We start from the raw sequence: 72,089 nt of genomic DNA, 5'->3' as shown, positions 1-72,089 counted from the left end.
AGTGATGACCCACAGGTATAGGGGATCAATTGTAGCTCTTTTCAATAAGTAAGAGTGTCAAACCCAACGAGGAGCAGAAGGAAATGACAAGTGGTTTTCAGTAAAGTAATGTCTGCAAGTGCTGAAATTGTGAGTAGCGGAGTAGTTTGATAGCAAGATAATTTATAATGAGCAAGTAACGATAGTAGTAACAAATATGCAGCAAGGTAGCCCAATCCTTTTGAGGCAAAGTACAGGCCAAAACAGTCTCTTATGATAAGCAAAGCGTTCTTGAGGGTGCACGGGAATTTCATCTAGTCACTTTCATCATGTTGGTTTGATTCGTGTTCGCTACTTTGATAATTTGATATGTGGGTGGACCGGTGCTTAGGTGTTGTTCTTACTTGAACAAACCTCCTACTTATGATTAACCCTCCCGCAAGCATCCTCAACTACGAGAAAAGTATTAAGAATAAATTTTAACCATAGCATTAAACTTTTGGATCCAATCGGTCCCTTACGAAATAGGGCATAAACTGGGGTTTAAGCTTCTGTCACTCCCGCAACCCATCATCTAATTGCTACTCCACAATGCATTCCCTTAGGCCAAAATATGGTGAAGTGTCATGTAGTCGACGTTCACATGACACCACTAAGGGAATCACAACATACATACTATTAAAATATCGAACACATATCAAATTCACATGATTACTTGCAAAATGATTTCTCCCGTGACCTCAAGAAAAAAAGTAACTACTCACAAATAATAATCATGCTCATGATCATAGGAGTATTAAATAGCATAATGGATCTAAACATATAAACTTCCACCAAATAAACCATATAGTAATCAACTACAAGATGTAATCAACACTACTAGTTGCCCACAAGCACCAATCTATAGGTCCGGTAACAAGATTGAACACAAGAGATGAACTAGGGTTTGAGATGAGATGGTGCTGTTGAAGATGTTGATGGAGATTGCCCTCCCAAGATGGGAGAGTTGTTGGTGATGATGACGACGATGATTTCCCCCTCCGGGAGGGAAGTTCCCCTGGCGGAATCGCTCCGCTGGAGGGCAAAAGTGCTCCTGCCCAAGTTCCGCCTCAAGACGGCGGCGCTCCGTCCCGAAAGCCTTCTCCTTATTTTTTCTAGGTAAAAATGACTTATATACAAGAAGATGGGCACCGGAGGTGGGCCGAGGAGGGCACAACCCACCAGGGTGCGCTTGGGCTCCCTAGCGCGCCCTGGTGGGTTGTGCCCACCTGATGGGGCTCCTTTGGTAGTTATTTCCTCCAATAATTCTTAAATATTCCATAAAAAATCTCCGTGAAGTTTCAGCTTGTTTGGAGTTGTGCAGAATAGGTAGCCTGGCGTACCTTTTTGAGGTCCAGTTTTCCAGCTGCCGGAATTCTCCCTCTTGGTGTGTACCTTGCAAATTATGAGAGAAAAGGCATTAGAATTACTCCAAAAAGCATTATTATGGATAAAAACATTATAAATAACAGTAAGAAAACATAATGCAAAATGGACGTATCAACTCCCCCAAGCTTAGACCTCGCTTGTCCTCAAGCAAAAACCAAAATCGAAAAACATGTACACATGCTTTGAGAGAGAGGTGTCGATAAAAACAAAATACGGACATAGAAGCATCATGTTGATTATTATAACAGCAACAAAATTAAACATAAGACTTTTATCACAGAACTTTTATCATACACTTCCTATGGGTAAGTAACAGTTCATCACACAATCAAAGTATAAAGAAAAAACTCTATTAGAAACCAACAAACTATGTTCTCAGTCAACCTTGCAACTACAATTCATCATCTTTTTAGGAAGAGTCACATGTCGGAGCCTTTAGGCAAGTCCACATACTCAATCATCATATAGTCTTCTATGATTGCTAACACTCACCGCGTATCCATGATCAAAACGTTTCAACCGGACACACAGAAAGATAGGGGCTTATAATTTCGCCTCCCAACATACTCACCTCAAGGGTGATGTCAACAATAATAACTCATGCCATCTATATTCAACTGGACATATGTGCCTAGATCTTTCCTCACCACATGATGCTTGCCAAAGGAGAAAAATAAAAAGGAATAGAAGGAAAACTTTGACTCTTTGCATAAAAGTAAATACATGAAAGTAAAAGATAGGCCCTTCACAGAGGGAAGGAGAGGTTGTCATGCGCTTATTTGTTTGCATGCTCAATCCCTAGTGCAAGAGAACGACACGTTGTATTGCCCCTTAAGATGACAACCTTTATTTTGCAGTCTGTCGCTTTTATTCTTTGCCATCCAAGTTCGTACAACGCTCAATTTTCTCTTACACTAAATGATATCACACATTTAGAAGCAATTTTTATTGCCTTTTTGCATCGATGACAACTTACTTGAGGGGTCTTGCTCAATCCCTAGGTAGGTATGGTGGACACTTGAAAAAGATTTGGGTTTAAGGGTTTTTGGATGCACAAGCAGTATCTCTACTTAGTGCGGAATTTTTGGCTAGCAAAGATAGGGGCAAGAACCACATGTTAAAGGATCTATGACAATATGACTTCTATGTGAATATAAACAAACATAAACCATTAAGTTGTCTTCCTTGTCTGACGTCAACAATTTTGGCATATAATATTTTGATGAGGGCTCACAATCACAAAAGATTTCTAGGATAGTATATTTATATGTGAATCTTCTCTTCCCTTATTAATTCTTTCATGAGTTGCATTATTTACTAATGCTATGTTTGTCAATCTCTAATAAAATTTCCTACTTAATCTCGGGTTAATTCAAAACCGTTTCAAATTTAAATCCTAAATAAGTCAAACGACAAAAGTTTTCAAATATTATAATAAAAATGTTCGGGCCATGTCAATTATTGCATCGGTAATTATGGTGAAGTAATCACATTTTTATAAAATGCCTAAATGCTTTTAAATGAACTAAACAGAAAAGAAAATAAATAAATAAAGAGAAAACAGAACAAAAAGAAAAAGAAAACAAACAAGAAAAGGAACCCCCCCTTCCCCCACTGGACCCTGGCCCAACTGGGCCGACCCCAGGCCCAGCCGGCCTGGCCCACCTCGCTCGACCGTGCCCTCCCCTTCCCTGTTCCCCCGACCGGGGGCGGAACAGGGGCAGGTCCCCGCCGCACCCCCTCGCCGGCGACGAGGGAGGATAAGGCCGCCCCGACGCCTCGGCCTCCGCCCATCCCTCCAACTTGCCCCTCTCGCTCGCCTCTGCGCCTCCCCTCCCCCAGATCCACCTCTCCCCTCACCCTCTCCTTCGTTCTGGAGAGGAGACCGACGCGGTCGCCGCCGTTCTCCGTCGTTCACGCGACCACCGTGCTTTCCTCGCGACCTCGACATGTCCACGAGCTCCGCCGCGTCGAGCCCGTCCTCCCCGACCACCTGCTCGAGCCGGAACCCCCTACATCACCCCCAACGCCGTCGCCTTCTTCCTCGGGTCGCCGCCGTCTTCTTCGACTCCGGCGACTGCTGCTGCTACTAAGCCTCCCACGGGCATTTCTTGCGCCGCGCGGTGAGCCCCTCATCCTCTCCCCTCGCTCTCCTGGCCTCTTGAGCTCTCGTAGCCGCCGCTCTGCTTGCGTCTGAACGCGTCGCCGCGGAGCTCGCCGCCGGCAAGGCTCCGTTGACCTTTTGGTCACGGGCTCAAGCCCGTTGCATTCCCCACAGCGCGTAGATACACCCCAGCCCCTCCGTTTGCTCGATAGCACGCCGTAGCTCCGTTTTCGTCGAGCACCCGTGCACGCCGCCACCTCCGCCGCTCGCCGGCGCCGATTCCGGCCAAGTCCGGCGAAGTTACGGCCACCACTGGATGCGGCGCTGCGAGCTCGTTCGAATGAGACTAGCCCCGCTCCTCCCCAAGCCCTGTAGGCGAAATCCGGCGAGATCCGAGCCGCGCCGCGGCGTTTGGCGTCGCCGGCGTTGAGCCGCCGGCCGCGCTGAGCTGGCACACCTGGGGCCACCCCCTGGGTCGCTGCTAGTGGGTCCTGGTGGCCCAGTTGACTGGGTTGACCCTAGTCAACTGCTGACTGGGCAGGCCCCAGGCACTGACATGCGGGCCCCGCCGCATAATTAACAAAAAAATTGTTTTTATAAATAAAACTAAATAATTAATCTAAATAGGCACTGACAGGTGGGGCCTACCTGCTAATAACCTTGTTTAAGTTAATTATAAAACTCTATTAGTGCCCTGTCAATGACATGTGGGTCCCACCTGTCTGGTTTGACTGGTCAGCCGACCTGTTGACCTGCTGACGTCAGCATTACCTCATGCTGACGTCATAATTCATTTTTGCTTAATTCAAATAATTCCAGAAATTCAAATAATCTTTGAAAATTCATATCTTTTAAACCGTAACTCGGATGAAAATGTTTTCTACATGAAAGTTGCTCAGAACGACGAGACGAATCCAAATACGCAGTCCGTTCGTCCACCACACCTCCCTAACCTATCGAACTAGCAACTTTCCCCCTCCGGTCCGTCTGTCCGAAAACGCGAAACATCGGGAATACTTCCCGGATGTTCCCCCCCTTCGCCGGTACCACCTACTGTCGCGTTAGGACACACCTAGCACTGCTCAGTGTCATGTCACGCATCGTCATGTTTATGTTTGCATTATATTTACTGTTTCTTCCCCCTCTTCTCTCCGGTAGACTACGAGACCGACACTGCTGCTGCCCAGTTCGACTACGGAGTTGACGGCCCCTCCTACTTGCCAGAGCAACCAGGCAGGCCCCCCCTTGATCACCAGATATCGCCTATTCTTCCCTATACTGCTTGCATTAGAGTAGTGTAGCATGTTACTACTTTCCGATATCCTATCCTGATGCATAGCCTATCCTTGCTACTACTGTTGTTACCTTTACCTGCAATCCTACATGCTTAGTATAGGATGCTAGTTTTCCATCAGTGGCCCTACATTCTTGTCCGTCTGCTGTGCTATACTATCGGGCCGTGATCACCTGGGCGGTGATCACGGGTATATACTTATATACTATATACATGACACATGTGATGACTAAAGTCGGGTCGGCTCGTAGGAGTACCCGCGAGTGGATCTTTGTGGCGGAGCGACAGGGCAGGTTGAGACCGCGTAGGTGAGAGGTGGGCCTGGCCCTGGTCGGCGTTCGTGGTTACTTAACACGCTTAACGAGATCTTGGTATTTGATCTGAGTCTGGCCATTTGGTCTATACGCACTAACCATCTACGTGGGAGTAGTTATGGGTATCCCGACGTCGTGGTATCAGCCGAAGCTCTTTTGACGTCAGCAACTGAGTGGCGCGCGCCGCATTGGACCGTAAGCTCGCGCTTGTATTAAGGGGGCTAGGTCTGCTTCCGGCCGCGTACGCAACGTGCAGGTGTGCATAGGGCGATGGGCCCAGACCCCTGCGCGCATAGGTTTAGACCGGCGTGCTGACCTCTCTGTTGAGCCTAGGTGGGGCTGCGACGTGTTGATCTTACGAGGCCGGGCATGACCCAGAAAAGTGTGTCCGGCCAAATGGGATCGAGCGTGTTGGGTTATGTGGTGCACCCCTGCAGGGAAGTTTATCTATTCGAATAGCCGTGTCCCTCGGTAAAAGGACGACCCGGAGTTGTACCTTGACCTTATGACAACTAGAACTGGATACTGAATAAAATACACCCTTCCAAGTGCCAGATACAACCCGGTGATCGCTCTCTAACAGGGCGACGAGGAGGGGATCGCCGGGTAGGATTATGCTATGCGATGCTACTTGGAGGACTTCAATCTACTTTCTTCTACATGCTGCAAGATGGAGATGACCAGAAGCGTAGTCCTCGACAGGACTAGCTATCCCCCTTTTAATTCTGGCATTCTGCAGTTCAGTCCACTGATATGCCCCTTTACACATATACCCATGCATATGTAGTGTAGCTCCTTGCTTGCGAGTACTTTGGATGAGTACTCACGATTGCTTCTCTCCCTCTTTTCCCCCTTTCCTTTCTATCTGGTTGTCACAACCAGATGTTGGAGTCCACGAGCCAGACGCCATCGTTGACGACGACACCTACGACACTGGAGGTGCCTACTACTACGTGCAGGCCGCTGACGACGACCAGGAGTAGTTAGGAGGATCCCAGGCAGGAGGCCTGCGCCTCGTTCGATCTGTATCCCAGTTTGTGCTAGCCTTCTTAAGGCAAACTTGTTTAACTTATGTCTGTACTCAGATATTGTTGCTTCCGCTGACTCGTCTGTGATCGAGCACTTGTATTCGAGCCCTCGAGGCCCCTGGCTTGTATTATGATGCTTGTATGACTTATTTATGTTTTAGAGTTGTGTTGTGATATCTTCCCGTGAGTCCCTGATCTTGATCGTACACATTTGCGTGCATGATTAGTGTACGGTCAAATCGGGGGCGTCACAAGTTGGTATCAGAGCCGACTGCGTGTAGGAATCCCCCTTTCCACACTCCTTGGCCGAAGTCGAGTCTAGACATTACAAGAACTTTTACTAACATGGCTGTGTGTCTTACGGGCCCACGTCGCCATTGGGTGGTACTAGGATCTTTTACTCCTCGACCTTTACTCTGGGACTCTGAACTCTATTCTACTCGGGTTAAACAAATTTACTAACTCTAACACTAGGATCCCGTGACCGCATTCACCCCAAAGTTGGATAAGCCATAGTTGTTTCTTAGAATAGTATTTTGAACAATTCACACACTGTCATTTGACTCCTTTGAAATGTCTTTGCTTTTAGATGGAACCCACGAGGCAGGTCGTGCGCCACACGACGGCCATTGGTGCCTCGGGATCACCTGCGGTGCTAGCTGAGATGATGGCCTATCTGGGTTATCGCTGGCACCCTGAGTACACCGTCTACGAGGAGTACCAGGACTTTAACCAGGAGCAGTACCGTGCCATCGTCCACCTCTACTCTCGGGGGTACGACTCCACTACTGTGCTGCACACCGCACATGGTGTTGGTGTGACCATCGATATGGCTGTCCACGATGCTGCCTATGCTGCTCTGACACGTCTTCGTGGAGAGTATCGGGAGTTGGACACCTCCCCTTTCAGGCACATTGCTATCGCATCTGATGTTGGTGCGGAGGGATACTATACTGCTGCCTACTCCACTGTCACCCGAGAGCCCTTCTACCATCAGAACCTAGTTCTGCATGCTGATGGGCTAGATCGAGCTAACCGAGCTCTTCGCTACGAGATGTACACCACCCGTCAGCACCTTTACCGTGCTCTGACGCTGTTGCACCCCTTTGTCCGATCTGGACAGGTACCGCGTACTGCGATCTACCCAGCCAGGACCGTGATGCCCCACGGTGTCGGTTGGCCAGAGGTGGGAGGCTACTCCCCTGCACTTGGTCCTCTTCTACCACCTGAGCGTCGGGCTCTACACCTGAGTATCCGCGGCCCCCAGTCTGCTGACGTGGAGGGCTATCCGTTGCCTCACTACCGGCTGTCGGGCTACGATTACCTCCACAGTACCTCTTGGGACTGATGTAGTCTTGCTTAGTTAGTATTAGTTGCAGTCGCCGCGAGCCTGTGTGCCGCCTATGTTGTTTTAGTCTATGTACTGAACTCTATGCATGACCCCTTTTGTAAGTTATGCCGACTACTATGTAGTAGCTATCGTGCTCCTTTCATTATGCATGTTTCATCATGAATGATTCTTGTCTTTGCAAATTTCTCAATGCTGAACTACCCCTGTTATATATTAGCAGGATGGTTAGACCAGGTGGTCGTGGTCGTGATGGCGATGCCCCACCACCACCTGAGTACATGGCTGGTATGATCCAACAGTTTGAACTGAACCGCCAGTTCATGGAAAATATGATGGCTCAGTTTCCTCGCCCCAATATGAACCAGCAGCCAGCCCAAGTGACTCTTCAAGATTTCATACGCCTCAACCCAACCATCTACCGCAGCTCAACTCAGCCTCTGGATGCTGATGACTGGCTCCGTGACATCACCTATGAGATGGAGTCTGCTGATGTAGCCCCTGCCAGCTATGTCACCTTTGCTTCCTTCTTCTTGAAGGGACCCGCAGCTCAATGGTGGGACAGCCACAGGCGTACTCTGCCAGCTGGAACAATCATCACATGGCCAGACTTCCAAGCAGCTTTCCGTGCCCGCTTCATTCCTCAGGGAGTCATGGACCGGAAGAAGCGTGAGTTCCGCAACCTCACCCAAGGCAACAAAACTATTGAAGCTTATCAGCGGGAGTTTCTGGACTTGTCTCGCTATGCTGAAGAGGACATTGCAACTGATGCACGCAGACAGGAGAAGTTCCGTGATGGCCTTCAAGCTGACATCAAGCTCGCACTTCTAGTGCATGACTTTGCTGATTTCGCCACCTTGGTGAACAAGGCCATTAATGTCGAAACTGGTCTGCAGGAATACCAGAGCTCTCACAGACGCAACCGTGACACGGGCTCATCTTCGGGCTCGCCCTCACAGAAGCGTAAGATATGGATCCCGAACAGCATGTACCGTCCAAATGCATCTGCCCCAAGGCAGACCTATGATGCACCTCGTCTGCCTCCACCACCATCTAGGCAGTCAAGACTTCCAGCTCCACCATCCCAAGCTCCTGTTCCCACTCCCAATAATGGTCTGTGCTACAAGTGTGGACAACCAGGTCACCGTGCCAGGGACTGCAATCAGAATCAGAATCAACTTGCCCTTCCAGCAACGGGCCGTGGTAACAACCAGCCCCGCAACAACAATGCTAAGTCTTATGGTCGTGCTCATGCCAACCACGTTGATCTCAACGAAGCTCAAGACCAGCCTGCTACTGTGATGGGTACACTCCTCGTAAATTCAGTACCAGCATCCGTTTTATTTGATACAGGTGCATCGCGTTCATTCATGTCATAAGATTTTGCATACAAGCACGACGTTAAATGTGAGGAGATGAACACCTCTGTATTGGTCAAAACCCACGTGGGACAGTGTCAAACCTCCTTGGTTGGCATCGATGTCCCCGTGGAAATCGAAGGGCTGGAATTCTATGCCTCTCCCATTATCCTGAAGTCGTCTAACATCGACCTCATTTTGGGTATGGATTGGTTGAAAGCGCATACTGCTTCTATAGTTTGCGCCACTAAGACCGTCCATCTGCTACACCCTTCAGATGAGATAGTTACTTACCAAGCCCATCTGGTGCAAAATGCCGAGGCAAGGCTCTATGCATTGAATGCATTGAATGCTGCACCACTCGAGGGCATTGAAAACATTCCCGTCGTGCGTGAATTCCTCAACGTCTTCCCTGAAGAACTTCCAGGGATTCCCCCTGCTAGAGCTGTCGAATTCATCATCGACTTGAAACCAGGCACCACTCCTATAGCCAAGCGACCCTACAAAATGCCGCCGCATGAACTCCTTGAGCTTAAGGAGGAAATCGACAAATCTCTTCGCAAAGGATTCATTCGCCCAAGTTTCTCTCCTTGGGGAGCACCTTCTCTCTTTGTCAAGAAGAAGGATGGGACAAACCGGTTAGTTCAAGACTACCGTCCTATAAACGAAGCTACCATTCAGAATAAATACCCTCTTCCTCGGATCAATGATCTGTATGATCAACTGGCGGGTTCGTCAGTGTTCTCTATGCTCGACTTGAGGTTGGGCTACCACCAGATCCGTGTTCGCGAAGAGGATATCCCAAAGACCGCCTTCGTGACTCGCTATGGTTCATACGAGTACACCGTCATGTCTTTCGGTTTAACCAATGCTCCAGCCACCTTCTCTCGTCTGATGAACTATATATTCATGGATTACCTCGACAAGTTCGTCGTGGTTTATCTGGATGATATCCTAGTATTTTCCAAGAACGAAGAAGAACATGCTGAACATCTTCGACTTGTGCTGGAAAAGCTACGAGAGCATCAACTATATGCCAAGTTCTCCAAATGTGAATTCTGGCTACCGGAAGTAACCTATCTTGGGCATGTCATCTCTAAGGATGGTATTGCCGTCAACCCCGAGCGAGTTCAGGCTATTCTTGATTGGACTCCTCCCAAGAACGTTAAGCAAGTCAGAAGTTTTCTCGGTCTCGCCAGCTATTGCCGTCGATTCGTCGAGAACTTCTCCAAGATCGCCAGACCTCTGACTAACCTGTTGCATAAGGGCGTCAAGTTCCAATGGACAGACAAATGTCAGGAAAGTTTCCAGGCACTCAAAGACAAGTTGACTTCTGCCCCAGTTCTAGCTCCACCGGATACTAAGAAGGACTTCGTCATTTACTGCGACGCTTCCCGTCAAGGATTAGGCTGTGTCCTAATGCAAGACCGCAAAGTGATTGCTTATGCCTCTCGGCACTTGCGCCCTCACGAAGAGAACTACCCAGTTCACGACCTCGAACTTGTTGCTGTCATTCATGCGCTGAAGCAGTGGCGACATTACCTTCTTGGTAATCGCTGCGAGATCTTCACTGACCACCAAAGTCTGAAGTATCTGTTTACTCAGCCAGACCTGAACCTCCGTCAGCAGAGATGGATGGAGCTTGTTGCAGACTTTTACTTGGGTATTTCCTATACGCCAGGCAAGGCTAATGTAATGGCTGATGCCTTGAGCCGCAAGTCTTACTGCAACCACCTCCAGGTTCACAAAGTTCAGCCCTCGCTTGTTGAAGAATTTAGGAAGCTGAACCTCCATATTGTTCCTCCGGGTGCACTCGCTCCCCCTCCTAAGGAGTTTGGCAAGGTGAACCTCCACGTTGTTACCCAGGGTTCCCTCAATACCCTAGTTGCTAAACCAGATTTCGAGGACAGCATCAAAAGGCTACAGAAGTATGACTCTGAAGCCCACAAGATTAAGCGCTACCTCGCAGAAGGAAAGCCCTCATTCTTCACCATTGCTGAAGATGGCACCTTATACTTCAAGGGGCGCCTAGTGGTGCCATGTGCAGAGAAAAACCTGGATATGACACAGGAAGTTATGAAAGAAGCTCATGATACGCCTCTATGTATCCATCCTGGTAGTACAAAGATGTACCAAGACATCCGTCAGAGATTCTGGTGGTCTAATATGAAGCAAGACATTGCTCGTTATGTTGCTGAGTGTGACGTTTGCCGTCGTATCAAAGCAGAACATCAAAGGCCTGCTGGAACTCTGCAACCTATCTCTATTCCTGAATGGAAATGGGACCATGTTGAGATGGACTTCGTCACTGGATTTCCCAAATCACAGAAAGGTAATGATGCTATTCTTGTCGTCATTGACCGACTTTCCAAAGTTGCACATTTTCTGGCAGTCAAAGAAACAATCACTGCTAGCCAGTTGGCAACGCTCTATATGTCCAGGATTGTTTCACTCCACGGTATTCCGTTGGTTATCAGCTCAGACCGTGGCAGCTTATTCACTTCAAGATTCTGGGCAAGTTTCCAAGAAGCCATGGGAACTCATCTGTCATTCGGTACTGCGTTTCATCCTTAGTCGCAAGGGCAAGTTGAACACGTAAACCAAGTTCTCGAAGATATGCTTCGAGCTTGTGTTATTTCCTTCGGCAAGAAATGGGAGGAATCTCTCCCGTATGCTGAGTTCTCTTATAATAATAGCTATCAAGCTAGTCTGAAGATGGCCCCCTTCAAAGTGTTATATGGACGAAAGTGCCGAACCCCTCTGAACTGGTCAGAAACTGGGGAACGTCCACTGTCCGGATATTATCCAAGATGCCGAAGAACAAGTCCGCATTATCCGTGAGAATCTCAAGACTGCTCAGTCACGTCAGAAGAGTCAGTATGACCGTCATCATAAAGACATGGTCTATCAACCCAGCGAAAAGGCTTATCTTCGAGTCACACCTATGAAGGGTGCTCACCGCTTCGGGATCAAGGGCAAACTAGCTCCTCGCTATATTGGCCCATTCATTATTCTCGAAAGGCGTGGAAAGGTGGCATACCAACTGGAGCTACCGCTGAACCTTTCTCAGGTTCACGATGTGTTCCATGTGTCACAGCTCCGCCGTTGCTTCAAGGACCCAATCCGAGCTGTGGATCATGAAGTGCTCGAATTGCAGCAAGACCTCTCCTATAAGGAGCATCCGGTACGCATTCTCGACCAAGCTGAACGCCGCACACGTCAGAAAGCGATCAAGTTTCTCAAAGTCCAGTGGTCGCACCATTCTGAAGATGAGGCCACTTGGGAACGAGAGGATCGTCTATGCGAAGAATACCCCGCACTGTTTCCTTCTAACTCCTAAATCTCGGGACGAGATTTCTTGTAGTGGAGGAGATTTGAACGCCCGGATAATCATGCTACAGTAATCTCACGTTAATGATGGCACGTCACCTCTCTCACTGTAATTAATCTCGGGTTAATTCAAAACCGTTTCAAATTTAAATCCTAAATAAGTCAAACGACAAAAGTTTTCAAATATTATAATAAAAATGTTCGAGCCATGTCAATTATTGCATCGGTAATTATGGTGAAGTAATCACATTTTTATAAAATGCCTAAATGCTTTTAAATGAATTAAAACAGAAAAGAAAATAAATAAATAAATAAAGAGAAAACAGAACAAAAAGAAAAAGAAAACAAACAAGAAAAGGAACACCCCCTTCCCCCACTGGACCCTGGCCCAACTGGGCCGACCCCAGGCCCAGCCGGCCTAGCCCACCTCGCTCGACCGTGCCCTCCCCTTCCCTGTTCCCCCGACCGGGGTCGGAACAGGGGCATGTCCCCGCCGCACCCCCTCGCCGGCGACGGGGGAGGATAAGGCCGCCCCGACGCCTCGGCCTCCGCCCATCCCTCCCACTTGCCCCTCTCGCTCGCCTCTGCGCCTCCCCTCCCCCAGATCCACCTCTCCCCTCACCCTCTCCTTCGTTCTGGAGAGGAGACCGACGCGGTCGCCGCCGTTCTCCGTCGTTCACGCGACCACCGTGCTTTCCTCGCGACCTCGACGTGTCCACGAGCTCCGCCGCGTCGAGCCCGTCCTCCCCGACCACCTGTTCGAGCCGGGACCCCCTACATCACCCCCAACGCCGTCGCCTTCTTCCTCGGGTCGCCGCCGTCTTCTTCGACTCCGGCGACTGCTGCTGCTACTAAGCCTCCCACGGGCCTTTCTTGCGCCGCGCGGTGAGCCCCTCATCCTCTCCCCTCGCTCTCCTGGCCTCTTGAGCTCTCGTAGCCGCCGCTCTGCTTGCGTCTGAACGCGTCGCCGCGGAGCTCGCCACCGGCAAGGCTCTGGTGACCTTTTGGTCACGGGCTCAAGCCCGTTGCACTCCCCACAGCGCGTAGATACTCCCCAGCCCCTCCGTTTGCTCGATAGCACGCCGTAGCTCCGTTTTCGTCGAGCACCCGTGCACGCCGCCACCTCCGCCGCTCGCCGGCGCCGATTCCGGCCAAGTCTGGCGAAGTTACGGCCACCACTGGATGCGGCGCTGCGAGCTCGTTCGAATGAGACTAGCCCCGCTCCTCCCCGAGCCCTGTAGGCGAAATCCGGCGAGATCCGAGCCGCGCCGCCGCGTTTGGCGTCGCCGGCATTGAGCCGCCGGCCGCGCTGAGCTGGCACACCTGGGGCCACCCCCTGGGTCGCTGCTAGTGGGTCCTGGTGGCCCAGTTGACTGGGTTGACCCCAGTCAACTGCTGACTGGGCAGGCCCCAGGCACTGACATGCGGGCCCCGCCGCATAATTAACAAAAAAATTGTTTTTATAAATAAAACTAATTAATTAATCTAAATAGGCACTGACTGGTGGGGCCTACCTGCTAATAACCTTGTTTAAGTTAATTATAAAACTCTGTTAGTGCCCTGTCAATGACATGTGGGTCCCACTAGACCCACCTGTCTGGTTTGACTGGTCAGCCGACCTGTAGACCTGCTGACGTCAGCATTACCTCATGCTGACGTCATAATTCATTTTTGCTTAATTCAAATAATCTTTGAAAATTCATATCTTTTAAACCGTAACTCGGATGAAAATGTGTTCTACATGAAAGTTGCTCAGAACGACGAGACGAATCCGAATACGCAGTCCGTTCGTCCACCACACCTCCCTAACCTATCGAACTAGCAACTTTCCCCCTCCGGTCCGTCTGTCCGAAAACGCGAAACATCGGGAATACTTCCCGGATGTTCCCCCCCTTCGCCGGTACCACCTATTGTCGCGTTAGGACACACCTAGCACTGCTCAGTGTCATGTCACGCATCGTCATGTTTATGTTTGCATTGTATTTACTGTTTCTTCCCCCTCTTCTCTCCGGTAGACTACGAGACCGACACTGCTGCTGCCCAGTTCGACTACGGAGTTGACGGCCCCTCCTACTTGCCAGAGCAACCAGGCAGGCCCCCCCTTGATCACCAGATATCGCCTATTCTTCCCTATACTGCTTGCATTAGAGTAGTGTAGCATGTTACTACTTTCCGATATCCTATCCTGATGCATAGCCTATCCTTGCTACTACTGTTGTTACCTTTACCTGCAATCCTACATGCTTAGTATAGGATGCTAGTTTTCCATCAGTGGCCCTACATTCTTGTCCGTCTGCTGTGCTATACTATCGGGCCGTGATCACCTGGGCGGTGATCACGGGTATATACTTATATACTATATACATGACACATGTGATGACTAAAGTCGGGTCGGCTCGTAGGAGTACCCGCGAGTGGATCTTTGTGGCGGAGCGACAGGGCAGGTTGAGACCGCGTAGGTGAGAGGTGGGCCTGGCCCTGGTCGGCGTTCGTGGTTACTTAACACGCTTAACGAGATCTTGGTATTTGATCTGAGTCTGGCCATTTGGTCTATACGCACTAACCATCTACGTGGGAGTAGTTATGGGTATCCCGACGTCGTGGTATCAGCCGAAGCTCTTTTGACGTCAGCAACTGAGTGGCGCGCGCCGCATTGGACCGTAAGCTCGCGCTTGTATTAAGGGGGCTAGGTCTGCTTCCGGCCGCGTACGCAACGTGCAGGTGTGCATAGGGCGATGGGCCCAGACCCCTGCGCGCATAGGTTTAGACCGGCGTGCTGACCTCTCTGTTGAGCCTAGGTGGGGCTGCGACGTGTTGATCTTACGAGGCCGGGCATGACCCAGAAAAGTGTGTCCGGCCAAATGGGATCGAGCGTGTTGGGTTATGTGGTGCACCCCTGCAGGGAAGTTTATCTATTCGAATAGCCGTGTCCCTCGGTAAAAGGACGACCCGGAGTTGTACCTTGACCTTATGACAACTAGAACTGGATACTGAATAAAATACACCCTTCCAAGTGCCAGATACAACCCGGTGATCGCTCTCTAACAGGGCGACGAGGAGGGGATCGCCAGGTAGGATTATGCTATGCGATGCTACTTGGAGGACTTCAATCTACTCTCTTCTACATGCTGCAAGATGGAGATGACCAGAAGCGTAGTCCTCGACAGGACTAGCTATCCCCCTTTTAATTCTGGCATTCTGCAGTTCAGTCCACTGATATGCCCCTTTACACATATACCCATGCATATGTAGTGTAGCTCCTTGCTTGCGAGTACTTTGGATGAGTACTCACGGTTGCTTCTCTCCCTCTTTTCCCCCTTTCCTTTCTATCTGGTTGTCACAACCAGATGTTGGAGTCCAAGAGCCAGACGCCATCGTTGACGACGACACCTACGACACTGGAGGTGCCTACTACTACGTGCAGGCCGCTGACGACGACCAGGAGTAGTTAGGAGGATCCCAGGCAGGAGGCCTGCGCCTCGTTCGATCTGTATCCCAGTTTGTGCTAGCCTTCTTAAGGCAAACTTGTTTAACTTATGTCTGTACTCAGATATTGTTGCTTCCGCTGACTCGTCTGTGATCGAGCACTTGTATTCGAGCCCTCGAGGCCCCTGGCTTGTATTATGATGCTTGTATGACTTATTTATGTTTTAGAGTTGTGTTGTGATATCTTCCCGTGAGTCCCTGATCTTGATCGTACACATTTGCGTGCATGATTAGTGTACGGTCAAATCGGGGGCGTCACAATACCTTTCCTTATGTGGTGCCATCACCTACCATAGGATTAGTATACAATCTTATTGATTTATTTCCTTTCTTTTTATTTATTTCCTTTCTCTTTTTCTTTTCTTTATTTGCAACATGAAATTAAAAAAAGAAAAAACTCAAAATAAACTTTATTATATAACTTGCACACTATTACAATGATAGATCACTAAGAAAACTCTTAAAGAAGAAAGGATCGAACCAAAGTTTATTTCATCTAAAGCAAAAGGATCGAACTAAGATAAGTAAAAGCAGAAAGAAAGTGGGATGATACGATACCGGTGCACCTCCCCCAAGCTTGGCGGAAGCCAAGGGGAGTGCCCATACCCGATACTCAATTCTCCTTTGGTGGTGAAGAAGATGGTGGTGGTGAAGCAGCGATCGAATCCTTAAGGATCAAGAGATTCTCCAACCGACGGATGACACTCCAGAGATGGATGATATGTTCTTGATGCAGAATATTTTCGCGGGTGAGATACTTATTTCGTATGAGAATTATTTCAATGACGCAAAAAGCTTCAATCTCGGCAGGAGTAATGTGAGCAAGGTAGGGTTTAAGGATATCTTCTTCCTCCTTCTCGGCCAGCAGTGCTTGTGCTGCCACCGGGGATGGATCTACGTTAGATCCCTTGCCCTTGTTTCTCTTGACAACGTCCTTAGGTTCCTCCCTCTTCGTCTCGATCTTCATCAACCAAGCATCTTCTTCCATGTTGTTGGAGGAGGAGGAAGACATGATGCCTGGCTTGATAAATCTGACCGAAAACAGCAAGAAAAGAGAACAGAGGATTTCTTCGCGATATGGTCATCAACAGGTTCGGGAAGTATATATATATATACATATTATCTTGGAGGACAAGCATACGGAAGAAAAACGGAGTACGGAAGGTGTCCCAGGTGGGCACAACCCACCTGGGCGCGTGAGGCAAGCCTGGCGCGCCCTGGTGTCTTGTGCCCACCAGGGGACGCTTCGTGGGAGTTTCTTTATTTCCAAAATTCTAAAATAATCCAAAAATGATAAAATAATATTTTTGCGAATTTTTCGAAGTCCTTTTACTTACCGTACCACGTACCTCCTTATTTTCACAATTCTGGAGTGTTCCGGAAGGACTCTTTTATGTGTTCTTCCGGTCTCAAAGTTTGGATAATATTACTTTCAACATTAATAGGCGTACCTGAGATATAGTGCTTTATTCGTTGCCCATTGACAACCTTCGGGTTAGTACCTTCAGAATTGTTTATTTTGATGGCTCCAGACCGGTAAACCTCCTCGATGACATATGGGCCTTCCCATTTTGAGAGGAGCTTTCCTACAAAGAATCTAAAATGAGAGTTGTACAAAATAACATATTCTCCGACTTTAAACTCACGCTTTTGGATTCTTTTGTCATGCCATCTTTTAACTTTCTCTTTGAATAATTTTGCATTTTCATAAGCTTGGGTTCTCCATTCATCTAATGAGCTAATATCAAATAACCGCTTTTCACCCGCAAGTTTGAAATCATAGTTGAGGTCTTTGACTACCCAATATGCTTTATGTTCTAACTCAAGAGGCAAATGACAAGCTTTTCCATAAACCATTTTATAAGGAGACATACCCATAGGATTCTTATATGTTGTTCTATAAGCCCAAAGTGCATCATCTAATTTCTTAGACCAATTCTTCCTGGACCTATTGACAGTCTTTTGCAAAATTAATTTTATTTCTCTATTGCTATGTTCAACTTGACCACTAGACTGAGGATGATAGGGTGATGCAATTCTATGGTTAACATCATACTTGGCAAGCATTTTACGGAAAGCACCATGAATAAAGTGTGAACCACCATCAGTCATTAAATATCTAGGGACTCCAAACCTTGGGAAAATAACTTCCTTAAGCATTTTAATAGAGGTGTTGTGATCAACACTACTCATTGAATAGCTTCTACCCATTTAGTAACATAATCAACAGCAAGCAAAATATGTGTATACCCATTAGAGGAAGGAAAAGGTCCCAGGTAATCAAATCCCCAAACATCAAATGGTTCAATAGCAAGTGAATAATTCATAGGCATTTCTTGACGCTTACCGATATTACCTATTCTTTGACATTCGTCACAAGATGAGACGTACTTACGGGCATCCTTGAAGAGAGTAGGCCAATAAAATCCAGACTGCAGTACCTTATGAGCAGTTCTATCTCCCGCATGATGTCCTCCATAAGCTTCGGAGTGACATTTCCGTAGGATTTGTCCATGTTCATGCTTAGGTACACAACGTCTAATAATACCATCTACTCCTTCTTTATAAAGATGTGGGTCATCCCAAAAGTAATGTCTTAAATCATAGAAGAATTTTTTTCTTTTGTTGGTATGTAAAGCTAGGTGGTAGATATTTAGCAACAATGTAATCAGCATAGTCAGCATACCAAGGAGTACTATTAGCAACATTTATTGCAGCTAACTGCTCATCAGGAAAACTATCATCAATAGATAGTGGGTCATCAAGCACATTTTCAAGAATAGACAAGAGAACCCAACGAATAAGTCTAGGTTTAGCATCTTTCTTTTCCATAATATATTTAATAGCAGCATGGTCTGTGTGAACAGTTACTTTGTAATCAACAATATAAGGTCTAAATTTATCACAAGCAACAAACACCACTGCTAAGAATTCTTTTTCAGTAGTAGCATAAATTTCTTTGAGCACTGTCTAGAGTTTTACTAGCATAATGAATAACATTCATTCTTTGTCCTAGAACAACACCAGCAGCATAATCACTAGCATCACACATAATTTCAAAAGGCAGGTTCCAATCAGGTGGTTGAACAATAGGTGCAAAAATTAAGGCTTTCTTGAGTGTTTCAAAGGCTTCTAAACAATCATCATCAAACACAAAAGTAATATACTTTTGCAAAAGATTAGTAAGAGGCCTAGAAATTTTAGCAAAAAGTCTTTGATAAATCTCCTATAAAAACCAGCATGACCTAGGAAACTACGAATACTTTTTATATCTTTAGGACATGGCATTTTCTCAATGGCATCAACCTTAGCTTTGTCCACTTCGATAACTCTTTCAGAAATTTTATGACCCAAGACAATGCCTTCATTCACCATAAAGTGGCACTTCTCCCAATTCAAGACAAGATTTGTTTGTTCACATCTCTGCAAAACTCGATCAAGATTGCTTAAACAATCATCAAAAGACTTCCCATAAACAGAAAAGTCATCCATGAAAACCTCAACAATCTTTTCACAAAAGTCAGAGAATATAGCAGTCATACATCTTTGAAAGGTAGCAGGTGCATTACATAAATCAAAAGGCATACGTCTATAAGCATAAGTTCCAAAAGGACAAGTAGAAGTGGTCTTTTCTTGATCAGGTTGAGAAACAGGTATTTGTGAAAAGCCCGAATATCCATCAAGGAAGCAAAAGTGTGTGTGCTTAGACAATCTTTCAAGCATTTGATCAATAAAAGGAAAATGGGTAATGATCTTTTCTAGTTTCTTTATTTAGTTTTCTAAAATCAATTACCATTCTATAGCCTGTAACAATTCTTTGTGGAATACGTTCATTGTTATCATTAGGAACAATAGTTATACCTCCTTTCTTAGGGACACAATGAACAGGACTTACCCATCTACTATCAGCTATAGGATAGATTATACCTGTTTCCAGAAGTTTTAATATTTCCGTTTTTACCACCTCTTTCATCTTAGGATTTAACCGACGTTGGTGATCTACAACGGGTTTAGCATCAGGTTCCATATTAATTTTGTGCTGACATAGAGTGGGACTAATGCCCTTTAAATCATCAAGAGTATAACCAATAGCAGCCCGGTGCTTCCTTAGAACTTTCAATAATCTTTCTTCTTCATGTTCTAAAAGGTTAGCACTCATAATAACATGATATATCTTCTTTTCATCAAGATAAGCATATTTCAAAGTGTCTCGCAGTTGTTTTAATTCAAACACAGTGTCACCTTTAGGTGGAGGAGGACCTCCAAGAGTTTCAATAGGAAAATTGTGTTTAATTAGAGGACGTTGTTCAAAGAAAATCTTATCTATTTCATTTCTTTCATGCAGATGTAAATCATTTTCATGGTCTAGCAAATATTGTTCTAAAGTATCAATAGATGGCACAACAATAGAAGCAAGACCAATTAATTCATCCTTCCTAGGCAATTCTTTTTCATGAAGATTTCTACTAAACTTGGAAAAATTAAATTCATGAGACTCATCACCAAAACTAACACCCACGGTTTGTTTCTTACAATCTATCTTAGCATTAACTGTATTCAAGAAAGGTCTACCAAAGATAATGGGACAGAAGTCATCTTGTGGGGAACCAAGAACAAGAAAATCAGTAGGATATTTTATTTTCCCACACAAGACTTCAACATCTCTAACAATCCCAAAAGGTGATATAGTGTCTCTATTAGCAAGTTTAATAGTAACATCTATTTCTTCTAACTCAGCAGGTGCTATGTCTTTCATAATTTCTTGATATAAAGTGTAAGGAATAGAACTCACACTAGCACCCATGTCACATAAACCATGATAACAGTGATCTCCTATTTTAACTGAGATGACAGTCATGCCAACAACAGGTCTATGTTTATCCCTTTTATCAGGTTTAGCAATTCTAGCAGCAGCATCACAAAAGTAAATAACATGCCCATCCATACCTTCTTCTAAGAGATCTTTAACCATAGCAATGCTAGGTTCTACTTTAATTTGTTCATCAGGTTTAGGTGTTCTAATATAGCTTTTGTTAACCACAGTTGAAGCTTTAGCATGTTCCTTTACCCTAACAGGAAAAGGTGGTTTCTCATTGTAAGCAGAAGGAACAACTGGATCAACATTATAAAGTATAGTTTCTTCTTTAACCGGTACCGGTTCTTTAGTATCTTCTTTAATAGGTGGGTGATATTTAAACCACTTCTCTTTAGGGAGTTCAACATGAGTATCAAATGATTCACAAAAGGAGGCTACTATCTCAGAGTCAAGTCCATATTTAGGGCTAAACTTTTGAAAGGCATTGGTATTCATAAAAGATTTAACACAATCACACTTAAGTTTAATACCTGACTCTTTACCTTCATCGAGTTCCCAATCTTCAGAGTTGTGTTTAATTCTTTCCAAAAGATCCCACCAGAATTCAATAGTTTTCTTCATAAAGGAACCAGCACAAGAAGTATCAAGCATGGTTTGATCATTGCGAGAAAGCCGAGCATAAAAGTTCTGGATAATAATTTCTCGAGAGCTCGTGATTGGGGCATGAATATAACATTGACTTAAGCCTCCCCCAAGCTAGACCGATACTTTCTCCTTCATGTGGCCAAAAATTATATATATAATTCCGATCACGATGAACTAGACGCATAGGATAAATTTTTTGGTGGAAATCCAATTTCTAACGATTCCAATTCAAGGATCCAATATCATCGCATAGCCTGTACCATGCTAATGATTTTCCCTTCAAAGATAAAGGGAAAACCTTTTTCGTCACCTCATCTCCGGGTAAACCTGCAAGCTTGAACATTCCACAAATTTGTTCTACATATATCAAGTGCATATCAGGATGTTCGGTTCCATCTCCTGCATAAGGATTAGCTAGCAGTTATTCTATCATACCCGAAGGAATTTCATATTGAATATTTTTAGTAGGTGCAGTAGGTTGAGGGGTAGCTAATTGTGGTTCCGGACGAGGAGAAGATACCCCGAACAAACCCTCAAGGGATTGTTTTCCATAGTAACAAGTGACAATAAATTTCAGCGCACTATATAAGTGTTTCCTTACCAAATTCCACTTACCAAAGGTGCTTCACTCCCCGGAAACCGTGCTAGAAAATAGCCTTGATGACCCACAAGTATAGGGGATCAATTGTAGCTCTTTTCGATAAGTAAGAGTGTCAAACCCAACGAAGAGTAAAGTAATGTCTGCAAGTGCTGAAATTGTGAGTAGCAGAGTAGTTTGATAGCAAGATAATTTATAACGAGCAAGTAACGATAGTAGTAACAAATATGCAGCAAGGTAGCCCAGTCCCTTTGAGGCAAAGGACAGGCCAAAACTGTAACACCCACGATGCGTCTATATCTCCCACGTGTCGAGGCATGACTTAGAGGCATAACCGCATTGTGGTTTTGTCGCAAGAAGGGTCATCTTCACACAATCCCATGTAATGAACAAGAATGGGATAAAGAGTTGGCTTACAACCGCCTCTTCACATAATACATAAATAAATCATACATCAATCAGAGTACACACATAGGTCCGACTACGGAACCAAAATAAAAGAAGACAACCCCAAATGCTGGATCCCCGATCGTCCCAACTGGGCTCCACTACTGATCAACAGGAAAAGAAACATAGTAACGACCAAGGTCCTCGTCGAACTCCCACTTGCGCTCGGTTGCATCACCTGCACTGGTATCGTCGATACCTGCAACTGTTTTGGAAGTATCTGTGAGTCACGAGGACTCAGCAATCTCACACCCGCGAGATCAAGACTATTTAAGTTTATGGGTAGGAGAAGGTAGTGAGGTGGAGCTGCAGCAAGCACTAAGCATATATGGTGGCTAACATACGCAAATAAGAGCGAGAAGAGGAGCAACGGAACGGTCGTCAACTAGTAATGATCAAGAAGTGATCCTGAACTCCTACTTACGTCAAACATAACCCAAAAACCGTGTTCACTTCCCGGACTCCGCCGAAAAGAGACCATCACGGCTACACACGCGATTGATGCATTTTAATTAAGTCAAGTGTCAAGTTCTCTACAACCGGATATTAACAAATTCCTATCTGCCACAAAACCGCGGGCACGGCTTCCGAAACATAATACCCTGCAGGGGTGTCCCAACTTAGCCCATTATAAGCTCTCACGGTCAACGAAGGATATTCCTTCTCCCGGGAAGACCCGATCAGTCTCGGAATCCCGGTTTACAAGACATTTCGACAATGGTAAAACAAGACCAGCAAAGCCACCCGATGTGCCGACAAATCTCGATAGGAGCTGCACATATCTTGTTCTCAGGGCACACCGAATGAGCAAGACGTCGGGTTGGCATAGACCCTCGTTGCCCAGGGGGCGCCGGACATCGCTCGGTTTGGACCAGCACTCAGAGGAACACTGGCCCGGGGGGTTAAAATAAAGATGACCCTTGAGTCTGCAGAACCCAAGGGAAAAAGGCTTAGGTGGCAAATGTTAAAACCAAGGTTGGGCCTTGCTGGAGGAGTTTTATTCAAAGCGAACTGTCAAGGGGGTCCCATAAATCACCCAACCGCGTAAGGAACGCAAAATCAAGGAACATAACACCGGTATGACGGAAACTAGGGCGGCAAGAGTGGAACAAAAACACCAGGCATAAGGCCGAGCCTTCCACCCTTTACCAAGTATATAGATGCATTAATTAAATAAGAGATATTGTGATATCCCAACATGTCCATGTTCCAGCATGGAACAAACTTCATCTTCACCTACAACTAGCAACGCTATAAGAGGGGCTGAGGAAAAGCGGTAACATAGCCAAACAAGGGTTTGCTGGGAAAGGTGGGTTAGAGGCTTGGCATGGCAATATGGGAGGCTTGATAAGCAAGTGGTAGGTAACACGGCATAGCAATAGAACGGACAACTAGCAAGCAAAGATAGAAGTGATTTCGAGGATATGGTCATCTTCCCTGAAATCCCGCAAGGAAGAAGAACGAGTCCATGAAGAAGACAAACGGACGTAGTCGAACGAATCCTCACAACTCCTGAACGAAACCGAAGCTAACGAGAGAAGCAACCCGGAAAGAAACAAACAACATAGTAAACAACCATCACCTACACATGGCATGATGCATAATCAAGTATGATGCATGTCCGGTTTAATGTGGCATGGCATGGCAAAGTGCAACAAACAATACTACAAATTAAGTGGAGCTCAATATGCGACGAGTTGCATATTGACGAAACACCACATCAATTGTTTAGTTCTCTCGGTTATGTACCCAACAATATTAAATGTTATTAAACATGGCAAGAGGTGAAGCATAGTAAGACTATCTATCTAGGCAAGTTTAAATGAGGCCGGAACAACAAACAACAATTTCGGAAAATCCTCATATGCATATTTTAGATTTGGTACTGTTCTGCCATAAACACAATTTTAATGTTGTTAAACAGCAAAATAAAGTGCACCAAGTTAATCTATGCATTTTCTACCCCATTTACATATAAAGTTTATTTAAAACCGAGCTACGGTTATTTAGTTATGAAATAAATCATTTTAAAATGGCATTTATACAAATTAGTGCAAACAGCAATTTAAACATTTTAAACATGGACGAAAATGAAATATTATTAAACTACACAAATTTTTGAGCATTTTACATATATAAATTATTTACATATGATGCACGGTTAATGAGTTATTATATGCATGATGTTTGAGGGTTTTTCTATAAAACTGCAGTCTCCGGATAATAGGTAAAATCGCTGGACTGAAAAGAAAACATACGCGGGCCGAAACTGCTGGCCCAACAGCGTAAAAAAAGAAACAGGAGGGCGCTGGGGGGGCTGCTCACCATGGGCCACGAACCAGTCGGTGGAGGAGGAGGCTGCTGGGCCTGGCGCGGCTGGGCTTGGTGCGATATGGCGCTGGCTCCACACGAACAGGGACGCGGTCAATGGCGATGCGGTCCTCGCTCGGGCACAGGCGTGCGCTCGAGGCAGGGTCGTCCTCCTCCTGCTTGAAGCAGAATCAGAGGAAGAAGGCGCTGGCGGCCGGCTGCGGGACTCCGGGACGGCGCGGCGGCGGATCTGGCCGATGCAGTCAACGGCGCGGCGGTTGTAGTGGTGGGCGCGATGCTGGAGAGGAAGCAGGCTTGGCACGATGGCTTCAGGCGATGTAGGCAGCGGAACTTGGCGGCAGCAGCAGGTCCAGGAGGGGGTCGCCGGGGCTCCGGTGACGCGGGAGAGGCGAGGGAGGCCAGAGTTGGGCGGATCCGGGCGAGGAAGGCCTTGGACGGCGTCAAAGACGTCCGATGGCGGCGGTCGCCGCTCCAGGGGGATGGTGCCATGGGTTCCTGCAGGGGAAGAAATGGGGAGGTGAGGGGCATCCAGAGGAAGCAGAGAAAAGAGTAAGGAGAGACATGGCAGGCAGCGGGACGACCTGGCGGGAGGCTGCACTGGCGAGCTCCACGCGGTTGACGGCCGGAGGGAGGCGTGCGTGCGGAGAGACGACGAGGTGTTGTGCGAGGGGAGGAGCGCGTGGCCTCGGGGCCTGGCTGTCGATGCAGAGGAGCGGGACGACGCAGAGGTTGGAGAAGCTCGGGCATGAGCAGGGGATCGAGCCCCTGGCTCTCTCCTGCGGGTGTTTCTGTCGCTGGTTGGTGGATTGAGGGGAGATGGCTGTGGAAAGGCTGTGAGTGGATCGGGGAAGATCTCGAGGAAGAGAGGTGAGTGCGGCGGCGGCAGGGACAAATCCCCTGGATTTTAGGGTTGGGTCAAATTAGGCATGGGGTAGTTGTTTAAATAGGCAGGGCAAAAACAGAGGGGGTTTAGGGGCGTCCGATTATAATCGGGCGGTCATAAATAAATAGGTTAGGTAGCCCAAATAATAAAACGGAGATGTTTTATAGATGTTAGGGGATGATCCGGACCCAACGGTAACGATAGTCCGGTTCGGGTTCGGGGAAGTTTCGGACACACACATGAGGGGTCGGAGAAAGGTCGACAACGATAAAGGGCATGTCACAAGGTCAACGGAGGCAAGCGAGGAGCGGCAACTACGAACGATGCAAGCTTTATGAAAACATGCAAATGCAATGCGCATGATGCTATGAGATGAGATGCAACAAACAAATAAATAACACAGCTGACTCGCAAAACAAGGAAGGCATCTGGAGTGTCGGTCTTGGGGCGTCACAACACTCCACCACTACAAGAGGATCTCGTCCCGAGATCTAGGAATGGCACCGGAGAGAAACGGAAGAGGAAGAGGTAATACAAAGTTGTTTCTTCGACAAACGAGTGAAACCACGAACCTTGAGAGATTGAACGAACGAAAAGAGAGAATACAAGGGAGATGAACGAGATTGAAAACACTCCGTTATCAAAGAGGAACAAGGAACATTGCCAGAACCTTTGTAGGTTGAAGAATGTGAAACAAGAGCTTAACGGATCAAAAGGAATATGAAAGCACACCGGTAGAAAAGAGAAACAAGGAACACCATGTGAACCTTGGAGTTTGCAAAGCTATGAATGACGAGAACAATGGACGAGAAGTACATGCAATCACTCCGGTTGAAACAAGATGTACAAGGAACGATAAGGATCAATTACGATAACGCTCCGGTTGGAAATGAAAAGAATAGAATTTGAACTTGGCAAAATGAAAGCACTTGGATGAGACTCCGGTTAAAACTAGATAGAGAAGGAATAAGATTGATATAATTTGGGCAGCACTCCGACTGAAAGAAGAAGGACAACTTGATAAGATGAAAAGAACTTGAAGAGATGACACAACACTCCGGTTAAATGGATAAGCACGAAAAGAACACGATCTTCACAATTCGAGATGATGAGAGAAGAGAGCAACATCACATTGCCTCCGGAACGAAAGAATAGAAGATAGATCATTGGAATAAAAGAATGGAGAAAAAACAACATGTACTACCTCAAATGAATTTGAGAGAGCATCCTTAAAAAGAAGGATTGAACGGAGTTGTTGAAGAATCAACAACAAAAAGAACAAGCTTGTTGAGGGCTTATGGAAAAACTTCTCAAAACTTGAGGAGAAATCCTACCACAAACGGAAACAATTGCTTGCTTTAGATCGACGAGAAGATGAAAAACTTCTTCCGCCGAGAGGATAGGAGAAAACTTGGATCATAGGTAAGCACCACAATAGCAACATTCCTTAAGGAAGGCTTTAGGTGAAATCTATACCAAGATAACACCAAGGAAGAAAATGATGGGTTTAAATATCTCATTCCTTACAACTTGTGAATCATGAAACATGAAGGAGATTGTCAAGAATGACATAACACCATCTCGAAAGATAAGGTAGAAATGATTGCACTTTGGAATGCAAGATGAAGAATGGTTGAGCTCCTCCAATAAGAATTTTGGCGAACACTTCGAGAAGGAATTAAATCCTTGAGGAACCACCATGTGAACCTCCATGAAGAACTCTGGTAATGAAAGGATGATAAAAGAAAGATAAGTTGAGAACACAAGGTGAAGCCTTGTGATGATTTAGATGGAGCTTCGCGATGAGATAATGCGGAAAAGAAAGATGAAGCAACTCGAACCAAGAATGTGATATGATGAACAACTCCGGAAAGAAGAAATTAATCACTTGGAGGAAACAAGAATAAGAATTACATTACGCGTATCCTTCACCAATTTAGATTGATGACAAACAACGGATTTGGCATACTACTTATTCTCGTAGAAAGGATTAAGATAGATATTGCGCAAACTTGGGAAGGTCTTCATCGAACCACCGGTAGGATTGAAACAACGAATAAATTGATATGATAACGAAGGAAGAGAAATCTTGAACGAACCACCGCGAGAATTGAAAATGAACGAAGAAAAGATAAAGAAACACCAGGAAGTATTAGAAAATGAACAAAGATACTTGAGAGAATTTAGATACAAGTGAACGAAGAGATCACGAGCTGATTAGAGAATACTTGAACGATGCACCGGAAGAATAAGGAGATGAACAAAGAGACGTCAATTTAGAATAATTGGAGAACGAGGCTGAAAACTTAGAACGAAGAAATCTTCTGAAATGATGGCCTTTGGATGATCAAGAAACGAAAACAACTCATGAAATGCTCCGGATGGGTATGAAAAGAATTTTCACAATCGAAAAACAATTATGAGAGGATGGCATAAGCTAGAACTATGAATCTTTGGAAGAACGGGTAAGGATTTAAGAGGAACTCTTCTTCGGTCTTCAAAATCCGAGGATGACAACGAGAAATACCACCAAAATTATTGAGACACTCCGGAACAATAGATAATAGAAATGATGAACCAACGATGAAAGAATTTGAAAGATCTTGGAGAAAGACATATGACTGATGAAAATTCATTCTTACGTCAAACTTTGAAATGAATTTGAGAATAACTCCAGAAAAATTAGAAGAGTCAGGTAAGATCCTGGAAAAAGACATGTGGGTTAGGACCCACTCAAAAGAAACACCGTTGAAATGATTTAAAAGAAAGATTGCGCCGGTCGAATTAAATGGCTTAAAAGAGATAACAACCTCGAGATAGCTTGAACGGATTGGGAATGGAAATGTGAATCTTCTGAGATATCTTGTACACTCCAGAACCGATGAAAATAGTGAGAGGTGCACCGGCATGAGAAAAAACATTTGAAACAAGGAAAGGAATGTGATCAACACTAAAAGCTTGACTTGAGTCCACCGGAGAAGAAAAGAGAATGATGAACTTGAAGCTCCGTTAGTATCTTCCTGAGAATCACCGGATAAGAACATTAAAGGAAAAGAATGAAGAGACTTCGCATCAATAAAATGGATACTTGATTAAGAAATTTGAGTCCTTGAAGAAAGAGGGTGGGAGGGCGGGAAAAACAAAGGCAACTTGGGGCAGATGGAATAAACACCGTTGAGAAAACTTATAATTGATCTTCCGGATGGGAAGAATGATGGGATCATCTCGAAGAGAAACGCACCGGTTGGAAATAGAATTAAGATGGCAATCTCGATGGTCAAGAAGGATTAGTATCCCCATAGAAATATGAGAACACCACCTAGAATAAGGTAGGGAATCAACACTTGACACCGAAGCAACTCGAATACCACAAATTAAAACAAAACAAAGGATTGGCTCGCAGAGTAAGCCGGAAACAAACATATGATAGATCCCATATCGTATCATGTGTGTGTTGGAAAGATATCCTAGGAGATACTTGAATTCCCACTTATAAACTCCTGAAACTTTCTGGTTATGCAATCTGGTGTTGGGGATACAGGGGACACAAAATATATCACCCAAACTAACAATACCTAGATCCAGCTGTATCCATCCTTCAACACATAACCAAGAAACCTTCGGAAATCATTTACCTCAACCTTCGAAAAGCATCCGTTATACAAGTTATGGCAATACTCCCGAACTCCCGCCCCAGTACTGGGTGGCGTTGAGGTGATCTCACCAACAACTGCATAAAAGAGATTTTCGATGTCGGCGAAACTGAGGTATTCCAGAACTGCAACGATAAAATTGTGACGACAACACCTCGGAGCTCAACTCCCCGGGACACTGCCACAACCCCTAAATGTCAGGAGGCACCTAGAACAATGTTCTCGTCACAAAACCATCGGAACGATTCCAAGATACCCGCGTGATCCTAAATTTTTTTTAGTGAAATTTCAGGAGAGGAAAATCAAAACATCTACGCCAAGAGGCCTCACCAGAGCGACGAAGGACTGAGGAGTAAAAAGAATCCTACTCTCCGATATATATAATCCTAAGACTCAAAACATTTTTGTTCTAGACTCAACAACGTCAGCGATTCGATCAAGCAGGGGCTCCTAAGTCGGGGATGGCTCTGATTACCAACTTGTAACACCCACGATGCGGCTATATCTCCCACGTGTCGAGGCACGACTTAGAGGCATAACCGCATTATGGTTTTGTCGCAAGAAGGGTCATGTTCACACAATCCCATGTAATGAACAAGAATGGGATAAAGAGTTGTCTTACAATCGCCACTTCACACAATACATAAATAAATCATACATCAATCAGAGTACACACATAGGTCCGACTACGGAACCAAAATAAAAGAAGACAACCCCAAATGCTAGATCCCCGATCATCCCAACTGGGCTCCACTACTGATCAACAGGAAAAGAAACATAGTAACGACCAAGGTCCTCGTCGAACTCCCACTTGAGCTCGGTTGCATCACCTTCACTGGTATCGTCGACACCTGCAACTGTTTTGGAAGTATCTGTGAGTCACGAGGACTCAGCAATCTCACACCCGCGAGATCAAGACTATTTAAGCTTATGGGTAGGAGAAGGTAGTGAGGTGGAGCTGCAGCAAGCACTAAGCATATATGGTGGCTAACATACGCAAATAAGAGCGAGAAGAGGAGCAACGGAACGGTCGTCAACTAGTAATGACCAAGAAGTGATCCTGAACTCCTACTTACGTCAAACATAACCCAAAAACCGTGTTCACTTCCCGGACTCCGCCGAAAAGAGACCATCACGGCTACACACGCGGTTGATGCATTTTAATTAAGTCAAGTGTCAAGTTCTCTACAACCGGATATTAACAAATTCCCATGTGCCACATAACCGCGGGCACGGCTTCCGAAAGATAATACCCTGCAGGGGTGTCCCAACTTAGCCCATTATAAGCTCTCACGGTCAACAAAGAATATTCCTTCTCCCGGGAAGACCCGATCAGTCTCGGAATCCCGGTTTACAAGACATTTCAACAATGGTAAAACAAGACCAGCAAAGCCGCCCGATGTGCCGACAAATCCCGATAGGAGCTGCACATATCTCGTTCTCAGGGCACACCGGATGAGCAAGACGTCGGGTTGGCATAGACCCTGGTTGCCCAAGGGGCGCCGGACATCGCTCGGTTTGGACCAGCACTCAGAGGAACACTGATCTGGGGGGTTAAAATAAAGATGACCCTTGAGTCTGCAGAACCCAAGGGAAAAAGGCTTAGGTGGCAAATGTTAAAACCAAGGTTGGGCCTTGCTGGAGGAGTTTTATTCAAAGCGAACTGTCAAGGGGGTCCCATAAATCACCCAACTGCGTAAGGAACGCAAAATCAAGGAACATAACACCGGTATGACGGAAACTAGGGCGGCAAGAGTGGAACAAAAACACCAGGCATAAGGCCGAGCCTTCCACCCTTTACCAAGTATATAGATGCATTAATTAAATAAGAGATATTGTGATATCCCAATATGTCCATGTTCCAACATGGAACAAACTTCATCTTCACCTACAACTAGCAACGCTATAAGAGGGGCTGAGCAAAAGCGGTAACATAGCAAAATAACGGTTTGCTGGGAAAGGTGGGTTAGATGCTTGGCATGACAATATGGGAGGCTTGATAAGCAAGTGGTAGGTAACACGGCATAGCAATAGAACGGACAACTAGCAAGCAAAGATAGAAGTGATTTCGAGGGTATGGTCATCTTGCCTGAAATCCCGCAAGGAAGAAGAACGAGTCCATGAAGAAGACAAACGGACGTAGTCGAACGAATCCTCACAACTCTGGAACGAAACCGTAGCTAACGAGAGAAGCAACCCGGAAAGAAACAAACAACATAGTAAACAACCATCACCTACACATGGCATGATGCACAATCAAGTATGATGCATGTCCGGTTTAATGTGGCATGGCATGGCAAAGTGCAACAAACAATACTACAAATTAAGTGGAGCTCAATATGCAAGGAGTTGCACATTGACGAAGCACCACATCAATTGTTTAGTTCTCTCGGTTATGTACCCAACAATATTAAATGTTATTAAACATGGCAAGAGGTGAAGCATAGTAAGACTATCTATCTAAGCAAGTTTAAATGAGACCGGAACAACAGACAGCAATTTCGAAAAATCCTCATATGCATATTTTAGATTTGGTACTGTTCTGCCATAAACACAATTTTAATGTTGTTAAACAGCAAAATAAAGTGCACCATGTTAATCTATGCATTTTTCTACCCCATTTACATGTAAAGTTTATTTAAAACCGAGCTACGGTTATTTAGTTATGAAATAAATCATTTTAACATGGCATTTATACAAATTAGTGCAAACAACAATTTAAACATTTTAAACATGGACGAAAATGACATATTATTAAACTACACAAATTTCTGAGCATTTTACATATATAAATTATTTACATATGATGCACGGTTAATGAGTTATTATATGCATGATGATTGAGGGTTTTTCTGTAATACTGCAGTCTCCGGATAATAGGTAAAATCGCTGGACTGAAAAAAAAAACAAACGCGGGCCGAAACTGCTGGCCGAACAGCGGGAAAAAAAAGAAACAGGAGGGCGCTGGGGGGGCTGCTCACCATGGGCCACGGCCCAGTTGGTGGAGGAGGAGGCTGCTGGGCCTGGCGCGGCTGGGCTTGGTGCGATCTGGCGCTGGCTCCAGACGAATAGGGACGTGGTCAACGGCGATGCGGTCCTCGCTCGGGCACAGGCGTGCGCTCGAGGCAGGGTCGTCCTCCTCCTGCTCGAAGCAGAATCAGAGGAAGAAGGCGCTGGCGGCCGACTGCGGGACTCCGGGACGGCGCGGCGGCGGATCTGGCCGATGCAGTCAACGGCGCGGCGGTTGCAGCGGTGGGCGCGATGCTGGAGAGGAAGCAGGCTTGGCGCGACGGCTTCAGGCGATGTAGGCAGGGGAACTTGGCGGCAGCAGCAGGTCCAGGAGGGGGTCGCCGGGGCTCCGGTGACGCGGGAGAGGCGGGGGAGGCCAGAGTTGGGCGGATCCGGGCGAGGAAGGCCTTGGACGGCGTCAGAGACGTCCGATGGCGGCGGTCGCATCTCCATGGGGATGGCGCCATGGGTTCCTGCAGGGGAAGAGATGGGGAGGTGAGGGGCATCGAGAGGAATCAGAGAAAAGAGTAAGGAAAGACATGGCAGGGACCGGGACGACCCGGCGGGAGGCTGCACTGGCGAGCTCCACGCGGTTGACGGCCGGAGGGAGGCGTGCGTGCGGAGAGACGACGAGGTGTTGTGCGAGGGGAGGAGCGCGTGGCCTCGGGGCCTGGCTGTCGATGCAGAGGAGCGGGACGACGCAGAGGTTGGAGAAGCTCGGGCATGAGCAGGGGATCGAGCCCCTGGCTCTCTCCTGCGGGTGTTTCTGTTGTTGGTTGGTGGATCGAGGGGAGATGGCTGTGGAAAGGCTGCGAGTGGATCGGGGAAGATCCCGAGGAAGAGAGGTGAGTGCGGCGGCGGCAGGGACAAATCCCCTGGATTTTAGGGTTGGGTCAAATTAGGCATGGGGTAGTTGTTTAAATAGGCAGGGCAGAAAACAGAGGGGGTTTAGGGGCGTCTGATTATAATCGGACGGTCGTAAATAAATAGGTTAACTATCCCCGAATAATAAAACGGAGATGTTTTATAGATGTTAGGGGATGATCCGGACCCAACGGTAACAATAGTCCGATTCGGGTTCGGGGAAGTTTCGGACACAGGTCGACAACGACAAAGGGCATGTCACAAGGTCAACGGAGGCAAGCGAGGAGCGGCAACTACGAACGATGCAAGCTTTATGAAAACATGCAAATGCAATGCGCATGATGCTATGAGATGAGATGCAACAAACAAATAAATAACACAGCTGACTCGCAAAACAAGGAAGGCATCTGGAGCGTCGGTCTTGGGGCGTCACAAAAACGGTCTCTTATGATAAGCAAAGCGTTCTTGAGGGTGCACGGGAATTTCATCTAGTCACTTTCATCATATTGGTTTGATTCGTGTTCGCTACTTTGATAATTTGGTATGTGGGTGGACCGGTGCTTAGGCGCTGTTCTTACTTGAAAAAACCTCCTACTTATGATTAACCCTCCCGCAAGCATCCGCAACTAAGAGAAAAATATTAAGAATAAATTCTAACCATAGCATTAAACTTTTGGATTCAATCGGTCCTTTACAGAATAGCGCATAAACTGGGGTTTAAGCTTCTGTCACTCTCGCAACCCATCATCTAATTTCTACTCCACAATGCATTCCCTTAGGCCCAAATATGGTGAAGTGTCATGTAGTTGACATTCACATGACACCACTAAGGGAATCACAACATACATACTATCAAAATATCGAACACATATCAAATTCACATGATTACTTGCAACATGATTTCTCCCGTGACCTAAAAGTAACTACTCACAAATAATAATCATGCTCATGATCAGAGGAGTATTAAATAGCATAATGGATCTGAACATATAATCTTCCACCAAATAAACGATATAGTAATCAACTACAAGATGTAATCAACACTACTAGTCACCTACAAGCACCAATCTATAGTTCCGGTAACAAGATTGAACACGAGAGATGAACTAGGGTTTGAGATGAGATGGTGTTGTTGAAAATGTTGATGGAGATTGCCCTCCCCAAGATGGAAGAGTTGTTGGTGATGATGATGACGGTGATTTCCCCCTCCGAGAGGGAAGTTCCCCTGGTGGAATCGCTCCGCCGAAGGGCAAAAGTGCTCCTGCCCAAGTTCCGCCTCGAGACGGTGGCGCTCCGTCCCGAAAGCCTTATCCTTATTTTTTCTAGGTAAAAATGACTTATATACCAGAAGATGGGCACCGGAGGTGGGCCGAGGAGGGCACAACCCACCAGGGCGCGCCTGGGCTCCCTGTTGTGCCCACCTGGTGGGCCCCCTCTGGTAGTTATTTGCCCCAATAATTCTTAAATGTTCCATAAAAAATCTCTGTGAAGTTTCAGCTTGTTTGGAGTTGTGTAGAATAGGTATCCTGACGTAGCTTTTTCAGGTCCAGATTTCCAGCTGCCGGAATTCTCTCTCTTGGTGTGTACCTTGCAAATTTTGAGAAAAGGCATTAGAATTACTCCAAAAAGCACTATTATGGATAAAAATATTATAAATAACAGTAAGAAAATGCAAAATGGACGTATCAAGTAGCGAGTGTTGGAGAAAGCGCTACTGCTAAGTACGTTAGCAGTAGCGCGTCTATGGAAAGGGCGCTAATACAATACATAGTCTGGGGGCAATGCCCTGGCAATTGTAGTAGTAGTGTTCTTTTCTCCTAGCGCGCTACTCCTACTTGGGTATTAGCAACGTGGTCTTTTGCAGCGCGCTACTGCTAAGTAGCAGTAGCGTTTGTTTTTAAATCGTGTTGCTGATAATACTCTGTGTATAAGGTTTCCCTAGTAGTGTGAGTATGTGTAGATTGATTACGTTCTCCATGCTCTACCCCATTCCGAGACAAAATTTCGCTAGCGCCCCTTGTTGTTCTCCGGATGCACATTCTCTCGGATTTTTGCTGAGACGTGTATCAGGAGAACAGCGGGGAGGTGCTGCCGAAATTTTGTCTCGGAATGGGGTAGAGCATGAGAACGTACTCAATCTACACATACTCTGGTGGGATTAGGACCTATCTTTACCTATTAGAGTGTAGGTTGTATGGACGTAATAAAATTGACAAACTAGATGAACTGATGAATATACATGCTGAATTATATATATTTCTTGTCTGTCCAGTAGCTATGCAAGATGAGTGATCGTGCGTGGATGTACACTGGTCACACTAGTCAGAAAATGCGGCCATACATAGAGTAAGTTCTCGCGTAGATTGTTTCGCAACTTCTAATTGCTTTGAACTGCTCTTATTCCTGGATATTTTTTGATACAGTCGATACGTCACCAAATTCTCAGATGGAGAGGTGATCCAAAAGGAATCCATCGAAGAGTATGAGCTTCTGGCAAAGCAAGGAGCTGGCTTTCCCGGTTTCATCTCTTGGTTCAAACAAACGGTAATTTCCATTAGACCATTCTCATTTCTTCGTATAATTTGCGGCTAATGCGACAATTCTTTCGTATTAAACTTGTAGGCTAATTCAGAGTCTATGGACGCCGAATTGAGACAAGTCGCTAATGGTTTTGACTTTAAGGTCCGTTCATTTGACAAATACGACATCAACGGGTATCGCTTTCGTACCTACGGCAAAGAGCTATCTATGGCGGACCGAAAGTCTACAAATTGTTGTGTCTCTGCTATCGGCGATGGAGGTATCGAGTATTATGGGAGAGTTGAAGCAATTTATGAACTTCTATTCTATGGTCAAAACGCACCGAACGTCGTAGTCTTCAAATGTTACTGGTTCCAGCCGAAGGAGACTAGAAGGACTCATGAACATATAGGGCTAATCGAAATCAAACAAAGCATCCATTTAGATGTTTCCGATGTCTATATTACGGCTCAACAGGCGACCCAAGTTTTCTATCTACAGTGGGCCTGCCAAACTGATCCAAATCTGAATGGTTGGGATATTGTTTATGAAGTGCCGCCACGTGTTAGACCACCCCCCCAACGAAGAGGATTATGAACCTCACATTAACCCAGACACATATGAAGGTGAATTCTTTCAAGAAACACGTCTTTCCAAAAAACGCTTCAAGAAACGCTCTACTTCACACCAGAACATTGAAGTAGACAGCGACAGTGAACCCGACTTCACCCCTGAGCCGGAACAAGAAGAGGTTACTGCTGCGGATGACTTGTCAATGCTTGACCGATTACGTAAAGGTGGCCTTCCACATGTTGATGCCGCTGAACCCGATGAGCACTTCATTCATGATAGTGACGAAGATGATGCATTGATTGATTCCGAAGCATTTATTGAACCCGACGATCCAGATTATTATTAGATATTTATGTTGTACTTGATTTATATAGCTACTTGTATGATTTTCTTACTTTGTGTGATTGTTTGTTATACATAGTGCCATGTTCTTGATATCCGTCCCCGTCGGCCCTCGCCCGCTTTATGATTCGGATGTGGTAAATTCTCTTTTATAACTATTTGTTGCATTTCGCATTTATGAAAATTATGACCATCAAGTTGACATAGAGATATTTTTATCTAGGAGGTATGTGAACCGGAAATTGCAATTGGCCCTCTTGTCGAGAAGTTAAATTTAGTTGAAAAAGAAAATGAGTATTTGAAAGAAAAAATTAAAAGAACTGAAGAAGAGAAGATGAAATTGGAGTTGTATGTTGCCGATGTAGTCGATGATCACAAGATGAAGATGAATGCAATGCGCTTGAAGATGGATGCAATGCGCTTGAAGATTAAGAAGATTAGAAAATATGCCATTGATAATGAGGCTTGATATCATTATGTCGTTGGATCAATTATTACCTTAGTTGCGATCTTCATCGCCTTTGTTGTGATTAGGGTAAGTTTTCTATAGTGTTTAGCTTAACAAATGCATACTTAGCTTATTTTCCTCCTAAATGGCATAATTGCCTAAGTTAGATAAAAATGAGCTATACTTACGTAAGTTGGCTCAGAAATGACATAATAAGCTTAGTTGGCTAAAAAAGGCATAATTACCTATGTTAGCTCTAAAATGACACAAATAAGGAATAACAAGAAGAAAAACAAGAAAGAGAAGAAAATAAAGAATAGAACAAGAAAGAGAAGAAAAAGAAAGAATAAAAGAAGAAGAATGAGAATGAGGAGAAAAGGGATAAAAAGATAGAAGAGAAGAAGAAAGAAGAAGAAGAAGAAGAGCTTCTTCTTACTCCCATTTTTGCAGGTTTGATTCACTTCATGGAAGCGGCATTGATGGACTGCTAATCTTTAGTTCTTGTTTTCATTTGTATTGATGAACAATGTGAAACTATGTATGTATATATGGATGAACTACGTGAAACTATGTATGTATTGGATCTTTTAATACGCTATGTGTTCTGTGGCATTGATGGATTGCTAGATGTTTGATACATGGGCTAGTTTGATGTTGAAACTATATATATCATATATATATATATCTTTTCAAAATGCAGGGATATAACAGAAAATAGAAAAAACAGCAACAATACACTTTGCCGTCCGCCGCCAATGGCAAAGACTCCTTTGCCGTCGGCGGCGGACGGCAAAGTGACCATGTGTCAGCAACCTGTACAATCTGGGAGCAGACCCATTTTGTCAATTTGCCGTCGGTGACAGACGGCAAAGAGCTGGGTCTGCTGACACATTTGCGGACGTCAGGGCTGGTAGCTTTGCCGTTAGCCACCTAACGCGACTAACGCATGTTTTTTGCCGTCCATGTTCTTTACTGTCCGCCGCCGACGGCAAAGTGCCTTTGCCGTTCGCTTTGAGGAAACCGACGACAAAGAGCATGTTTACCGTCGCTCTCTTTGCCGGGCAGGTTTGCCGTTGGTGGCGGACGGCAAAGAGCTTTACCGTCCGCTTTTGGTGCCTTTGCCGTCCGCCATGGCGGACGGCAAATAAGCTGATTCCTGTAGTGAGACCTCGTGCGAGATTCAACTACTGTGATCTCGTGCGGGATTCAACTACTTCATGAATCGCGATGCAATCGAGCGTCCATGCAGGGCTTGGCAGGTGCGTGCCTCGGCACCTGCATATTTCCGTTTTACGCAAGGGTGGATTCCTTTCGAATGATTTTTGTTACTTGTACAACATTTGCATAATTTTTGGATTGAGGTGAATCTTTTGCTTTCCTTTCTACTCGTTAAACATTGTGTATAGATATTGAATACAACGGAATAATAATAATAATCAAACAATTTACTATACCTTCTTTTGGGATCGAAGTGGAGTTGGCGCTCCTTTAAGTTTTCAGTTTCTCTAAACATCAGTTGCAAACCCACATAGATTCCGACTAAAGACATAAACATACCTCTGTTGCCACCCAGATGCAAACAAAAGCTAAACATATGAAACACACGGTCAATCAAATCATGTCCAGTCCAGCTTGAGCCGGGATCGGGTCTCGGCCGGACCGGCACGGTGTGCACGGGCTGCACGGACCATGCGTCCGGGAAGCGGAGAACGTACATATGGCCCCGCCACCTCGTGGCAACTGATCGCGGGCGACTGGCATGCCCTGCACGGGCTCAGGCCTCAATCGCGGTACGGGCACGCCGCGGCGCACACGTAGCCGGTGCGTACATTACATGCAGGCGTAATACTCACATTCGCATTACATGCAGGCGTACGTACATCCATGTCCGCTGCCACGCCTCGGTACGAGCTAGCAGGCGTGCCGTAAATATGGGTTTCCGTTTGCGGGGTCCTGGCCGCTCCCCTTTCAGTCGCAGCATGCCGTGACCTGCGCCGCTCGCCCGCGGCCGCGCCCGCGCTCGCACGCCTGGATATATGCATGGATGGGCACGATCTTTGGCTTGCGCGAGTGGCCATCGATCGCTGGCGCCTGGGCGCCGCAGCGCCGGCCAGCAGCGTGCAGCTGGCGCCGGCGTTATGGCCGCCTGCCACGGTCTCGCGTGTGATTCAGGGGCGCCGCAGGGGATGTCCTTCTCGTTCTTCGGCGCAACGGCCGGTGCAACGTCTCGGAATCGGTAGGCGATATATGGAAATGGTCCACAGATCGATCCACACGCATGTCATGTGTGATCGGTCTTCGGCGCTACGGCCGGGGCAAGTTTCGAAATCGGCAGGCGATATATGGAAATGGTCCACCGTCCACAGATGGATCCACACGCATGTGTGATCGGGTGCATGATGATGGCCTTTGTTTGTCCATCCATGCTATGCTAGCTAGGGGACTGCATGCAGTTGCCGCTCTCGTGAGTTATCTTGACGTCGGAGTTTTGCGTTGTCATTATCTGTCTTGAACGGATAGCTAGCGCGAAAATAAACTGTTGGATCTGGTAGTACACCCTACCGCGCTCTGAAACAGAAAAATAGCTCCCGGAATCGTTTCCAGGTGCACCGGTGGACATGCCAACGTAAGGTCACTCGAGACTCGACTGACTTTGCTACGTTGGTGAGTTCGTTCGATCATGTATATGTTGTCTAACACAAACCCGAGTTTTCACATGAGAGGCATGTTTTGGAATAGCAGAGGTCTTTCAGATTTGGCTAAACATAAACATGTCAGTGATTGTGTCCGGGAACACGGTTTGGATTTTGTGGCAATTTCTGAGGCTGGCAAGTGTGACTTTCGCCCGCATGTCCTCGATCACCTATCAGGTGGTTTCGACTACGCATGGCATAGTCTACCAGCTCGTGGAAGATCTGAAGGAATCCTTCTTGGGATAATGACAACAACCATGGACTTGTTGGCTTGTTCGATCGGTGAATTTCATATAAAATTTCACCTCCGGAATAGAGCTGACAATTTTACATGGACTCTTGTCGTTGTCTATGGGGCTGCCCAAGATGAGCATAAATCTGCTTTCCTTCGGGAATTGGTTAACCTGGCTAAGAATAACCCGTACCCAATGCTTATTGAAGGGGACTTTAACATGATCAAGAATGTTTGGGAGAGGCCCGCTGTTGGTCGTACACCTATTCAGCGATGGATCTTTAAAATAAGAGCCATGAGGCGACACCTCTCTGGATGGGCAAAACACACCAACGGAATTTATAAAAAGGAAAAACAAAGGTTCTGTACCATCATTGATGACCTCGACAAAATTTCAGAGACACGCACATTATCTCAACAAGAGATTGAATTGAAAAATCAATCTAATGATATGGTTGCCCGTCTACTGCGATAAGAGGAGATCAAATACTACCAGAGATCCAAAGCTGACTTCATTTTAATGGGTGATAGTAATACAAGATACTTCCAATTGGTCGCCAATGGGCGGCATAGGAAGAAATGTATTTATAGTCTCCAACAAGATGAGGGGAGGATCGAAGGTCAGGAGGAGCTCAAAAAGTATATCACCAAATACTACAAATCTCTTTTCGGAGCGCCGACTGAAAGGAATTTCACCCTTGATGAGACCCGAACAGATGATATTCCACATGTCACTGCAGAAGAAAACGATATCCTAACGGCACCATTCTCAGAAGAGGAGGTGCGAGCTGCGGTGTTCCAAATGGAACATACAAAGCTCCAGGCCCTGATGGTTTCCCCGCAGAATTCTATCAGAATTTCTGGGATATCATCAAGTCTGACCTTTTAGAGTTGTTCAATTGTTTTCATGCCGACCGACTTGACCTATTCAGACTTAATTTTGGCGAGATTGTCTTGTTGCCGAAGAATAAGGAGGCCGAACGGATTCAACAGTTCAGACCCATATGCCTCCTTAATGTCAGCTTCAAGATTTTCACCAAAGTGGCGACGAATAGATTAAACTCGGTAGCTGACCATGTTGTCCGGCCATCTCAAACAGCTTTCATGCAAGGAAGGAACATACTCGATGGTGTAGTAATCCTGCATGAGACCGTCCATGAGATGCACCGAAAAAACATGAGTGGAGTAGTATTCAAAATAGACTTCGAAAAAGCCTATGACAAGGTCAAATGGTCTTTCCTCCAACAGGCCCTAAGGATGAAAGGCTTCTCCGATAAATGGTGCAAGTGGATCCAAAATTTTGTAACTGGCGGTAGTGTGGCCATCAAAGTCAATGATGATGTCGGCCATTACTTTCAGACAAAAAAAGGACTACGACAGGGTGATGCCATATCCCCAATGTTGTTTAACATTGTGGCTGACATGTTGGCTATTCTGATTGAGCGCGCCAAGCAGGACGGACAGATTACATGAGTAGTGCCACATCTAGTGGATGGTGGTCTCTCTATTCTGCAATTTGCCGATGACACAATTCTCTTTATGGAACATGACCTAGACAAGGCTAGAAACCTGAAACTTTTGCTGTCAGCGTTTGAGCAAATGTCGGGTCTTAAGATTAACTTCCATAAAAGTGAATTGTTCTGCTTTGGAGAAGCCGTTGATGCAGCGGCCGATTATGCTGACCTTTTTGGTTGTGGACATGGACAATTCCCAATTAAATATTTGGGAATACCAATTCATTATCGGTGTCTCTCCATTGCGGAGTGGAAGCATGTAGAGGAGCGACTAGAGAAACGCTTGAGCAGCTGGAAAGGCAAGTTGCTCTCGGTTGGAGGACGATTGGTTTTAGTAAACTCTATCCTCACAAATATGGTCCTCTATATGCTTTCGTTCTTCCAGCTCCCAAAGGGGGTCTTGCAAAGAGTGGATTATTTTAGGTCCAGGTTCTTTTGGCAAGGAGATGGTGAAAAGAAAAAATATCGACTGGCCAAATGGAGTGTGGTTTGTAGGCCGAAAGACCTGGGCGGCCTCGGTATTCATGACCTGCAGGTCAAGAATGAGGCCCTACAAATGGTTGTTCAAACTTCTTACTGAGGATGGTGTTTGGCAAACCATGCTGCGCAATAAGTATATAGGCCAAAAGGCAGTGTCTCAGGTATATTGGAAACCTGGAGACTCACACTTTTGGGCCGGCCTAATGGCGGCAAAGAAACATCTCTTTTGCTTTGGGTCTTTCGTGATAAAGGACGGGTCAGAGATTCGTTTCTGGGAAGACATCTGGCTAGGCAATGCTAGCCTCCGAGAACAATACCCAGCCTTATACAACATTGCACGCGATAAGAATAATACTATTGCGCAAGTGCTCAGCTCATCCCCGCCAAATATTTCATTCAGGCGGGATTTGATTGGCACCCGACTTATGTCATGGAATAATCTATTGTCCCGTCTGGATTCGATTATCCTAACACAAGGTCGTGATGTGTTTGGCTGGAACCTTACTACATCGGGGTCTTTCACAGTAGACTCTATGTATCGTTCACTCACACATTCTGAGGTACCGGTGAGTAATAACAAAAAAATTTGGAAAGCGAAGGAACCACTTAAAGTCAAAATATTCATGTGGTATCTCCGTAGGGGAGTTGTGCTAACAAAAGACAACCTCGCACGACGCAACTGGTCGGGAAGTAAGAAGTGTTGTTTTTGTACTCATGACGAGACAATTAAACACCTCCTTTTTCACTGTAAGTTTGCGCGTTCTACGCGGTCAGCCATCCAAATAGCGTCAAATTTGTATCCGCCCACAAGTGTTGCCAATATTTTTGGTCATTGGTTGGACGGTATTTCAAATGCATACAAAACGCTAATAAGGGTGGGAGCGTATGCCTTACTATGGTCGCTTTGGCTATGTAGAAATGATGTTGTTTTTAATGACCAAACTGTTTCTCCTTTGCAGGTTATTTTCCGTTGTATGCACTCGCTTCGTACGTGGTGTACGCTACAACGAGCGGAGTACCAACCGCTATTGAAGGCGGTGTGTACGCTGTTGGAGCAGGTGGCTACGGAGGTTTTTACCCAACATGGATGGCAGCATAATCTCCGGCTCGGTCCACCATCTCTTTCGACATAGGCATAGTGTCGGTCTATGGACTCTACTGTTGCCGAATTGTCGGTCTTTTATCTTTCTGTTTATCAGACTACTGGTGTTTGGCTGTGTCCATCCTAGTTATGCAGAGGCCGGGTGATACTCTTAATGCTTTGTATCACTTTGATGCTACATTTTGAGATAATAAAAGCGCCCTTTATCGAAAAAATGTATATGTTGTCTATACATATATAGGTCTGGGTTTTGTATATTGCACCGTCACATCTCTCTTCCCTTGTATGTGTATCTTGAAAGCCAAGGCAACCAGTGCACCCCTTGTATCTTTATATATGTGTCTAGTGCACGATCAATGAAATTATCGATGCACACAATCCCTTTCTTCCAAACTAACATGGTATCACATAGCAAGTCGATCTCCTAGGCTTCCGCCGCCTTCGCCGCTGCCGCACCTTGCCGCCGCCGCACCTCCCCGTCGCTGTCCTCTCCCTAAAGTCGCGCCCTACCCCCTCCCCCAACCCTAACCCTAAAGCCGCCGCTACTCTTCCAGCAGCGCCGCAGCACCGTGCATGCGCTGCTGTGCTGCCGCCGCGGCCTCTAGCCGCCGCTGCACCTCCCCGCCGTGTTGCCGCCTCTAGCCGCCGCCGCTGCACCATCCCGCCGTGTTGCCGCCGCCGTCCTCTCCCTGCAGCCACATCCTACCACCTTCCCCCAACCGTACCCCTCCAGCCGCCACGCCGCCGCTTCTCCTCTAAACAGCCGCCGAGCCGCCGCCTCTCTTCCCACCAGCCGTCGCGCCGCCGCTTTCCTGACAATCACCATGTCCTCCCATTCCTTCATGCCGGTGCCACGGCCCCCAGCGCCGAGCCTCCTCAGCCCTCGCCCGACGGGTCATCAGGCATACCTCGCTGCCCCGACTAGCGCTGGATACAGGGCGTCGCCCGCCCCGCCGTTGGCTGGCAGTTACGCGGCCTTGCCCGCTCCGCTGATGGCTGGCGGCTATGCCGATGCCCCCGCTCCGGCCTATGGTGGCTTCACCGCCCCGCCGGTCCATCACCATGGGGCCCCGCTCTTCTGGCTGTGCTACCCTCGGCTCCGTCACCACACCACTACGGTGGCGGTGGAGACTGGTACATGGACTCGGGCGCCGCCGCCCACATGACATCTCACCCCGGTAACCTAACCTACTCCACTCCGGTTCATACTCCCACTCGCATCACAGTTGGTAACGGTGGCTCTTTACCTATCACACATATTGGTCGTACATCTTTTCCTTCCACATCCATGCTAGTCACCATGTCTAACGTTCTTGTTTCTCCTGATCTAGTCACGAACATTGTATCTGTTCGTCATCTTGCTCATGAGAATCCTATAACCGTTGAATTTGACGACGTTGGGTTTTCTGTGAAGGACGCTCGCACCGGGCGGTTCTTCACCGATGTGATTGTCCCGATGAGCTCTACCCGGTGCACTCCTTCGCCACCACCTCCACCACTCATGTCGCCCTCGCCGCCAGCGTCGATCTCTGGCATGCTCGTCTGGTGAAAGTGCAACTATCCCTGGGTGGTTTTGGTAATTCCTAACAACATATAGCTCATTGAACTAATGCTCTTTCAAGATGATCATTTCAGAAAGTTCAATGATTGGCATGGCATGGACTAGGAATATGGACCCCTCAAAATGCTAAGGACACATATTGGCTGAAGCTCAAGACTCTACATTTTCATTTTAGTGATCCAAGATCACATTGAGTTCATAGGAAAAGCCAATACTATTAAAAGGGGATGAGGTGTTGCTTAATGGCTTGCTTGCTCAAAGTGCTTAGTGATATGCTCCAAAAGCCCTCAACCACTTTCTCATATCCACATATGTCCCAAACCAAAAGTCAAACTCGGCCCCACCAATTTGATCCATCCGGCGCCACCGAGTTCATTTAACATAGCCACTGCCAGAAACCCTAGTCAGTTCGGTCTCACCGATAGGGATCTCGGTCTCACCCAGATGGGATTGCAAACTTTCTATGTCCCTTCGTAATGTTTCGGTCTAACCGAGATAAGCGATCGGTCCCACCGAGTTTGCAATGCAAACTCTCTGTTTCCTTTTTGTCACGTTTCGGTCTCACCCAAATGAGCGATTCGGTCCTGAAAGCACAAGTGCTCCCTGGGTGATTTTGGTAATTAATGTCAACATATCTTTTGTTGTACTAATGCCTTTATCTAGTATATTTCAGATAAGTTCAACAATGGAGTGGCGTGGACAAGAGGATGTGGAACCCTTTCTAAATGCTAAGGACAAAGGATTGGCTCAAGCTCCAAAGCTCAAGACTCTACATTTTATTTTTAGTGATCCAAGATCACATTGAGTCCATAGGAAAAGCCAATACTATTAAAAGGGGATGAGGTGTTGCTTAATGGCTTGCTTGCTCAAAGTGCTTAGTGATATGCTCCAAAGCCCTCAACCACTTTCTCATATCCACATATGTCCCAAACCAAAAGTCAATCTCGGCCCCACCGAAACAGTCTATCCGGCGCCACCGAGTTCACTTGACATAGCCACTGCCAGAAACCCTAATCAATTCAGTCTCATCGATGGGATCCTGGTCTCACCGAGATGGGCTTGCAAACACTCTGTTGCCTATTGCAATTATTTCGGTCTCACCGAGATTTGTAATCGGTCTCACCGAGTTTGCTTGACCAACTCCGTGATTAGCTCTTTACCAAAATCGGTCCCACCGAGTTTGTGTAATCGGTCAAACCGAGATGAGGTCTTACCCTAACCCTAGCACATCATATCGGTCCCACCAAAATGCCTAACGGTCACATTATGAACTGAATCGGTCTGACCGAGTTTTCTGATTCGGTCTCACCGAGTTTGGTGAATTGTGTGTAACGGTTAGATTTTGTGTGGAGGCTATATATACCCCTCCACCCACTCTTCACTCGTGGAGAAAGCCATCAGAACATGCCTACACTTCCAGCATACATTTTCTGAGAGAGAACCACCTACTCATGTGTTGAGGTCAAGATATTCCATCCAACCACATAAATCTTGATCTCTAGCCTTCTCCAAGTTGCTTTCCACTCAAATCATCTTTCCACCAAATCCAAATCTGTGAGAGAGAGAGTTGAGTGTTGGGGGTGTTGGGGAGACTATCATTTGAAGCACAAGAGCAAGGAGTTCATCATCAACACACCATCTATTACCTTTTGGAGAGTGGTGTCTCCTAGATTGGTTAGGTGTCACTTGGGAGCCTCCGTCAAGATTGTGGAGTTGAACCAAGGAGTTTGTACGGGCAAGGAGATCGCCTACTTCGTGAAGATCTACCCTAGTGAGGCAAGTCCTTCGTGGGCGATGGCCATGGTGGGATAGACAAGGTTGCTTCTTCGTGGACCCTTCGTGGGTGGAGCCCTCCGTGGACTCGCGCAATTGTTACCCTTCGTGGGTTGAAGTCTCCATCAACGTGGATGTATGATAGCACCACCTATCGGAACCACGCCAAAAATCTCCGTGTCACCAATTGCGTTTGCACACTCCAATCCTATCCCTTTACATTCTCGCAAATTGCATGTTTTACTTTCCGCTGCTTATATGCTCTTGTCATGCTTGCTTGATATGTATTTTGAATGTGTAAACTTGCGCTAAAACTCCACCTTAACTTGAAGAATTTAAAAACTGCAACTTTTCTTTGCTAAGAGTCTATTCACCCCCTCTAGACACCTCTTCTCGATCCTTTCAATTGGTATCAGAGCTTTGGTCTCCATTGCTTTGGTTTAAACACCTTTGGAGGAAGATGGATGAGTCTACGTTGGGGAGTCTTAGACGTAGAGTGCCTATTCTTGATGGAGAGTACTTTCATGAGTGGAAAAATGAGATGCTTGTGATTTTTAATGAATATCATTTGAACAAGTATATTATTAGCCCCTGTGCACCTCATGTTGATCCTTTGCATCCTACCCTTGATGAGTCTATTGACATGATTCGCAACCTTAGAACTGTTAATCTTATCACTAGAGGTTTGCCTAGAAACTTGTTTGGATGTTTGCCTACTCTTGATTGTGCCTACACTATATGGAGATTCCTTGAGGAACGATCTCCAAACTATTCCTTGAAAAACTTAGATGAGATTCTTCATAAGTCTATTGCTTTGACTAAGATGAGTCCTAATGATCCTAAGTATGGTGATTGTTTGTTTGAGCTTCGTGATCTTATGCGTGCCAAAGGAGATGTTGGAATCATTAACAATATCATTTTCGAAGTCATTAGAATCCATAAAGATGCACATTGTTATGGTCATAAATCTAATGAATCACCCTCTCTAGGAATTGATCCATCACAAGACGATGTTGAACATGGATACTATGATGAGGATGATGATAGTGACTTCGATCTCGATGAGTCTATGAGACACTTTGGTCTTATGGCCAATCTTCACGGCTACATGGCTGGAGGAAAGGAATGGGTCCTTGTTGATAGTGGATGTACCGATCATATGACCGGAGACAAGGATATGTTTCGTGAGCTTGCTGAAAACGATGGCCCTCGAAAGTATGTCACCTTTGGTGATAACTCAAAGGGTAAGGTGGTTGGCCTTGGTAAGGTGTCCATCTCACATGATATCTCCATACAAAATGTTATGCTCGTTGAATCTCTTGGCTATAATCTACTTTACGTATCTAGACTTGCTGATTTTGGCTTCAATGTCCTATTTACTGAAGTAGATTGCCAAGTGTTTCGTAGAGATAACCATAATATGGTCTTTACCGGTATACGTAGAGGTGATGTATACATTGTTGATTTCACTAAAAAGGCTCAACCTAGAACTTGCTTTATTGCTAAATCTTCTAAAGGTTCGTTGTGGCATAGAAGGTTAGGTCATGTGGGCATGCGAAATCTTGATAAGCTTACTAAAGGTAATCATATCCTTGGAGTAAAAGATGTTATATTTGACAAGGATAGATTATGTAGTGCTTGTCAAGAAGGAAAACAAGTTGGAGGAAGTCACCCCGTGAAGAACATCATGACCACAAGAAGACCACTCAAGCTACTTCATATGGATCTGTTCGGTCCCAATGCCTACAAGAGTCTCGGTGGAAACTCATTTGGTCTAGTTATAGTCGATGATTATTCAAGATTTACGTGGGTGTTCTTTCTTGATGATAAATCGCAGGTCCAAAAGATCTTCAAGAACTTCGCTAGGAAGGCCCAAAATCAATTTGAAGTGAAGATCAAGAAGGTTCGGAGCGACAACGGAATGGAGTTCAAAAACGCAAATGTGGATACCTTTCTTGACGAAGAAGGGATTTCACATGAGTTCTCGGCTACGTACACATCTCAACAAAATGGAGTCGTTGAGAGGAATAACCGCACTCTTATTGAGATGGCAAGAACGATGCTTGATGAGTACAAGACTCCAAAACACTTTTGGGCGAAAGCGGTTGAGACGGCTTGTCATGCAACAAATCGCTTGTATCTTCACAAGCTTCTCGGCAAGACTGCATACGAACTCCTCACCGGTAACAAACCCCAAGTTGGATACTTTCGAGTATTCGGCTCAAAATATTACATTCTTGATAAGCATCGTCGTTCTAAATTTGCTCCCAAATCGAATGAGGGTTTCCTACTTGGTTATGGTTCAAACTCTCACACCTACCGTGTCTACAATAATTTCACCCGAAAGGTTGAAGAGACGGTAGATGTGAAGTTTGATGAATCTAACGGCTCGCAAGTAGAGCAATTGCCAATTGATGTAGGAGACAAAGATCCTTCGGAAGCAATCCAAGACTTGTCTATTGGCAAGATCCGTCCAACGGAGGTGAAGGAGAGTACCGCGTCCGTCCAAGTGGAAGCTTCTACCTCACGACAAGGTGAACCAAGAGTTGACATGGAAGCATCCAGAAGTGGGACACACCAAGATGAAGAAAACGAGGAAGTACACCAAGATGAACCTCATCAACCTCCTTCTCCACCACAGCAAGAGAACGACAATGTTAACAATAAAGAAGGCCAAGAAGAAGAAGGACAAGATGATGAGGAAGATGTTCCACCCCGACCCAAGCAAAAGCTCTCACGAGTTTGAGCGAGAGTCTCAAGAGACCATCCCGTCAAACAAATCTTCAACGATATTCAAACCGGGAGAATCACTCGCTCTAAAACTCGTTTGGCTAGTTTTTGTGAACATTATTCATTCATTTCTAGCATTGAACCTATGAAGGTTGAAGAAGCATTAGAAGATCCGGATTGGATAAATGCCATGCATGAAGAGCTACACAACTTTGAGAGAAACCAAGTGTGGACATTGGTTGAGAAGCCCGACAACAACCACAACATCATCGATACCAAATGGGTGTTTCGCAACAAGCAAGACGAAGATGGTCAAGTCGTCCGCAACAAAGCACGTCTCGTCGCCCAAGGCTATACTCAAGTCGAAGGTATGGACTATGGTGAGACATACGCCCCCGTTTCTAGACTTGAGTCCATCCGCATCTTACTTGCCTATGCTAATCACCATGATATCACCTTATACCAAATGGACATTAAAAGTGCTTTTCTAAATGGTGAAATTTAGGAGGAAGTTTATGTTAAACAACCTCCCGGCTTTGTTAATCCTAAGAAACCAAATCATGTCTACAAACTTCACAAAGCTCTTTATGGTCTTAAACAAGCTCCTAGAGCGTGGTATAAATGCTTGACCAAGTTCCTTATTGAAAAAGGCTTTGAGATTGGAAAGATAGATTCTACTCTTTTTACTAAAAGGGCTAATGGTGAATTATTGTGTGCCAAATTTACGTTGATGATATCATATTTGGTTCGACTAACCCTCATTTTAGTGAAACATTTGGGAAGCTAATGTCGGAGAAGTTTGAGATGTCTATGATGAGTGAACTCAAGTTCTTTCTTGGTTTGCAAATCAAGCAAACTAAGGAAGGCACCTTTGTCTCTGAAACTAAGTACACCAAGGACTTATTCAATAAGTTCAACATGCAATAAAGCACAGGTATGAAAACACCCATGCCTACTAGTGGTCATCTTGACTTGACCAAGGATGGCAAATCGGTTGACCAAAAGGTTTACCGATCTATGATTGGTTCATTGTTATATCTTTGTGCCTCCCGTCCCGATATTATGCTAAGTGTATGCATGTGTGCACGATATCAAGCGGTCCCCAAAGAATGTCATCTTAAGGCTGTGAAAAGGATAGTGACATACCTAATACATACACCAAATTTTGGTATTTGGTATCCTAAGAGGTCTTCTTTTGATCTTTTTGGCTACTCCGATTCGGACTATGCCGGTGACAAGGTTGATACAAAGTCCACTTCGGGTAATTGTCAATTTCTTGGTAGATCTCTTGTGTCTTGGTCCTCCAAGAAACAAAACTTGGTATCCTTATCCACCACTGAAGCGGAATACATTTCCGTCGGTTCATGTTGTGCTCAGTTACTTTGGATGACCCAAACTCTTAAGGATTATGGGATCTATGTGAAACATGTTCCATTGCTTTGTGACAATGAGAGTGCTATTAAGATTGCTCACAATCCCGTGCAACATTCTCGAACTAAGCACATTGAAGTTCGTCATTATTTCATTCGAGATAATGTTGCTAAAGGGGACATTGATCTTAAGCATGTTCGTACCGGCAAGCAATTGGCGGATATATTCACCAAAACCGCTTGATGAGAAAGTGTTTTGCCGTTTGAGAGGTGAATTGAACATCATTGATGCTTCAAACTTGGAGTAGATACTCCATTTGGATACATGCAAGGCATGGGCCTATGACTAATCCTTGATATTTCTCTTATGATGATATTCATATGTCTTGGGTATATTTGCACCCTTGCATGCTATCTAACCCTTGTAGGTACTTGGATGAACCTAAATCAATGAGATTGCAAGTCACTCATACCGTGAGCAATCTCTACATCACCAAGTCTCTACAATATGATGGTTGAAGTCAAGGAAGCATGAAACCTTCAACATATCCTTTGACAAATTTTTACATATCAAATTTCATTTGGTATCAAGTTTCATGATTGTCATTTTGGATACACTAGTGCTCTTCCTTGCAAGACTAACCCATGTAGGAAGATGAACCTCAATTACAAGTGGTGCTCCCAATCCTTGATGATTTACATCAACCTTGAGCATCCCAGACAAGTTCGACTATATGATCCAGATCAACACCACCACCCAAGGTATGATATTCCATCTTAGAGAAGCTTTAACCCAAGCCATGGGTCAAAGCAGCTCAACAAGATGCGAGTACATCAAAATTCTTAAACGAAAAATGGTAACCCCATTTTGAGCTTAAACGATGAGTATGACCTACGATCAAGTGTTCTCACTTGACTCCTTAGTCAATATACTCTAACATAGGTGACTTTGTCGCCGCCCATTTCTAGATGAAGTTCTCTAGTGTTTCTCTGTGTTCTTCATTTGTTCCCTGCATCTTTGTTCCCCTTCAAAGATTTCATCTAGATTTCTTCTATTTTCTCTGCTTTGCTCTGCATTTCCTGCATCTAAATTCCTTGCAAATCCTTCAGTTAATTCATTGCAAATCTTTGTGAGATCCTATTTTCCTAGTGAGCTGAGATGACAATTGCCCTTTCTCTGTATTTAACTCGGTCACACCGACTTATTTTGGTGCCACCAGCGAGAACAACTCGGTGTTACCGATTTCACCACAAAAGAGACAATTTGCCATTTGTTTCTGCATAATTGTTCCAGCTCCACTCGATGATTCCTGTCCTCTACCACCATCACGTTCTACATGCTGTTTTGCTATGTGACTCAAGGACTAAACCTATTTGAATCACACTCTAGAAGAACCCTTCTTGGAAATTGATGTCAAAGGGGGAGGGAGCTCACATCAAAGCCTAATCACTTCAAGAGGGGGAGAGTGTACTTCAACAGGGGGAGAGAGATATTCACTTCAAAGTAAAAGAGAGAGCCCCCAGATGCTTGGTATTCAAGAGGAAAGGAGTTACATGTCTTTAAGAGGGGAAAGACATGTTTGTGCTATTTTTTCTGTGTGTGATCTGATTCTCCTCTCCCTATTTTCTCCCATTATCCAATATAAGATTCAGGGGGAGAAAGCCATCTAAGGGAAGGAAATCTTCGAATTCATTGCACATCTTTTACCTTTGGGGACATGTCTATATCAAATAGAGTACCTAGTACTCACTCTCTACATGTCATCCCAATCCTGGTACTCTTGTGGTTCTTTTGTTTGCTCTGCCTAGTAGATGTATCTGTGTTATCTAACCTTGTTTACTCAGGTTCATCTCTTCATAAGCCAGCTCAAGACCACAAGGTAAGTATATGCATCACAATCATGTGCATGATGATATCTTGCTGATGTACATATTGTTTGCAAGGACTCATGAACATGAAGGTACACTTCATATATTCACTTCCTTTGCCATGATGCATATAGCCAAGATACATGTAACACATTGCTTGCTCTGTCATGTCTATGCATTCATATGCTCTCATGTTCAATACTTACATGATTGCACACATGTAGGGGGAGCCTATGCCTGTTACATGTCTTTCCAAAGCTTTACTTGCTATTACCTATATCTTTATCTAAAGCTTTGATGTATGTTGTCATCAATTACCAAAAAGGGGGAGATTGAAAGCACAAGTGCTCCCTGAGTGATTTTGGTAATTAATGTCAACATATCTCTTGTTGGACTAATGCATTCATCTAGTATATTCAGATAAGTTCAACAATGGAGTGGCGTGCACAAGAGGATGTGGAAGCCCTTCTAAATGCTAAGGACAAAGCATTGGCTGAAGCTCCAAAGCTCGAGACTCTACATTTTAAGATTACATTGAGTCCATAGGAAAAGCCAATACTATTAAAAGGGGATGAGGTGTTGCTTAATGGCTTGCTTGCTCAAAGTGCTTAGTGATATGCTCCAAAGCCCTCAACCACTTTCTCATATCCACATATGTCCCAAACCAAAAGTCAATCTCGGCCCCACCGAAACAGTCTATCCGGCACCACCGAGTTCACTTGACATAGCCACTGCCAGAAACCCTAATAAATTCGGTCTCACCGATGGGATCCCGGTCTCACCGAGATGGGCTTGCAAACTCTCTGTTGCCTGTTGCAATTATTTTGGTCTCACCGAGATTTGTAATCGGTCTCACCGAGTTTGCTTGACCAACTCTCTGGTTAGCTCTTTACCAAAATCGGTCCCACCGAGTTTGTGTAATCGTTCAAACTGAGATGAGGTTTTACCCTAACCCTAGCACATCGGTCCCACCGAGTTGATCATATCGGTCCCACCGAAATGCCCAATGGTCACATTCTGAACTGAATCGATCTGACCGAGTTTTCTGATTCGGTTTCACCGAGTTTGGTGAATTATGTGTAACGCTTAGATTTTGTGTGGAGGCTATATATACCCCTCCACCCACTCTTCACTCGTGGAGAAAGCCATCAGAACATGCCTACACTTCCATCATACAATTTCTGAGAGAGAACCACCTATTCATGTGTTGAGGTCAAGATATTTCATTCCAACCACATAAATCTTGATCTCTAGCCTTCTCCAAGTTGCTTTCCACTCAACTCATCATTCCACCAAATCCAAATCTGTGAGAGAGAGTTGAGTGTTGGGGAGACTATCATTTGAAGCACAAGAGCAAGGAGTTCATCATCAACACACCATCTATTACCTTTTGGAGAGCGGTGTCTCCTAGATTGGTTAGGTATCACTTGGGAGTCTCCCGCAAGATTATGGAGTTGAACCAAGGAGTTTGTACGGGCAAGGAGATCGCCTACTTCGTGAAGATCTACCCTAGTGAGGCAAGTCCTTCGTGGGTAATGGCCATGGTGGGATAGACAAGGTTGCTTCTTCGTGGACCCTTCGTGGGTGGAGCCCTCCGTGGACTCGCGTAGCCGTTACCCTTCGTGGGTTGAAGTCTCCATCAACGTGGATGTACGATAGCACCACCTATCAGAACCACGCCAAAAATCTCCGTGTCTCTAATTGAGTTTGCACACTCCAATCCTATCCCTATGCATTCTCGCAAATTGCATGCTTTACTTTCCGCTGCTTATATGCTCTTGTCATGCTTGATTGATATGTATTGTGAATGTGTAAACTTGTGCTAAAACTTCACCTTAACTTGAAGAATTTAAAAACTGCAACTTTTCTTTGCTAAGAGTTTATTCACCCCCCTCTAGACACCTCTTCTCGATCCTTTCAGGTCCCACCGAGTTTGCCTGACCAACTCTCTGTTTGCCAATTACAGAAATCGGTCTCACCGAGTTTATGTGATCGGTCTCACCGAGGCTACGTTATGCCCTAACCTAATGAAATCGGTCCCACCGAGTTGACATGTCGGTCCCACCGAAAAGCCTAACGTTCACATTCTGAACTAAATCGGTCTGACCGAGTTTCATGATTCGGTCTCACCGAGTTTGGTATATTGTGTGTAACGGTTAGTTTTTGTGTGGAGGCTATATATACCCCTCCACCCACTCTTCATTCGTGGAGAGAGCCATCAGAACGTGAATACACTTCCAGCATACATTTTCTGAGAGAGAACCGCCTACTCATGTGTTGAGATCAAGATATTCCAATCCAACCACAAGAATCTTGATCTCTAGCCTTCCCCAAGTTGCTTTCCACTCAAATCATCTTTCCACCAAATCCAAATTTGTGAGAGAGAGTTGAGTGTTGGGCAGACTATCATTTGAAGCACGAGAGCAAGGAGTTCATCATCAACACACCATCTATTACCTTTGGGAGAATGGTGTCTCCTAGATTGGTTAGGTGTCACTTGGGAGCCTCCATCAAGATTGTGGAGTTGAACCAAGGAGTTTGTACGGGCAAGGAGATCACCTACTTCGTGAAGATATACCCTAGTGAGGCAAGTCCTTCGTGGGCGATGGCCAATGGTGGGATAGACAAGGTTTCTTCTTCGTGGACCCTTCGTGGGTGGAGCCCTCCGTGGACTCGCGTAGCCGTTACCCTTCGTGGGTTGAAGCCTCCATCAACGTGGATGTACGATAGCACCACCTATTGGAACCATGCCAAAAATCTCCGTGTCTACATTGCGTTTACTCCCTCTAAACTTCTCCCTTTACCTTCATATGCAATGATTTACATTCCGCTGCTATACTCTTAGACTTGCATGTGTAGGTTGATTGCTTGACTTGTGATAAGTTACTAAAATCTGCCAAGACATAAAATTGGGAAAAGGCTAGATTTTTATTTGGTCAAGTAGTCTAATCACCCCCCTCTAGACATACTTTCGATCCTACATCTGGGACACCCCAACTCCACCATTCTGCGTCACATTCTTAAGAGTTTTTCATTCTCATGTGATAAAGTCGATGACCATACTTGTGAGGCTTGTCGTCTTGGCAAGCACGTTCGTCTTCCCTTTAGTGCGTCCACCACTATTTCCACTTGTCTGTTTCAACTACTCCATAGTGATGTTTGGACATCTCCGGTTGCAAGCAACACGGGCTACCTCTACTACTTGGTGATTTCAGATGATTTTTGTAATTACGTGTGGATGTTTCCTCTTCGTCGCAAATCCGATGCTCATGCCACACTCACCGCATTTTATTCCTATGTCACCACACAGTTCGGTTGCTCCATTCTTGCACTCCAAATAGATAGCGGAAAAGAATTCGACAATATTTCCATTCGCAACCTTCTTGCTTCTCACAGCACCATTTTCCGCCTAACTTGCCCTACACTTCACAACAAAACGGTCACGCTGAGCGCATCCTACGAACTCTCAACGATTGCGTTCGCACGTTACTCTTTCACTCTAATGTACCTCCCAGGTTTTGGCCTGGTGCTCTCGCCACCACCACTCTTCTTCTTAACATTCGACCGGGTCGTCCTCGTTGGAACTATGCCCCTTACCAACTCCTCTTCGGTACGACTCCATCCTACGATGGTTTACGTATCTTCGGGTGTCTATGCTATCCTAGTCTCGTGTCCACTGCTCCTCACAAACTCGTACCTAGGTCACTTCCTTGCATTTTCCTTGGCTATCCTCCCAATACCAAAGGTTACCGGTGTTATGATCGCGTGTCCCACCGCGTGTACACCTCACGGCACGTGTACTTTGAAGAGAAGGTGTTTACTTTTCAGCAGGTACCTCCATCCACCGAGTCCTCTGTGGAGCCTCTCGCCGCACGTCTGCCATGGCGCAGCACTCGGTCGCGGCCTGCCCTTGCCACCACCCTCGGCGGGCCGCCTTCTTCTCCAGGTTCTACCCCGCCGGTAGTCCTGAGCACGGCCCCATCCGCCTCGATGGTCCCGTCGGGTGCCTCTGGCGCGGCCGGCTCCGGCGCCTCGGCGGTCCCGTCGGATGCTCCTAGCGCGGCCGGCTCTCCGGTCCACGGCGTCTCGGCCGCCTCCTCGGACACTGCGGCCGCCGCTGATGACATGGCCACCTCAGCCTCTGGGACCTCCGGGGCGGGCTCGACTTCCACCTCGTCCATCTCCTCGCCGCCGGCCACCGGCGGCCCCTCGGCGACGCCGTCTGGTGGTTGGCCCCGTGTGGCCCTTGGACCGCCCCTGGCTTTGGTGCTCTCGCGCTGCGGGCCGAGCTGCAACTGCCGACTCCGGCCGCGCCCCCTCGATGCCCACCACGCTCACCGGCCAAGCACACACTACCCCTCGGATGTGTATGTGTATGTGTGTGTTGCCTCGACCTCGATACTGTCACCCATACCTTCCTCCGCTCGTGCAGCCCTTCGCGATCCGCACTGGCTTGCTGCGATGCGTGAGGAATTCAACGCCCTATAGCGTAACCACACGTGGCAGCTTGTTCCACGGCCTCCCCATGTCAATGTCATCACCGGCAAGTGGGTGTTCCGTCACAAGACACGCCCCGGAGGTTCTCTCGAGCGCTATAAGGCACGCTGGGTGGTGCGCGGTTTCCACCAGCGAGCTGGCGTGGACTTCACCGACACCTTTGCTCCGGTTGTCAAGCCGGGCATGATTCGTGCACTTCTTCAGTTGGCCGTCTCTCGTGCCTGGCCAGTGCACCAGCTGGATGTGTCTAACGCTTTCCTGCACGGACATGTGGATGGGCAGGTGTTCTGTCAGCAGCCTACTGGCTTCGTCGATGATGCCTACCCTGATCACATGTGCTCGCTCTCTCGTTCGCTCTACGGGTTGAAGCAGGCACCATGGGCGTGGTACCAGTGTATCGCGGCATTCCTTCAGCAGCTGGGGTTTCGGTCCACCCGGTCCGACGCCTCGTTGTTCGTCTACCATCAGGGAGCCACTACAACGTACCTTCTCCTATATGTCGAAGACATCATCCTGACAGCATCATCTCTTGAGGTTCTCCAGCAGATCACCGCTCGTCTTTGCACTGAGTTTGCCATCAAGGACTTGGGGGCTCTGCACTACTTCCTCGACATCGAGGTTGACCGGCGTGCCACAGGATTCTTTCTGCATCAGCAGAGGTATGCCCACGAGCTTCTTGAGCGTGCAGGCATGCTTAACTGCAAGCCTGCCCCCACGCCTATTGACACGAAGGCTAAGGTGTCCGCCGTCGAGGGATCTCCGACGTCCGACGCTGCCTTCTACCGCTCCATTGTTGGCGCTCTTCATTACTTGACGCTTACACGACCGGATCTGCGGTATGCTGCCCAGCAGGTGTGCCTTGGGCTCTGGTCAAACGTATTCTTCGGTACATACGTGGCACCATGACCATGGAACTCACTCTGACGGCTTCCCCCTGCACCGACCTTGTGGCCTATTCAGATGCAGACTGGGCCGGCTGCGCCGATACTCGTCGTTCTACATCTGGCTACTGCGTTTCTCTCGGGCCCTTGCTGATATCGTGGTCGTCCAAGCGACAACCCACGGTCTCTCGCTCAAGTGCTGAGGCCGAGTATCGGGCTGTGGCCAATGCCGTTGCAGAGTGCTCTTGGCTCCGCCAGCTACTTGAGGAGCTGCTTTGTGAGGTCCACAAGGCCACAGTTGTCTACTGTGACAACGTCTCCGCCGTCTACCTATCAGCCAACCCTGTTCATCATCAACGAACGAAGCACATTGAGCTCGACATTCACTTTGTTCGTGAGCAGGTTGCCCTTGGCCGCATTTGAGTTTTGCATGTGCCCACCGCTCAGCAGTTCGTCGATGTGTTGAGGAGTTTCGGTCCAATCTATGCTTCTCCGGCGACGCTTCGACTGCGTGTGTGTGTGGGGGGGTGGGGGGGGGGGGGTTTGAACATGTATATGTTGCCTGTACGTATATAGGTTTGAGTTTTGTATATTGCACCATCAATGAAATTATCGATGCACACAATCCCTTTCTTCCAAACTAACATATCAGCTTGCAAATCAATTTGTATCATTCTACTCATGGCAGTTAACTTAGAAAGGACAACAAGCTACGTAACTATTATTGCGCCCTGGGACGACGTCATTCGAAGGGGGCCGGGTGCAGCCTTGCTGCGTAAAATTTATTGGACATTTATCTATCGACTGGGTTGTGAGTGACGCCTGTTCCAGTCATCCATCTTTTCCTACCGGGCTACAGCGGACACTGAGGAGGACTGACATCAGACATTAACATCTGAACCCGACACTTATAAGCTTGACGACGACGTCTAGAACCTCGCGCTCGCTTAGCCCCCTGCACATCGCTGTTTCTCCGTGAATATCCTGAAGGACGTTAATGCCCAGCAGATAGCATCAGATAGGCAAAATAACTAGTATTTACCGACAACGTTTCCAAAACCCTTTCCGTCGTTGCAGTGCAGGCGCATAGTGGCGCTCGCTGGAAGAAGCATCTGCAGTAGATCGCACATGCAATGCAAACCCTAGCAACTAGGCTACAGGATAGTACAAAAGGCGCGGGTAAACGTGCCCGGAGACGAATCTTTGGGCGTAGATTTAGAAGTTCTTTTCGTTACCAACCGGGGGAATATGGCCATCGATCCCCGCGACCGCCATGGACAAAGCATGGTTTAAAATGAGTGGGAAAGCTTCGCCAAGACCGAGAAGAAACAAAAAGAATGCGGGAAACTTCTGCAAAGCGCCGAGTATTCTATGCCGAGGCTGGCGAGACGCGCAGCAGAGGCGGAGGTGGACGGATCGTCGATCGTGGAGAAAGCGTAAACAAAGTCGGCGAGATCCAGCGGCGACGTGGTGGGGGCTGGCCGTGTCCGTGCCCGTGCCCGTGGCCGTGTGTGCGTGCAAAGGAGACGGGAGAGAAGGGGGAAAGAGAGAGGGAAAGGGAAAGGCTTCCCGGCGTCGTGGTAGCATTATACTACGGCGTCGCGTCGGAGCCGATGGGGAAGACGACGGGGGCGCGCGGAATCCCAACAAAAGCGGCAGCACCGGCCGCGCTTTAGTTTCCGATCGCTCGTCGGCACACGGGCGGACGCATCCGCCGCGGCGGGGGCACGGACACGGCCACGGCCGGCCAGCCAGTGTGCTAGCTGCTGCGTGCATGGCTACAATTAGCTGCATGCATGCGTCGCACGCGGTGCAGGCGCAGGGCCCTCTTCCTCAAAGGTTCCTTCCCTTGTCACCTTCCTCCACCACCCTCCCTGCGAGCCAGCCCCCCACCGCACCACCCCTTCTCGCTTCCCGAGAACAGATCCAGAAGCTAAACGGGGCGCCACGAATACCACCACCACTATACAAAAAATAGTACCCCGTATCTGACGCATAGTACGTCCGTACGTGCATGCATGCAAAGGCGTACATGTATACCTTGTACGTATATACGTACGTGCGACCGAGGCACGAGCGGATGAGGATCGGTGGTGCCCCCTGCCGGCGTCATCACGTGGCGAGCTTGGCGCGGCCGGGGAGGGAGGAGGCGGCTGGACCACCGTCCGGCGAGCTCGATCGCCTGCCTCCTGCGCCGGTGTAGTCCCGCCGCTGTGCGCCGTGGACCGGGGTCTGGTCGGATCTGGCCGGGTTCGGGGGGCTTCCGACCTTGGATGGACGTGCTGCGGACGCATGGTCTCTTGCGACCCACCACGGACATCTGCTGCCGGCGTGGGCACGTACGTACAGTACGTACGCGCCGCGCGCCTGGACCACTGCTGCACCGCGGTGTCGATGGATCGGGCAGTAGAAAAATATGATATCGCTACGGGCCAGGTTGGGGCAGACAGGAATATATGGGCTATCTCGAGTTCTTTCCATCACGGTTATGTGTACGTTTATCCACGACGATAGGCCTATAGGAGGGATTTTCGCTGCTTCGTTCGGCTGAATGCATGCCTGCTCCATGAATGGTACGGTCTGTTTCTTGCCTGGAAGATGGATGGATGGTACGGTGTGGTCAAGTACCCCCTGTGATGATGGATATACTGCTGCATAATCTCCCAATGATTCGTTGCCCACGGGAATAGGTTCAAGATGGATCCGTCTAGCTCGCCGTTTTTGAACACTGTCTAGAGTTCACACTTCAGAGTATACTTGCATCGTTTCTGTTTTGTTTTGTAATTCGAGTACAGATGCATCTTAGATTCTTAGTAGTGTTGTTTTACCACACACTTGTGTGCATGCAGCTTATGTATTAGCCTCACACGCCCCCTAGTTTTTTCACATCTCCGGACCTATATGTAGTGAAACATAGCGTAGCCAGAGCATGCGAAGGGAATTCCTTCGCGTAAGGTACGTATGACAAAATATCGTGCTTGTAATAGCTTTGTAAAGGCATGACATAGTAGCTAGTTTCAGTAATCATAAATAAATGATCAAGGAAAATCGATCTAACAAATAATGGAAAAGAAAAAGGAAATATAGTTACTATGCATGCTTCTCTTACATTATTTGAATAAGACTGGGAGTTGCCTTCATATGTAGTAATTAGTCTTTGTTCAAGTGATAAGGAGAGTCGACAAAAATCTGTGCAATATGTCCTTTACAATTCAACGTATGCTAAGAGGTAGCACCATTGCCGTTGTCCGCTCCCTCGAAGGGGAAATGTGTGTGGCAACACTACCCCCCATGGAATGTAAAGCCGCAATGGGGTTGGCGAGCAACATGGAGGGATGACTAAGGGGGAGATCACCGAAGGTTGGTGGAATGGGGATCTACCTAGAAGAAGTAGAAGCCGTTACACGGTGAGGAGGGGCCAATGAAACGAGGTATAGAGGCATGTGAATGGAGTATAGCAAGATCACGAGCAAAAGGAGGACTAAAGGGAAGAAACAGTAGTAAACAAATTAGGAGAGCCTGACGTCTCATATAACTGTCCTTGTAGACCATCGTGTTTCTAGTAGAATTTGGGATTTCAAACAAATCGAAGTTTGGTTGGAGTCCAGATCTCGCATAAGTTGTTACTGAGGTGGCCGCAATGGAGTGAGGAAGAGAGTCACTTGAAGGGGGATAACGAGGTCACAACAAAAGTGAGGGTTGAAGGGGAGACCTTGTAGCACAAAAACTATGAGAGCTTTTGGTCTTATATAAGTCCTTACATTTCATATGACGAAGCAAAAGCCTATCAAGTATAAGCCATTCTACTAAGGATGGCAATTTTACCCATGGGCATGGGTACCCGATTGATTGCTTCCGGACAACCCTTGTTTATAATGTAGTTAAATGAGAATAGTTGTTGGGCCCCGAAGAGCAAGGGTTTGTAGTATTGAAATAGTCGTCCTTCCGTGAGAACCATGTTATGAAACCGCAGAGTTCTCCTACGGGGCCATGATCAACTCTACACCCGACTAAGAAACTTCATCTTGGTCCCCAACTTAGTGTAGTGAGGGTGTCAACCTCACAAGCTTTGCTAGTTACAAGGATTAATGTACATGTTTATGGAAATGAATTTTATTTAAACATGTAAAAATATTTCATAATATTAAAGAACAGTAGAACATTAAAATGAAGTTGTATTTATGAAGAAGAAACGACTGTGATCCATAATTTCATTAGTGACATCTCCCCAAATAGCATAGACATGGTAAACAAATTACAGTTGCCTATTGGTTAAGTTGTAAACTTTTTAGTTTGATCATACATGTTGTGATTGCATATAGGCATTATATCCTTACATATATAGGCTGATATCTAGCATGCATCTATAGGTTGATGCTCCACACAAATACCACATATAAGTTTGCATCTCTAAGTATTAAGAAAAAAAGAGTATTGCATTAAGCAAGGTAACATATTTTATAATATATTCTCTTTACCTACCCCTCACCACTAAGGCAACTTGGCAAATATCTTTTTATCCTTAGTGACAATAACACGATACAAGATTTTGCCCTCTTTGTCACTGAGATATATTAATTTGCAAGGTTAAACCCAACCAACATACACAACTCCCTCTTGCAGAACATTCATCTAAACATGGCCAGTGCAAGAAATGTAAACCAGAGAGCATGTACATATATAAATCATGTGACAAAGAACTCAATCAAACCAAATAAAAATTCATACATAACTTCATCATAAATTGAAAATTCATCACACCACAATAAACACATCGAGAATTACATCAGATTGATCACAATCATGTTAGGCGGCTCATGTGACTTTTGTATTAATGAACGTGAGTGATGAGGTATCACATAGCGACTGTTATGGACCCGTAGTCCAAGGAGGACTTCTCACACATGGTCATCTGAGTAGCAAAGTTGATGAAAAAGGCTCCAACAACAACTTCCCCCTCCGACAGAGTACCAAGAATGACCTCGGGATTGGATTGCCTCGGTTCTCGATGAAGCAACGGAGAAAAAGATCTCATATATTAATAATAGGATTTTCCGAGGTATGTAAAGATGTTGGGATGAAGAAGTGTCCGGGGGATGCTCTATGAGTATAAGTAATTTCTAATAAATCATTGTTGTGAAGAAATTGTAAAATACAAATTATCATTTGGTGTAGTATGTATAAGGAATTTTGAAATTTCTAGTCCCCCCGAAAAACAATAGAAGGCAAACATACAAAATGAAAGACAAGTTAACTCGGAATATGTCAAAACAAAGCAGGACATAAAGGTGAAATTTCCAAAAATACTTCTATAACTTAAAAACATCTCAAAATTAAGGAAGTAGCAGAGAACTCATGTATGCAGATCATGTACTTTTTATCATCATTTTATCATGTTGCTAATTTTTGAAAAACCCAATAGTAGTAGCAAAACTACAGTTTTAGCACATCACCACACATAACTATAAACTGAGCATGCTAGCTTCACACTTTATTAAAGGAAAAAACTTAGTTGTTAGAAAACATATAAAACTTAGGATTTGGGAAACGTTGCATGGAAAACAAAAAAAATTCTACGCACACGCAAGATCTATCCGTGGAGATGCATAGCAACGAGAGATAAAGAGTGTGTCTACGTACTCTCGTAGACCGTAAGCGTAAGTGTTTGTTAACGCGGTTGATGTAGTCGAACTTCTTCGCGCTCCAACCGATCAAGTACCGAACGCACGACACCTTCGCGTTCTGCACACGTTCAGCTCGGTGACATCCTCCGCCTTCTTGATCCGGCAAGACGGCGAGGTAGTGGATGAGTTCCGGCAGCACGACGGTGTGGTGACGGTGATGGTGAAGCTATCTCCACAAGGCTTCGCCTAAGCACTATGAAAATATGACCGGGGCTGTAAACGGTGGAGGGGGCGCCGCACACGGCTTAGCAATTGTCATGGTTGTGCTAGGCGCCCCCCTCCCACATATATATAGGTGGGAGGGAGAGGAGAGAGGCCAAGGGGCGCCCCCAAGAAGGCCGAATCCTACTTGGGGTCTTCCCCCAAGTGGGCCCCCTTCCTTATTTGGAGTGCGGAGGGAAGGAAGAAGGAGGTGAAGCCCCCCCCCCCCCCGTTCCTTTCTCTCCTGAGGAGGGAAATGCAGGAGGGGCCACCCCTCCCCTTTCCTTCCCCTAGGGTCGGCCAGCCAAGGGAAGGGGCGCACCAGCCCCCTTGTGGGCTGATCTGTCCCCCCCCTTGGCCCATAAGGCCCATACACTTGTCGGGGGTTGCCCGGAACCCCTTCCGGTGACCCGATGAGTACCCGGTGCACTCCGAAACTCTTCCGGTGTCCGAATACCATGTTCTATATATCAATATTTACCTCTCGACCATTTCGAGACTCCTCGTCATGTCCGTGATCTCATCCGAGAGTCCGAACAACATTCGGTCACCAAATCATATAACTCATATAACACAATATCGTCAACAAACGTTAAGCGTGCGGATCCTACGTGTTCGAGAACTATGTAGACATGACCGAGACACCTCTCCGATCAATAACCAATAGCGGAACCGGGATGCCCATATTGGCTCCTACATATTCTACGAAGATCTTTTATCGGTCGAACCGTTATGACAACATACGTAATTCCCTTTGTCCATCGGTATGTTACTTGCCCGAGATTCGATCGTCGGTATCTTCATACCTAGTTCAATCTTGTTACCAGCAAGTCTCTTTACTCGTTTCGTAATACATCATATCGTAACTAACTCCTTAGTCATTTGCTTGCAAGCTTATGATGTGTATTACCGAGAGGGCCCAGAGATACCTCTCCGATACTCGGAGTGACAAATCCTAATCTCTATCTATGCCAACTCAACAAACATCTTCGGAGATACCTGTAGAGCATCTTTATGATCACCCAGTTACATTGTGACGTTTGATAGCACACAAGGTATTCCTCCGATATCCGGGAGTTGCATAATCTCATAGTCGAAGGAATATGTATTTGACATTAAGAAAGCAATAGCAATAAACTGAAGCGATCAATATGCTAAGCTAACAGTGTGGGGGAACGTAGCATGCAATTTCAAAAAAAATTCCTACGATCACGCAAGATCTATCTAGGAGATGCATAGCAACGAGAGGGGGAGAGTGTGTCCACGTACCCTCGTAGACCGAAAGTGGAAGCGTTAGTTTAACGTGGTTGATGTAGTCGAACGTCTTCTCGATTTAACCGATCAAGTAGCGAACGTACGACACCTCTGAGTTCTGCACACGTTCAGCTCGATGACGTCCCTCGAACTCTTGATCCAGCAAAGTGTCGAAGGAGAGTTTCGTCAGCACGACGGCGTGGTGACGGTGATGGTGAAGTGATCCGCGCAGGACTTCGCGTAAGCAGTACGACAATATGACCGGAGGCACAAACTGTGGAGGGGGGCGCCGCACACGGCTAGGAATCAATGTTGTGTGTTCGAGCGGTGCCCCCCACATATATATAGGTGGGAGAGGGAGAGGGGCTGCAAGGGGCGCCCCAAGTAGGAGTAATCCTACTTGGGGGCCTCCTCCAAGTCGGCCTCCCCCCATCCATATCCATCGGAGGTGGAAGAAAAGAGAGGGGGGAGGGGAAGGAAAGGGGGAGGCCGAATCCTCCCCTTTCCTTCTCCCTTCCCTTCCTTTCCTTTTCCTCCTATTCAGCCTATAGGGGTGCACCAGACCCTTTTGGGGCTGGTCTGTCCAACTCTTGGCCCATTAGGCCCATATAGCTTGCCGGGGGTTGCCCGAAACCCCTTCCGGTGACCCGATACGGACCCGGTACACCCAGAACACTTCCGGTGTCTGAATACTATCGTCCTATATATGAATCTTTACCTCTCGACCATTTCGAGACTCCTCGTCATGTTTGTGATCTCATCCGGGACTCCAAACAACATTCGGTCACCAAATCACATAACTCATATAATACAAAATTGTCATCGAACGTTAAGCGTGCAGAACCTACGGGTTCGAGAACTATGTAGACATGACCGAGACACCTCTCCGGTCAATAACCAACAACGGAACCTAGATGCTCATATTGGTTCCCACATATTCTACGAAGATCTTTATCGGTCGTACCGTAATGACAACATACGTTATTCCCTTTGTCATCGGTATGTTACTTGCCCGAGATTCGATCGTCGGTATCTTCATACCTAGTTCAATCTCGTTACCGGCAAGTCTCTTTACTCGTTCCGTAATACATCATCCCACAAGTAACTCATTAGTCACATTGCTTGCAAGGCTTATAATGATGTGCATTACTGAGAGGGCCCGGAGATACCTCTCCGATACTCGGAGTGACAAATCCTAATCTCGATCTATGCCAACCCAAAAAACACCTTCAGAAATTCCTGTAGAGCATCTTTATAATCACCGAGTTACGTTGTGACATTTGATAGCACACAAGGTATTCCTCCAGTATCCGGGAGTTGCATAATCTCATAGTCGAAGGGATATGTATTTGACATGAAGAAAGCAATAGCAATAAAACTGAACGATCAACATGCTAAGCTAACGGATGGGTCTTGTCCATCACATCATTCTCGTAATGATGTGATCCCGTTCATCAAATGATAACACATGTCTATGGTTAGGAAACTTAACCATCTCTGATTAACGAGCTAGTCTAGTAGAGGCTTACTAGGGACACAGTGTTTTGTCTATGTATCCACACATGTATCAAGTTTCCGGTTAATACAATTCTAGCATGAATAATAAACATTTATCATGATATAAGGAAATATAAAATGACAACTTTATTATTGCCTCTAGGGCATATTTCCTTCAAACGGATGGTCTTGTCCATCACATCATTCTCCTACTTTGTTTTAAATGAAGGCCAAACTATTCCACATTATTTTAAATGAAGGCCAAACTCGTAACTCAAATATTCGCCTCCGCGATCAGATCGTAGAAACTTTATTTTCCTGTTACGATGATTCTCCACTTCACTCTGAAATTCTTTGAACTTTTTCAAATGTTTCAGACTTATGTTTCATTAAGTAGATATACCCATAGCTGCTCAAATCATGTGTGAAGGTTAGAAAATAACGATACCCGCCGCGAGCCTCGACACTCATCGGACCGCATACATCGGTATATATTATTTCCAATAAGTCATGTGGCTCGCTCCATTGTTCCGGAGAACGGAGTCTTAGTCATCTTGCCCATGAGGCATGGTTCGCAAGCATCAAATGATTCATAATCAAGTGATTCCAAAAGTCCACCCACATGGAGTTTCTTCATGCGTTTTACACCAATATGACCTAAACGGTAGTGCCACAAGTATGTTGCACTATCATTATCAACTTTGCATCTTTTGGGATCAGTATTGTGAATATGTGTATCACTACGATCGAGATTCAATAAACCATTTATATTAAGTGTATGACCATAGAAGGTTTTATTCATGTAAATAGAACAACAATTATTCTTTGACTTAAATGAATGACTGTATTGAAATAAACATGATCCAATCATATTTATGCTCAACGCAAACACCAAATAACATTTATTTTTAGGTTCAACACTAATCCCGAAGGTAAAAGGAGTGTGCGATGGTGACCGTATCAACCTTGGAATCACTTCCAACACACATCGTCACCTCGCCCTTAACTAGTCTGTTTATTCCGCAACTCCTGTTTGAGTTACTAATCTTAGCAACTGAACGGGTATCAAGTACCCAGGGGCTACTACGAACACTAGTAACACTACAAAAAAAGACACATCCATGACATTTTGGGCCGAACGAATTTTTTTCTGTCATGCTTATGACACTTCAATGATGATAATTATGACAAAACCCGGTATCATCATAGATGTGGTGGGCTTCTACTTCTATGAGAAAAAATCATGACATAAAATGGGATTTTCGTCCTGGGCGGGCCGGAGACGCAGCTGCATGAAATTATTTGGGCCTTCCATGATTGAAAAATCTATGGTAGAAGCGAGGGCGAGGAAATATCGGGGAGTTCCCGGTTACGGTGGGTGGTCTGGACGAGTGATGCACGGAGGTTTCCGCGTTTCTCTCGTGTACGCGCGTATGTGCGAGCCGTTGGCTAACTGAACCCGAGCGATTGCATGTTATGGAACCCGAGCGATCGATCCATTGGCTGCTAACTGAACCCGAGTGATTCATTCGTTGCTGACTGAACCCGAGCAATTCCTTCGCTGCTGCTGCTAGCTGAACCCGAGCGATCGATCACTGCTGCTACTTTCTGAAGCCGATCGAGCCCCCGTGCGAGATGTAGCCAGCCGGTGTTGGGTTGCCTCTCGATGAACAGTGACCATTGCTACCGTGCGCGCGATACGTAGAACGAGTCGAGACGTGGTGAGTCGAGCCGGTTGGTTGGCTGTGGATGAACAGTTCCCGGTGGGGATTGGATGAACATGACCCCGTGGTAGTCGCCATCGACGCTGGATGAACAGGACCCCGAGGAGGCCGCCGCATCCCAGCCGGTTGGGGGTGGATGAACATGACCCCATGGAGGCTCTATGAACAGTAGCCGGTGGAGGCTGGATGAACAGTAGCCATGGATGAACAGTGGCCCGTGGAGGCTGGAGGAGGTCGACGGTGGATGAACAGTAGCCCGTGGAGGCTGGAGCGAGGTAGTAGACGGTGGATGAACAGGACCCCGTTTCGACCGTAGGCGCTCCAACACAGGTCCGTTTCCTCCATTTTGCGGTACGCCACACCCCTCCCGATCATCAGGACCCCGTTTCGACCGTAGGCACTCCGACACAAGTCCGTTTCCTCCGTTTTGTGATACGCCAGACCCTTCCCGATGAACAGGACCCCGTTTCGACCGTACGCGGTCGAACAGAAGGCCCGTTACCTCCATTCCGCGGTACGCCAGACCTTGTTTCGGCTGTTCCGTCCAAGCTGGTTGGCTCCCGATGAACATGACGCCGTTGCTGCCGTCCGCGGCCTCTCCATGTACACGAGGCCTGGCCGTACGTATGCGCGAGTAAGCGTTCGAGACCCCACCCGTATGTACGTGCGTGACCGTATTTAATTTCTTGCATCCTGGCTGTACGTACGTGTACACGATATAGATGGGACTGCTTGACATGCTACGTCCGCGCCTCTACTACGACACGTGCCCTTCCTTACTCGACCACGGTTCATTGTTGCAGCCTGCAGACAGACCGATCGACCAGTATGTACGTACACATTTGCGACAACGCTATGTACGCTTCGACCGGGTGGGTCTTAGCTGTCAGGGAGGATAAGGATGCACTTCCTTGCGTGCGAAGATACAGATGGTGGGTCCCGGCTGTCATGGGGAGGAATCATTTTTATTTTGCGGGTAATAAGGAGGCACTTCCTTGGTTTCAAAGATGTAGCTGGTGGGTCCAGCTGTTAGCCTCGCAGCCTAAAGTCCACTTTTGATGGCTGTCGTTCCTTGACCTCGTTGACCACGAGGCGCCGAGAGCATCAAGGCGGTGGACGATGGCGAGGCCTAGGAAGAGAACGACGAGGAGCCAGAGAAGAAGAGGCGGGTGGATGCCCACGCGGAGGGGAGTACGAGGGTTCACTGGTTCGGCTGCGGCGTAAGTCCGCCGTCACCGGAGAATAACAGGGGGTGTAGGTGAGTAGAGAGAAGGTCTGGCCAGTAGTAGTATGGTCGGTCTGTGAGGCCTGCACGACAGCACAGCCGGCCACGGGAGGCTAGAGCAGGCGGTATGGCGGGCTTGGATTGCCCGGCTGGAGCAAGAAGGCCAGAGGTTGAAGACACAGCACGGCCGTTGATTTAACATCCAACGGTCAGTGCAGCTAGAATTGTTTTGACTAAGTTGACAAAGCCCGCATGCATCAACTTAGTTGGCCCACAAGTCAGCCTCCAAATCTGGTGGGTCCCAGCTAGTAGGGGTAATCAATTTTTTGCTCGTAATAAGGTGGCACTTCCTTGCGTGCGAACATGTTTTCTGGGTTTTTTAGTTTCTTCTTTTTCGAGTTAGAATAAAAAAGAAAACAATTTAGCATCTTTGGTACAATCTATATTTCGCGAAATGGATCATAATAAAGCTGGTGGGTCCCAGCTGTCAGGGAGTGGTAACTTTTTTCCACGTAATAAAGGAAACACTTCCCTGCGTGTGTAGCTGGTGGCTCAAACCTGTCAGGGGGAGAAATCATGTGTTTTCGCATAATAAGGAGGGACTTGCTTGCGTGAGGCCATGGGCCATGCAGGTCCCTACTGTCAGCCACTCCACGTTCATGCCTCTTCCGATGGCTGTCGTTTATTGACAAAGTTGACCACGCCGCACCGAGATAACCAACACGGTGGACGATGGCGAGGCCTAGGAAGGGAACGACACAGAGCCGGCGAAGACACCGAAGTGGATGCCCACACGGAGGGGGTACGTGGGTTCACTGGTTCGGCTGCGGTGTGAGGCTGTCATCGCCGGAGAATAACAGGAGGTGTTGGTGAGTAGAGGAATGGCCTGGACGGCGATGGGAGTAGGGTGGGCCGGTGAGGCCTGCGCGGCAGCACAACCGGCTACGGGAGGCGGTAGCAAGAGGTACCGCCGGCGGTGGTTTGGGCGGCTGAAACATGAATATCCGAGATTGAAGAAGCACCATAGCCGTTAGATGGACATCCAACGGCCACTGCTAATAGAATCGTGTGTTGACTATAAGTTGACAAAGCCTTGCATACACGTCAACTTGGTAGGCCCACTAGTGACCATCACATGTGTTGCACATAACATATAGCCCATTTGTGATTTGTTATAATGTACATCCCATTTTTTAATTCTAATTGAATTTACTCAGCCAATTTATAGTTTTTAAGATTACAGCCCATTTTCTAGCCAGGACATTGTTAATAATTTCAGCCAACCGCTCAAAAAAAAAATTCAACAAAATTTCCAACATTTTGATGGGATCCGAAATATTTTTTAACCCGAAATTTAGAGTTAGCTTAAATATCGTTTCAAAATAAATTTGTATTAGGTAAAAATCCAACGAAATTTTGCGCGCATGACAAGTAATGAAATTAAAAATGTACCTTTTTTAGAAGAATTAAAAAATGCACCTGTTCGGTGCGTCTTTTATATTTACATCCAATTTTATCAATTACAGCCCATTTATTATTTCTTAAAGACCTTTTTTGGCAAGTCTAATGTGGCCCAAAGAACAACAACTTGACCTGGGTTGGGTATTCCGCAAAAAAAAAAGAATAGCTGGGCTAGCCATTTTCACATTTAAATATTAATATCTAGGCTAGATATTTGGTCGACATAAAATAATAGCCTCGGCCAGACGGGCCACAACCCGCCCAGTTGATACCCTGCTCCTCTGAACAACAACAAAAACATCCCTCAAGAAAAACTCTGCTCACACCTCAAAAACACAAATACTGCTCGAGCTGCTGGGTCCCCGCTATCGGCCGCTCCTTGTGCAATTCTCTCGTTTATTGACTATATAGGTTAACAATGGTATGGGATCGTGATGTCAGGAAACCAGGAGGAAGGAAAAAATTATAGTTGTATATACTAATAAGGAGGCACTTGTGTACGTGCGGCTGTGGCCCTGGTGGGATCCACTGTCATCCTCTCCAATTAAAGTTATCTCCTGATTCCTCATGTTCGTTGACCATGTTGACAACGCGAGATGGCGGCACCACGGCGAGCACAACAACTCGAAGGACGACGGAGAGGGCCTCGCAGGCCCCACGGATGGTCTGGTACAGGGCCCACTGCTCATTTAGGAAGCCAGGATCATAGGGCCACATGTCCGCGATGGCATTGTCGTTTGCTTGTTCGCCGGCGAATCCTCCTTCCGCGAGCCGGTGCTCATTGAGGAGACGGAGGTTGCAGCACATGTCCTCCTGCGCTGGTAGCTCTTCCACCATTAGGGCATCGAAGTGCGGCCGCACCTGCTCTATGGTGAATACGGTATGATCCGGCTTGGGCGGTGGCACCGGGTCCTGGTCGGAAGCCACGTCCATCATCTGATTATCGTTGCTCAGCTCGGCGACCTCGCTCGCGAGCCAGCATGCCCGGCTGCTGGACCGGACCGCTGCCAAGCACGAGTCTGACCGCCCTGGCCCACCCAGACCGCTTTCCTCGCCCGCACGCCCTTTTCGCCCGAAAAGGTCAGCGCCGCCAGCGCCGCTTCCCGGTGTAGGCGATTGCTCTGCGTTCAAATGACACAAGTGACGTCCGTCTGCTGCCCACATTAATGATACGCGGTTGCTGAGGTGGCTACTCCGGTGCCACCTGTCCGTCCCTCTACCACCCACTATTGCTATATAAACTGCTGCGCCGGCCATAGCCGCAATCATCCGCCTTCGTTCCCTTTCTCCTATCCACACCACTACTGCCCACCATGGCTTCCTCGCGCTCCAGCGCTCTTCGGGACGGGCAGACGACGGACCACAAGGAGATAGCAGCCATTGATGCCGACTGGCTGGCCGGCAGGCAGCCGGAGGACGACGACGTCCCAATGGAGAACATGGTAGTCGATGATCCGGCGCCAACCCCCTCCCCCGCGCCACCCTCGCGGGTGCATTGCACCATAACCATCGGCGAGGCCAGTGCCCAATACATGGACACGGT

Source organism: Triticum aestivum, chromosome 5D (assembly GCF_018294505.1).
Source record: "Triticum aestivum cultivar Chinese Spring chromosome 5D, IWGSC CS RefSeq v2.1, whole genome shotgun sequence".
Classification (NCBI taxonomy): Eukaryota; Viridiplantae; Streptophyta; class Magnoliopsida; order Poales; family Poaceae; genus Triticum; species Triticum aestivum.
Note: the sequence above shows the minus strand (reverse complement) of the source record.